This window comes from Cibotium barometz, chromosome 64 (genome assembly GCF_041138505.1).
Source record: "Cibotium barometz isolate CiBa-2024 chromosome 64, ASM4113850v1, whole genome shotgun sequence".
Taxonomy (NCBI): domain Eukaryota; kingdom Viridiplantae; phylum Streptophyta; class Polypodiopsida; order Cyatheales; family Cibotiaceae; genus Cibotium; species Cibotium barometz.
The window spans coordinates 29,961,313-30,033,401 of record NC_141109.1 but is presented as its reverse complement, the minus strand read 5'-3'; the positions used below and the strand labels follow the sequence as shown (position 1 = coordinate 30,033,401).

General features: G+C 43.0%; 2 protein-coding genes across 2 annotated transcripts in view; both read right to left on the bottom strand.

Moving 5' to 3' along the window:
• Positions 1 to 58, bottom strand: part of LOC147603511 (uncharacterized) — a 4,393-nt gene extending 4,335 nt beyond the window's left edge. Inside the window, exon 1 of the mRNA XM_086796607.1 lies at positions 1 to 58. This exon is cut by the window's left edge and continues 941 nt beyond it. The gene's annotated coding sequence lies outside the window, so the exon portion shown is untranslated.
• A 17,261-nt stretch (positions 59 to 17,319) lies between these two features.
• Positions 17,320 to 51,445, bottom strand: MCD1 (multiple chloroplast division site 1). Its single transcript, XM_086796850.1, has 4 exons — positions 51,094 to 51,445; positions 36,867 to 37,030; positions 18,280 to 18,670; positions 17,320 to 18,138 (listed from the first exon to the last, which is right to left on the bottom strand). The coding sequence occupies exons 1-4, from the start codon at positions 51,337 to 51,339 to the stop codon at positions 17,935 to 17,937; spliced, it is 1,005 nt and encodes a 334-aa protein (XP_086652976.1). The 5' UTR covers positions 51,340 to 51,445; the 3' UTR covers positions 17,320 to 17,934.
• Positions 51,446 to 72,089: the final 20,644 nt, after the last annotated feature.

Genomic DNA, 72,089 nt, shown 5'->3' with positions numbered 1-72,089 from the left:
TATATATAAGTAGGGTGGGTGCTGGCTAGTATTATACAGCACGTTATGCCAAGTGATACAAGTGGTAGACATTTAAGGTGATGTGAGCGCAAAGGATGAGGTGCAATTTTACAAGCAAAGGTAAAGGTTTGATACAAGACAAGAAAACACACACACACACACAAGAGGTTTGAAAAAAGTTTGAGAAAAGTAGACAACCTACAAAGCCTGTCTAGAGCAACCACCACCACCATCCCCCACACCACCACCAACAACAATACAAGAGTACAAAACCAAGAGAGCGAGAGGGCGAAAAAATAGTATAACTCCCCCTACAGAAGAGGCTCTTGTTGGGGAAGGTAGAGGTTACAAGAGCACTAACTTGAAATCTGTGAGATTTGCAAAGGAATTTGAGGTTCTTCACAATATTTTCTGTTTTTTTTTTACATAGAGAATCCCAGTTTTTGTGCTTGGTTCATTCATCATTTGAAATATTGTACTTTTTTGGTTCATCTCTCTCTCTCTCTCTCTCTCTCTCTCTCACACACACACACACACACACACACACAAACACATTTTTAACCATAAAGATTACATCTCTCTCTCTCTCTCTCTCTCTCTCTCTCTCTCTCACTCACACACACACACACACACACACACACATTTTTAACCATAAAGATTACATCAATCTCTCTCTCTCTCTCTCTCTCTCTCTCTCTCTCTCACACACACACACACATGCGCACACAAACACATTTTTTACCATAAAGATTACATCAATAACTCTCTCTCTCTCTCTCTCTCTCTCTCTCTCTCTCTCTCAAACACACACACTTCACACAAAATTATATTTTGAATTATATTAGAATTTTTTAAAAGTGTAGTTTTGTTCAAGCAAAGCTTATTTGAATTCAATTTGAACTATACTTGATAACTTTTAAAAAGACGTAGTTTTTTTCAAACAAAGCTTATTTAAAATCACTTTGGTTACAAATTTATATTTTATTTCTAAGAAATTAATGTATCTCGAAACTTGGGTGAAAAAAAAACTTTCCCATAATGTACATGCATGGCTGTGTCAAAGCAGCATGGTGGCTTTGAAGGGTCCAAAGTTCTAAACATATGGAGGAGTGCATTTGTGCACCAAATTATTCCCACATTTAAATTTTCAATGAAAGAAAACATTGAATGTAAAAAAACATTGAATGGGTTGATATCTTCTCATCGGGTAAATAAAAATATTTTGACTGTTGTTCATGCTCAAAATAGATACAATTCCCAAAAAGATCTTGGGTTTTAAACTAGTGAAGGTGGATTCTGCCATTGTTAAACAACTAAACCAACTAGTGAAGGTGATCCTGCCATTATTAACAACTAAACCACTATTGCTTGCTTAGGATGACAACTGAAAGATTTACAAATCTCAACGAAAATAAATGATGGGTCTTTATAGCACTTACTATAGTGGTATCAAACCCTTATGGTTTGTTCTTTTTGGATAGCTTTATTCCATACTAGAAGGTCCCTCCTTTTTTCCATGCATGTTTCCTAAAGCATAAGGTGTTCACAAGTTTACATTGTATGGGATACACTTGTGGTTTCCTTAAATCTATTAATGTGTATCAAAGGCATAATTTGATTGCCAATTTAACATAGAGTATATCATATCACATATGCATATGTACACATGGCAATCACATATGCACATGCACACATACACATGTCAATCAATATATATGTGGAACTATTATGTTTATAAGTAGTTAATATATTAGCACATCAATGTACACCTAGAAGGTCCCTCCTTTTTTCCATGCTTGTTCTTAAAGTAGAAGATGTTCACAAGTTTGCATTGTAGTGGATACACTTGTGTTTTCCCAAAATCTATTCATGTGTGTCAAAGGCATAATTTGATTGCCAAATTTAACATAGAGTATATCAAATCACATATGCACATGCACACATTCACACACATACACATGGCAATCGATATATTTGTTGAACTATTATGTTTATAAGTAGTTAATATGTTAGGACATCAATGAACACCTTAAGACTCCTACTTAAAAAAATTTAAAATATATACATAAGAACTTAATTATGCACATATAAACTTTTGAATTGAATAATATACATGTTGATTTGATTCCATATAGCATTTTTTATTACCAAGAAAAAGCTAAATTACACTTCATCTTCATATTGTCTTACTATGTAGACTTTCAATGTTGAGAACTATAGAGTTCTAGATTTAAGACTAACATAAAGTCTGATCACAATGCCTTCACTAGTTTAATAGACACTATAAACCTAAGTTTTTAAATTGCAATAATGTCCCCACATCTTCTTAGCAATAGACTAACATAAAGTCCTATCACTATGCCTTCACTACTTCAATAGACACTCTAAACCTAAATTTTTAAATTGCAATAATGTCCTCACATCTTCTTTACAAAAGTTGCATCTTCAGCCACCATGATAGTATCCCTCTTGGCATGGATTGTATTGGAATGGGGATTTTGCATTATGTGATTGAAGGGAGGCATGTAGTTCCCCCACATTTGTTGCTTAAGGAAGGGAGGCATGTAGTATCCCTCTTGGCATGGATTGTATTGGAATGGGGATTTTGCATTATGTGATTGAAGGGAGGCATGTAGTTCCCCCACATTTGTTGCTTAAGGAAAGGCAAGGGTTCTCCCAAATATTGTATGCTTTGGTATGTTTTACTTCCCTCAAAGGTTAATGGAGGATAATAATAATAAGAAGGTAAAAAGGAGAAGAAATTTTGACGTAAGAAACAAGGATGTCATGAGAAGAGGGGTTGATGATGGAGACAATCAAGGAATGATTGAGAAGGATCAAGGAGAAAATGTGGATCTAGATGCTTTGATTGGGAGCTATAAAATAATGTATTTCTTTGTAAAATGGGCAATACGATAGCTCTCATTGATCTTTTATTTACCATTGTGCCGATTATGATTAATTTTCTAATCAAGCATGAAGTGAACGCTTAACTTTGACTTTGATTTAAAACTTTGACTTTGATTTACCATTGTGCTGATTATGATAAGTTTTCATTGTTAATTTTCTAATGGACCATGGAGTCATGACTTTAATCCTTCCTAGCTCCTAGAGTATTTAGGTGGTATGAGGGCCATTAAGGCTAGATTAGCTAAGTAAGGCTGTTAAGCCTTTAAGGCTAGATAAGCTAATTAACTTTAACTTTAATCTTTCCCAGCTCCTAGAATATTTAGGTGGTATGAGGGCCATTAAGGCTAGATAAGCTAATTAAGGCCATGAAGCCATTAAGGCTAGATAAGCTAATTAAGGCCATTTAGTAGAGAAGCTAATTAAGGGCCATGAAGGCTAGATAAGGATAAGCTAATTCACAGGATTATGGTTAGATTATTTGATGATCACGAAGCGTAGATTATCAGATTATTAGATGAGAAGCAAGCCAGCGGTGGAGGAGCTAAGGACGGCGACAATTTCAACGTAGCAGCACGGCGGTCGCCGACAGAAGGCTTTTGGAAGACATGCCGGAAGCGACCAACAACGGTAGCTTTTTACCCCATCGGTCATCGATATCGTACTCGCCTGTGCATTCAACTCGGCACTGATGTGGCTCCTCTTCACTGCCGCTACACAGGAGAGAGTACCAGCAGCGACGGCTGCAGGAATGCATCATACCTGACTTGTCACTTGTTTTGAGATAAGCCTCTCTTTTGACCTTAGGGTTTCTTGGTCTTGAAAAAATTTAAGAGGAGGTTCGTTTGTTCAATATTGGGATTTGGAGTGAGCCCAATTCTTTTGTGGGTGTGGGTGTGGGTGTGGGTGTGTTGTGTGTGTGTGCGTTGTGCGCGTGTGAGTATTCTCTTTTTTCTTTTTTCTTTTGTGGGGTTGTGTGTGTATTGTACGTGCATGTGTATGTATATGAGTGTTCTCTTTTTCCTTTTGTGGGTGCATGTGTGTGTGTGTTGTGCACGCGTGTGTATATCAGTGTGCATGTGCATGTGTGTGGGTGTGTGTGTGTGTGTGTGTATGAGTGTGCTTGTGCGTGTGCGTGTACTTGTTGTGTGTTCTGAACTTGCACACTCTAGCATCCCGAGCTGATATAAACATAACATTTTTAAAGTCCATTTACATACCTGTTTTAGAGGTAGCCATTCATATGCAAAAGGAAAAAGAAAACATCCACATACAAACTGTAAAAAGGGCAAGTGGTCTTGTAGAAATATGAGCTTTTAGATCCTCCTTCACATCATAGCCACACTCGGCATTGCATGCTCATAGAGAAATTTGATGACAATGGTTTTCAAACCAAGTATGTCAAGCTAAACTCATGGGACCTATTACATATAATGGAACCATGCCCCATTGAGGGAAAAGTAGCATATGCGCGGAAAGAAAGAGATGATCAAGAACTTTCTATTATTGCACTTGGGTTGAGTGATGCATTTATTCACCATATTACTTTAAAGATTATCCCAGAGGCTTGGAAATCACTTGAAATATTACTTGGGGCTAAGGCCAAGCACTCCAAGATAATTTTAAAATATAAAGGTTTGGGCCAAAAATGGACTTTGAGGAGTCAAATGGTGGGCACATAGGGAAATTGAAGAACATAATGCAATAGCTAGTCTTGGAGCACTAGTGGATCTTGATGACATGATTGACATCTCGTCAAAGAGTATGCCCGAATTATATGATGTACATCTCGTCAAAGAGTATGCCCGAATTATATGATGTACTTCTTTCAACCCTAAATATCCCACCTTTGAAGGAAGTGAAAGTGTCTTAATGGAGGAGGATAATGGAGGAGGATAAAGGACTCAATGGAGAAATATCTTTATCATTAAATGAGCAAGCATTCTTGAACAAAGGTAAACAACCAAAGGAGCAAAGAAAAGAGGGAACTATTGGCCTCTATCATTGGTGTAACATTACCTATAGCCACCACATGTTGGAGTGGGTTCAATACTAACAAGGGTTTAGATGGTCCCTATGACTCCAAGGTAAACCACCTTGACCAAGTTTTATGTCTACGATGTAAGATCTAGGAGATAGTGGAGTTTAGGGATACACTCCCATAGGGGAGTTGTTGAAATATTGAGTCTATATTATATGAATGAGGGGATGCATGTTGTTTTCGCACATGGATTTTGACTACGAGAGCACAAGGGTTCTCTTAAATGCATGATTTTGCATGGTTTTTTTTTTCTCAAAGGTTGATTAAGAATAGTGATTGTGAGAAGGTGAAAGGGAATAAGGATAAAAGTGGTGATATAAGGGTGATGATTTCATGGGCACATGGGTTTCGATGAAGAGAATCAGGGGGTTATTGAGAGAATCAAGACGATAATTATGGATCTAGATGATGTACTTGCTTGCTCATTTTGAGGGAGATTGGCTATACAATAAGAAGATAAATCAAGGGGTTATTGAGAGAATCAAGAAGATAATTAAGGATCTAGATGTTCCTATTTAAATTTATAAAATGTTGTACTTACTTGCTTGTTTTAAGGGAGATTGGCTATATAATGTACTTTTTATCTTTGATTTATCGTTTTAAGGGAGATGGCTATATAATATAGTTTTGATCTTTGATTTATCGTTTTAAGGGAGATGACTATATAATATAGTTTTGATCTTTGAACACTACTTACAACTATTGTTTTTCCTAATCAACCATAAAGACATTTACAGGAGCCTCAAGAGCATCTAAGTAAGCTTAGCGAGATTCTTAAGACCACAACCAGGAGGATCAAGACCTTCTTAGAGCAAGCTAGGACAAAACTAGCGATACAAGTGGGATGCCCAAGACCATCTTAGAGCAAGCTAGGACACAAGCGGGATGCTCAAGACAATAAATGGAAGCTTCAAGTGGAAGCCTCAACAAGCCACGGAGCTAGTGTGATTCTCAAGTTCATGTCAATAAGCTAGGGTGCAATAGATGATACTTACAATACATCAAGATTCACACTAATCGATGTAGATTTATACTATTCTAATAGATATGTAATCTTTGTCCAACTTCTTTGCAAGAAAGTAACAAGATTAAAAAGATTTTGATCAAGAATCACTTACTATTGTTGTTTTGCATCAAGATTTGAATTCATCTCAATAAACTTTGCTTAATTTATAGACTTCTCTATTATGCATTGTAAACCTACAACAACAGAACAGTACTCTACACTATAATCTTCAATTCTACACTGATCTTGAAATAGATCTTCACTGTTCTTCAACTCTGCACTTGAATCTTTAACTCTGCACTTAAAACTGCATAGCAAACTATACTCTGTAGCTGTATTCTACGCACTTTCTTGAAACCGCAACAAGATTCTGCACACTTTCTTAAAATTGCACCAAGTTTTTGCACACTTTCTTGAAATTACTACACCAAGATTCTGCACATCAACCTTCTTCTTGCATTACTCCTTCAAAGAACTCAAAGATTTGGTAAACTAGGGTTTTAATCTTGAAAAAATAAGGGCTCTAAGGATTTATCTTTGAAAAAGTATGCTCCCTAAGTAAGATAATACAAGAAATCACCTAAAACTAGCTAATAAATTTTTGTAAACCCTAATTTCAAAAATCAAGAAAATTTTCAAGAAATCAAGATCAAGAAGATCAAGAAATTTAAGAAATCAAGTAGTAAAGTGGATTAAGGTTTTTTTTAATGATTAATATAAATTCAAAAATTATTAATAAAATTTTCATTGCTAATCTTCTCAAATTAAGAAATTAGCAAATCTAAAAACTATGTAAAAATCAAATCCAAAAATGATTAAGACTCAAATCACTCTCTAATCATCACAACACCAAGATCAAAAACCAAGAGATAATCCATAAAGTGGTTGAAACTCCTAAATTTTATAAGAAAATACAAGAAAACATAAAATTTAGGGTTTTAAAATTTTAAGATTTTACTAATCCACGATTAGGAAAACCTAAACTAGGATCAAAGATCAAGATCTAATACCAATGAAAGAAGGGAGGAAAGAGAGAGGACTCGTTTAACGTGGAGTCTGGAACACGGGACATCATTTACATGGAGTCCAATACATGGAGTCGGGAACACAGGACATTGTTTACATGGAGTGAAGGTCACCATGGAAGCTTGGGCATGAGCTCCAAGAAGACAGATTTCTATGTAATAAAAAGGGTAAAAAGGTTACAATATCCATGAGCCTTATGCCTAATATAGCCCAAGCTCCCCAAAAGTACACATGTAAAATACCCTAATATGATCTGACTCTAATTACTTGCGTATATAAGCAACACGTGCTTCATTACGTACCTGGTACAACGACGCAAGTGCATATCCCAAGCATGTTTAGCAGTCTAGTAGTATGATCAAATGTGAGGAATGATACTCCTCTTAACTGGATGCATGTGCCTCCGTATCACGTCCATCCCACTTTGTTTGTTCCTGCGAGGTATGCTATGTTGTGGTAATACACCATGTGAAACTTACTCCATGTCTGCAGATGTGCCTTATGCATCATGTTCATCAGAGAAACCAGGACGTTTCTCAGTATACCAACCACAACATTCCATAGCCCTTTGGCTACCAATTGCCGCATCATATAGGACCATAACAGGTAGTTGGTCTATACATCATTGTCTGCCATTTCTAATAATACCCAAGCAAGTAATCACACAACTTGCAAACTACTGAGTGCTCCTTTAATACAACCAAGGTAGCTGCTAATAAGGCTGCTGACAATAAAGACCTGCAAGGTGTATGAAAGAAATGTAGAGTAAAGTGAGTAGAAATTTTACTCGTAAGATGTAGAGATTAATGTCATTGAAGTGTAGCTTGTAGACCATATCCGGTGTGGTGAGTGTCTGTTGATGCTTTCTCGTGTACCTACACACCCGTCAATAGTAGATTTGACAATAGTACTCCAAAATTCGATAAAGAACATTGCAAATTCGGTCCCTGAAGATGTCTATAGAAAATTGAAAACCGCGCAAATAGCCCCCAAAACACGCCCGAAATAAAAATCAAACCGAAAAATTGTAGTACAAAGTATTACAAGCTTAACGGTCCTCTTTTTTCTCCCATATGGGCTCCTTGATCCGATTCAAGAAGACAGTCAACTCGGGGTGAAGGGTAGGCAGCAGCACAAGGGCGAGGTGTATGCTTTGATACCAAATGTTGGAAATAGGGTTGCATGAATGCACACACACACAGTGGAGAAGCTTGAGGGAGCACACAATGAGATAATAGATCATAAATGTGTGTTGTACAAAGATGACAAGTATACCCCAAGATGGGTGTATACTAGCATGGGGGAAAAAAACTCAAAAAAAGTGCCCCAGCTAGTCCTAGTGTATTCACACACATCAATACCAAATATGGCTACAGATACTAGCAAGGTGCTTGCTGAGATTTTAAACTAAATTCCTTGCATCAAAAGGATAATTAGTGTGCTAGAGAAGTTTTCCCTCTATAATCTAGTTTTGTTCTCCATTGTAGCTTTTTAAGCTTCCACTAATGTGATCTAGGTATTTAGCTCTTTAAGGTACTATCTCCATAGCTATATTCTTATGTGTGCATTTGATACATCCTTTGAATTTTTGAGTGACTAAGTACAATCTAATTTTTTTATTGCAATCTTCTTTGAGCGCCTCAACATGGGAAAGTGAGTGAAGCCTACTACAATATCTATGAAGACCAATATGACCATCTCCTAAAAAATATAGAAAATTAGTAACATTATGAAACTTGGGTGTTGAACCCATGAGAGAGTCTGTTGGGTAAATCCTACCATGATCAATGTTGTTCCAATTTCTTACATATAATCTTTCCAAGTCATCATCTTCTACAATCGCATCTCCCCTAATACTCCAAAGTCTTGCATACTAATATGATCAAGATCCACATGCAACCTAAATTTGGAAGGTTTGATTGTATTATCTTATGAAGTCATTTCACACTAATCTTAAATTAAAAGAATATAAAAATGAGGAAGGGGGATCAATCATAGAGGAAAATTAGGTGCAAAATAAGACCTTAGAAGGGTGATAAAGATCTCAAATAGACAAAGCAAGTGTAGACCTTAGAGAGGTTGTGTAGACCAATAAGGGGGGGTTGTGTGAAGCTCAGAAAGGTGTTGCACACGAATGAGAGGTGTTGGAGATCAAAGAAAGGTGTTGAAGAATTTAAAGAGATGCTAGAGAGCTTAAAGAACTCCTTCAAACACGAAACTATAGTAAAGAGTTCAAATAGCATAAAGACATTGGTCTATAGCAACAAAAGTGTGGAGGGATGAAGGGGAGGAGAGGTGGAAGAAGGTTTGGAGGGGTGAAAGATTAGGGAGGAGGAGGGGAAAAGGGGGTGGAGGAAAAGAGAGGAGAAGCCTAGGGGGATATGGCAACAAATTTGAAATTTAAATCAGAGGGGGAAAAATTTATTGTGGTCACTTTTTACTAGATCTTGTATCTTTTTGGCAAACAAAATATGCAAATGAAAAAGATTGGTCAAAGTAACTTTGGTAGTTCTTGTCTTTTGATTAGCTTTCCTAATAAAGCCCCTTATGCGTCACCAAAAAGGAGGTAGAGTAATAGCCAAGGGTGATTTTTAAGTCTTGGCCAAGAAAATGTGAATAGAAGTGTCATGTATATGTTACTTTTGACATTAAGGAGCTAGAGTAGCGGACTATTTTTAAGTCTTGGCCAAGGAAATGTGAATACAACCACCATGTATATAAGTCACTTTTTACATTAAGCAATACATGTATTACCATTTTTAATCAAGTCTTATAAGATGTCTTCTCTCTTGTCTTTTATCGTATTGCTTTTTTTTCTCTCTATGATATCCTCTCTGGCTAGCTTTGGTTCAATGGTAGCTTGTAGATGATGCTAACTTACAAGTAATGGAGTGCCTTGAATCTTGTCTTGTGTTTAGAGACCTTCTCTTTCACTATTTGGGGATTTGGCTATCCGACCTTATGTTGCCTTTATCTCAATAGTAGATCCCATCAAGTAGTCCACATACATAAAAATGGGGTGAATTGCTTGTGGTCGCAAAAAGAGAATCATGCTTGCAAAACTTTTGACAATGCTCAAACTTTTTTGTAGGCAATTAGAGACAAGATTACTGAACACAAGAGAGAAAGAAAAAAAGGAACACGAGAGAGAAAGAGATTACTGAACACGAGAGAGAGAGAGAGAGAAAAAAAAGGAAAAGGTTATATGAAAGACCCAAAGGGCGAATGAGACCAAAATGTGTTTTAATCATGGAAAAGAAAAGAAAATGAAACTACATATTATGTAGTGATTATGTGAAGGGACAAGATAACCATGTGAGTACAAAAGGTAGCCATGTGAGTACAAAAGGTATCCACTTGGCTTATATCAAGGTACCATGTAGTGTATGATCATTATACTGGGGCATCACCTAGGAGAAAGAGAAAGGAGGAGGAAGTGTTTGAGAAAAGTGTTTTTGCAATTGTGCAACAGGACCCTTAATTTTCTTGAAGAGAATAATCAAAAGACTCATAAAAATACATTAAATATTAAAACAACTACTTGAATTAAATTGAAAATTAAAGCATATAACAAAACATAAGACGAGAAAGAAATACATCACCATCAACACAAGGCAACACAAGACTGGGTGCAATCTTCCCCCCCCCAACGTGAGTGGCTTCTTCTCGCGTGGATATTTGTGTTATATTCCAAAGTAGGCTTTCAGCCAAAAATAAAGTACACATCCATATTTGGACTTTGCCATTTAATTAGCCTTTGTCCTCAATTAACCTTTGTCCTCAAACCTTCTAAGGTTTGCATTATTTTTCGAATTCAATAATCTAACTTGTGCACATATGCACATTACAAAATAAATCAACTAGTGCTCGTATGCACACTGTACAATAAATTGACGCGTGCGCACACACACATCACACTGATGTCAAAATAATATCAATCGCCAACATAATACAGCCACAAAATATTGTGAATAAAATAATGAGATCTGTCCACATGCCACGACTCAATCCACCATCCGTGCGACACCTAAATCGGTACCCTTGCACACCTCATCACCTAAACTCATAAACATAAACCATGTCAGTAGTAACAATCAATTGACATTACATCAATCAATCCTAACGTGTTCTTCATGAGAAATAGGCATCATAAAAAATATATAAATTTAAATGACCATGAAAAACAGTCCTCCCTGTTGGGAATCAACTGTCCTCAGTTGCGCAATCAATGAGTGGATGGCTTCATGGTACAAGTGGAGGACAAGATCATCACATCAAACAATTTCTGAAAATAAAACCAAACAAGTGAACGCATGTGAAAAGGATCTAAGTGTCCCATACCACATAGGTACCTTCCACATACAAACACTCATTGGTGAAAGATAGAAGACATAGATACGTCTGGGGTAGGCATGTGAAAAGGATCTAAGTGTCCCATACCACATAGGTACCTTCCACATACAAACACTCGTTGGTGAAAGATAGAAGACATAGATACGTATGGGGTAGGCATGTAAAACCAATCTAATGTCTCATACCATAGATTAATTCCACACGACACTACCTTAAGAATAGAAGTTTGAGACAGAGTAGCTAATTTCCTCTGAAACTTTCATTCCAACATAACTTTTCTCTATCCTTAAAATTAGACTACAAGTCTTATTCCAAAAATGAATTAGGTCGAGATGGAAATTCTTATCAACTTAAGATTGAAAAAATAATGACTTACATTACTGTCAATAACTTGATGAATTTTGGGGATTTATTCTTGATCTTATTCTTGTAATTATCTAACTAAATTCTCGAGATTTGTTTTTGATCTTAATCTTAATCTTGTAATTGATTAACTAAATTCAAAAATTATAGTCTTTGAATAGGTTTATAATTCTTGAATTTGTGAATCTTACTTGTAAACAATGAAATCTAAAGGGGATCTTGATCTTAAGCTTAATCTTAAACTTGAAATCAAAACTTGAAGAAATATAGACATCTTGCGTCTTAGTTGATAGCAAGAACTTGATATACTAGTAATGAATGTTGGCTTAGATTAAAAATACTTGAATGGATGAAAATTGAGAGATTAGTCTTTAATTAATCATAATTATAATTCTTGAATAAATCTTATTCTTAAGGGGTTTAAATCTTGTGGTTGAATATATATTTGACTTAGAGCAATTCTTGGTCTAGAAAGAATCTTGTACGTGGATAGATCTTAAACTAGAACACTTGAAAATTTAAACAAAACTTTACTTGAATTGGTATAAACTTCGTAATTGTGATTGGTATACAACTTAAGCTTGGAGTCACTTGAGAGCTGTTTCTTTACTTTTCTCATCATCACTAAATTCGATGGTGAAGCAATTGATAACTTGAATCAAAGACTGGAGAAACTTGCTTGGTTCTTGAATCTTCAAATTGGTCTTAATCTCCTATGAAATGTCTAACAATCATTTTTACTTGAATTTAGGCAACTAGATCTTGAAGATAACTTTTGCTAATCTGTCTTGATCTTTCTAGTTAGGTCACGGTATCTAAAATTCTTTTCAGGAGCTAAAGTTTTCTAACTAGGTCTAGAAGAAAAGAATATTCAGAAAACAGATACAAAAGCAAACAAGAAATTGTATACAATAAATAATTTTTTTTACACATACCTCTACCTTTGGTTAATGTGTCGAGTGCGTTAACCTCTTCGGTGTCAAGCTGTTCCTGAATAGTACGATGGTGCGGATATTCACCCATTTCTTGACAATTAAAAGAATAGAAAAAATTTAAAACAAGAGAAAAGATAGGATTTCTTATCTCATATGGAACGTCGAACTAGATGTGAATCCTGCCAAGTTAGCTCAATACACAAATGTATAATTTTTCAAGAAATAATCCATGTACTCTTTAAAATTAGAAAACTAGTCGTAGATTAAAGTAACATTTTAATGATATCTTCACTAACAAGCTGTTTATATTATTTGGACTTCATGAGGATTTAGAAAACAACATTATTCACAAGAATTTGACAAAAGTTTCAAAATTTCTCTTGAGGTAAGTTCTAAAAAAAATCTATAGAAGAAATCCAAACTATCTATATGCACATGAGATTCTTTTCCATAAATTATGATGAAAATAGTCAAAAAAATATTTTTCTTTTGTAAAATATTTTACTAATCTCATTTGTAAAGCTTTAAGCTTATTTGAAAGCTTTTAAAGCTTAGACAAAAGCATAAAAATATATATATATATATTTTAAAATCTATGAAACTTTTATGCTGATTAATAAGCTTAATAAAGCTTTTATAAGATGTACAATTTCTTTTTCTCCCATAGCTATTCCGACAACGCAGCGCGTAAGAATAAAAAGGAAGATTTGTTTGTTTGTTTTTTTTAATAAATTAGTGCCTCCTGGATTTAGCCCAACCGGCCAAGATTTGAGGGAGAAGCAAAAGCTCACAAAGCTTTTCCTTCATTAAGCGCAAATCTGAAATAAGCGCTTCAATAAGCGTAAAATCTGAAAATCCTCCCGGCCCTGAAATAGCAGGTCTCGCCGCCGCGAGCCGGATGGAGAAAGAAAAAAAATTCAGCGCCTCCTTGCGCTGCCGCCTCGGTATGGAGGAGGGAGAGAGAGGGAAATTGAAAATCAATCGGGAAATTATATATAATTATATATATATATATATATATATATATATATATATATATAACTTTAAGATTTGTGCCCAAAGCTTGTGCCCAGCGCATCGCAGAGGAGGAAAAAAAAGAATAAAAATTTAAAAGTAATTTTTTTGAAAGCAACTCTTGAAGAATTCTCATCCCTCTATTATAGAAATTGAGCAAAGGGAAGGTTTAGCAATTCTGATTATGGCTCTCCATGCTCCTCTGCTTTCTCTTTCAATCCGTACAGACAGATTAGGAAGAGGATTAGTGAAGAGGAAGGTGGTTTTATGGTTTTGGAAAACCCACTAATGGTTTTCCACCTAGTTTTATCCTTTGGACAATAGATTGATGGAGATTGATTACCCCATGGTCAAAAACAAGCTTTATTTCATCCATACATAAACAAAAATCCCTAAATGTGTTCTTCTTTCATTTAAATTCAAGAAAATTACCAAAATCACCTCTGTTTTTGTCTCTTTCATATCTTTTCACCGCCTTCAAGAAAATTAAATTACACCAAAGCTCTGATACCACTGCAACGGGACCCTTAATTTTCTTGAAGAGAATAATCAAAAGACTCATAAAAATACATCAAATATTAAAACAACTACTTGAATTAAATTGAAAATTAAAGCTAATAACAAAACATAAGACAATTGAAAGAAATACATCACCATCAACACAAGGCAACACAAGACTGGGTGCAATCTTCCCCCCCCCCAACGTGAGTGGCTTCTTCTCGCGTGGGTATTTGTGTTATATTCCAAAGTAGGCTTTCAGCCAAAAATAAAGTACACATCCATATTTGGACTTTGCCATTTAATTAGCCTTTGTCCTCAAACCTTCTAAGATTTGCACTATTTTTCTAATTCAATAATCTAACTTGTGCACATATGCACATTACAAAATAAATCAACTAGTGCTCGTACGCACACTGTACAATAAATTGACGCGTGCGCACACACCTGATGTCAAAATAATATCAATCGCCAACATAATACAGCCACAAAATATTGTGAATAAAATAATGAGATCTGTCCACACGCCACGACTCTATCCACCATCCGTGCGACACCTAAATCGGTACCCTCGCACTGTGCAATACCTAAATCGGTACCCTTGCACACCTCATCACCTAAACTCATAAACATAAACCACGTCAATAGTAACAATCAATTGACATCACATCAATCAATCCTAACGTGTTCTTCATGAGAAATAGGCATCATAAAAAATATATAAATTTAAATGACCATGATTATCATTCGTCAAATAACATGGGTCATAACAAATTGCTATGGTTAGTTTATTCTTATCTTGCTAATCGTGGGATTTCTCCCCCATGGGCCGGTATCCCTTCCATCGATTCCAAACCGGAGGAAGTGTCGGGGCCGATATCCCTTCCATAGATTCGGTATCCCTTTCATCGATTCTAGATCGGAGGAAGTGTCGTTGTTTGTGTATCCCTTTCATCGATTCCAGATTGGAGGGTCGTTGTTTGTGCCTAAGCTACTAGGGTAGAAAGCGAGAGATCATATCCTCCTACTCTTATGCAATGCGTCTAACACTTCAACATCCCACCACGACCGCCAGCGGTGGGGCTCATCACACTTACATGCACATCCTTGCCACCCATCCATCTACACGCAATCATGTCCACCACAAGATCGGCCTTGCCTGTATCCCACATCTCCACCCTCACATCACAACTCCCTTTCAATCTCCGTGAGTCACAACCTGCTCCACTACCTCACCTCTAATGGGTGTGATCCATTAAAGCTACATGGTGGTTGGGCTAAGGATCACGAGGATCTTCATGCCTAACCCTTCACCACATTGGCACAGCATCCTAGCCCACATGCTTGCATTCCTTTCATAGTTCCTTGTTGAAGGCTTCCCACTATTATTGTCCCCATCCATAACTATGATAGGCCATACAGTAATGTTTACATTCCTTTCTATGTTGGCATTATTAATTGAATAAATCTAACTAATGAACCTTTCAGCTCATAAAAGGTGTAATAATGGATAAATTTGAATTCAAAAAAAGGGCGAGTGAGACTTGTTTTGATGAATGATAGCTTGATGGTTACAAATAAGGTGGGTAGTTGCTTTTCAAGTGCTACAGGAGAACAATAATAATGTTCTCTTGGGTTTTCTCTGTGTCTTATATTCCTTAAGTCATTCAAAGATAAACAAAAATCTTAAAGTTTAAGCATCGAGGAGTTTGAAAGAGTGCATTTATCAGTTTACCTTAGAACTATCAAGTATCTTTATGGTTGTGAACAAGGAGCCAGTGCCCTATTCTGCTGTCAGAAGAGGATTGGAGGAGGATAGAGAAGATGATGATGCTTTCACGCATGATCCACAGTAAGCCATTGAGGAAAGGTCCTCTAATAATATCACCATTCAGATTTAGAACGAATCTTTGAAAATGATAGAGATTGCAGATCTAGCAATCGTAAAGACAAAGAACTAGCTTAATTTTTAATCAATACTATACCTTACTGTAATGGTGGTCTACATATAGGATGTGTGCTACAAAACTAGACGCAAGTAAACCAGCTTTAGCAAGGGAGAATAATCTATCGAGAGAGAGCAAGAAGAGTGATAAATTGAGGGAGGGAGTGTGTGGGGGCGCATGAGCATGTAAAAGTGAATCTAAGGTTTGCAGCAAACAGAGAAGGTTGAAGAATGACCCCAGAGGACCTTCGTCTGAGGGCGACGAAACACAAGGTTGGGCGGACTACTGTGAAGGGTAGAGGTTGTGGTCTACGAACGGCTTAGAGAGAGCTTGCAATAGAGGGCATCGTGTGACCATTTCTACCCATTCATTTTCTCTTCTTGAATCAGTTCCTATTGCTCCTATCTACCACTTACCTACCATCTTTGTGGAAAGACAATAGAACCAGTCATAATTCTCCATTGTTATTAAAATAATTGGATCGAAAACATTGTTGAAAGTGTCAAGTTTGATTTGCATAAGGCTTTTAGAGGCTTGGCAAAGCATAGGTCCTACAGAAGGCAAACAAGAAGGCTGAACTGTGTATAGTAAAATCGAGTACCACATAAACAGTAAAGATAGAAGGCATGTAATGGGTTTAGATCTCATGAGAGAGATCAGGCATGGATGCCCAAGCTCCCCCACTTAAAAAAGTGTTTACTTTGGATAAATGCCTTGCTGGGTTTCCCATTAAGTATGCAGGTTTGTCCGAAGCAACCTGTATGGACAAAATTTTCTGAACAGTATATTTCTGAACTCCAACTCGTATTACATATTTATATGTGTATCTATGCATGGATGCATGTATACTCTTAAACTTGATTTAGTCTTTGCAGATACTGTTATACCTATATATAGCATATCCTACCCCTAAGGGTTGCAGATCGAACATGCAATCTGATGTCTCAGAAGACCTTGAATTGAATGACATGTTTGTACTCAGAAGTCCTGCACATTGAGACCACCTTTGGCTGTCTTAATATTTGATGACAAATGTTTGCACTTAAGATTTTCAACCCTTAAAAGAGAGAGAGAGAGAGAGAGAGAGAGAGAGAGTTTTGTGTGTCATAACCAAGCTAGCACCAAAGTGTTGGGTGTGGGATCTGAACCTGGGATTTCTGGAATAGGATATCGTTGATGAATTTACCATTGACGCAAAACGCTAAGTGATAAACTGATGAACTTGGCGAGTGACCAAAAAATAATTGCTTTTGTTGGCGACTTGCATTGCCAATTGCTAGCTCTTAAGATTTTTGGAAAGAAATCTGTAACAGCTACATGGGTACCCATCCTCATACTTCTGCCGAACAATCACAGAGACTTTTTTCAGAGTCCAACGACTGACCACCTCTCCATGCTACTAAATGATTACTATGTTTAATGTTTACACACTTGCCTGCATTCCTAATGTTAAGGAAAGGGAAGAAAACACTGCATCTATCCATAAAGCTTAATTCTGACCCTCCAGCTTAGCCATGTTTCATGAGTGGATGGAGTAAGGTTGTTTGGCTAAGCTTAGCCCGAGTACAAATCCAATCAACTCAGACCGGTGAACAACTCCACGTTCTTCTGTAAAATTGCACCGTCACAGTCCTGGAATGAAACCATCTCCTGTGGCCTAGATACGGCTCAAATTCACAACACGCCACAGTTATAGCATACAACATATACATTTAACAGCTTCATTCAGCTAGCCCTCACCATCCCAAACGTCCCCTCTCAGATACAGCCAGGTTGCTGGTGCCTGGGCTCTTAAGCGAACACTTAGCCCGTCAGTAGAAATTCTGTCCAATATATGACTGCCCCTTAGTCTGCATTTGGATTGAAGGGGCTAGAAGGATTCTCCTGGACTTTGGCTGAAATGTCACCATCTGGCTTCTCAAATGGTTTTATGGGCCTTGATCCAATCCCATTATCAGGCTGTTCAGAGAAAGCTTGATAAGGCTTTTCAATTCTTTTCCTTTCACCGTTTGTCAACGAATCAAAGACTGGAACTTGGAATTCGGTTTCCTGCATTTAAGAAACAAGCAAGCCTCTCCATCACAATAGTCCAAAAGGGAAAAAATTTGAGAAAACATTACAGATCAGCAAGCAGACAAGAGGGCTTGGGGATTTTGTGTGTGTGTGTGTGTGTTGGGGGGGAGAGAGAACCCTTTCAGCTGCCTCCATCATTCTTTTGCGCAAAGCTTCATGTTCCGCTCTTACACGAGAGGGTACGCCTCTAGTCTGATACACATTCTTCTCTGCAGCAACTTCGTCAAAGTCGTTCTTAGCAGTGGCAAAGGGATGATTTGGGGGTATCCATCTTACAGTATCAGGATCGATACCATCTGGAATTGGCTCTCCTTCAACCAAGAACACAGTTGGCCTTTTCCACTGATAGGCTTGCACTCTCCTGTTTTGATGACTCAGCATCTTCTCTTGGGTCAAAGTCACAGGCTGTAGCCTAAAGGCTTTCCCATACATTTTCACAACTGCATTTCTCTCACCAACTTTAACCATCGGATTATTGAATGGATCTTCATACTTCAAAGGCCTTGAGCTGTCCAAGAAACCCATAAACAAAAAAGCAATAAAAGCCTTAAGCAAGCACTTTTAATCAAGTGTGTATCTGCATGCATGATGTGCATACCACCCCAAGGCCATATGCACTTGCATGAGTGCAGGTTTGCAGCATAATATTCATATCATAAACTATACCCAAGACAGAAGATGCTGCATTGAAGCACACTTAAAAGAACCACTTAGAGTTAGTTCTATATCTGAAAGAAATTAGGCATACTATCCCCCATCTCTAGCCTATCCTCAGTGGGCATATACCCAAAGCTATTTGATCCTCTTTGTGCCATCCTCACAGAAAGAGATATCCCAAAGCAGATTTATATGCAAGAAACACGAAAGTCAACTAAAAGAAGAAAAACGCTCGCTGAAGCTCCCGCCTTCCCCCCCTGCTCGCGCTGCGGCCACACGCCCAGTCCCCCTTCCCGCCCACGCGTCCCCCCCCCCCCCCCCCCTGCCCTCGCTTGTGCACCCACCCTCCACCTGGTGTTCCTGCGCTGAAGCGCCCGCCGCCCCATCTCCTCGCCTTCGCGCCCCCCTCCCCTCTTCAGCGCCCCGACCAGCCCTCTCTTTCCCCCTACCCCCCCTGTCGCGCTGCTTCCGCCCCCCCTAGGGTTCTTTCTTCGCCGACTTACCCCCCCCCTCCTCTTCTTTCTGGTTTTTTCCGTCCCCTGGGGACTTCTTTCCTTTTTTACCGTCTTTGTGTGCAGCTCGGTTCTTGCAGGCCTCTCCGCATTCGCTCCGCCTTCGCCATAGCTTCAGACTCTCATGAAGGCTCCTCCCACCCCACCTCAGAGGGACTCTTCTGCAGCCACCTCGCCTGCCCCTGAGGATACCCCCATCAGGCTTTCTCTTTCGCCAGAAGAGGAAGTGAGCCTCGCCGCAGAGGTGGAACGCCTCCAGGCACATTCCACCATTTGCCGTATAGTCGGCACTCGCCCCAGCAGAGGGGAGATCCGGGATCTTCTCCAGGCCCGCCTTCTTGCAGATGTGGGCAAGATCCTGGACGTTCAGCTACTGGGCCGTGGACACTACCAGATCGAGTTCGAGACTGCCCAGAGCGTGGCCCAGGTCCTTGCCATGAGTCCCCTTGACATCAGGGGTGCTCGGGCATTCTTCAGACCTTGGCAGCATGGCTTTGACCCAGCAGCGGCCGAGCAGGGAGAGCGCCTTTTCCATGCTACAGTTTGCTTCCCTGGACTCCGCCGCGAGTACCTTCCGCTCTCGTCGAGGCTTGGAGCATTGGTGGGCTCGGTGCTTGAGATTGGCCCCACAGCCGCTTCAGTGGAGACTAGAGCAGCTGGGCTACCTTCGGTCAGAGTTTTGGTTCCTGACATCTCCTCCCTTCCGAAGGTCATTCAGCTACCCAGGATAGGGGGAGAATGGATTGATCAGAGAGTGGAGTTCTCGCGGCTCCCGAACCAGTGCTTTATTTGCAGGCAGGTCGGCCACTTGGCCAAGGCCTGTCCGCGCAGGAGACCCAGACCCTCACCGCAGCAGCAGGCCCCTGGTGGCCCGCCCACAGATGCGGCTCGGCAGGCAACCTCCGGGACACCTACCCAGCCCACAGAGACCTCGGAGTGGCAGCCTGGACAGGGGCGCCGTCCAAGGGGAGAGCCACAGCAGCACACCCAGAGACCGATGCAGTAGCAGCCTCAGTCTCAGCATCACTGGGTTCCCGTGAGGAACAGCTTTGCTCCCCTCTAGGAGGAGACCCCAGCGCCGACTGAGGACCAGGAGATGCCAGCACCCCCTCCTTCGCCCCCTCCCCCCCCTCCCCCGTCCCACCCTCCCGCCTCGCTTCCACCTTCGCCTCCTCCCGTCCCCGCTCCGGTTTTGGCAGCAGCTCCTTCTCCACCCCCCTCTGCCCCCCCTCCTCCCCCCCCCGCTCGCCTCAGTTCCCCGGGAGGCCTTGGCAGTCCGCTGGCGTTCACCTGCAGTCCGGAGGACATTGAGCACCGACCTTGCTCGAGCACCGCAGAGGAGACTCACCATGCCGATTCGGGCTTCACGGCTATCCTCTATACGCAGTCGGCTGAGTCGTCTCGACACTAGACAGCGCTCAAAGGCTTTTGATTACTCCTTCACACGGCTTTTTGGAGTAGAGGGCCCCCATGAGCCAGCACCCATCAGAGTGCATGTAGTGATACCTCCGGCCCGCGGGGAGGAGGCACTTGACTTAGCGGTGGCCTTCTCATTCCCTCTCTATGGCCCTCGCGACCAGGAGTGGACCATGGATCTCGCTCTTAGCACTTTGAAGACTCAGGCAGTTGAGTTTTCTCATCATGTGAGCGATCTGGAAGGTGACAGATGTGATAGGCCGACTATGGGAGTTGGCTCATTTTTTCTTTGATCCAGGGAGTGTGGATGCCTCAGGGATTCGACATTTGGCCATTCGTATAGTGGCAGGCTTAGCACGCGACCCTGGATATGTATGCATGCACGAGGCTGCTATGTCTGAGCGGGAGGCAGTCGCCATGGGACACAGCCACTGGCGCCTGATCCGAGATTCTTGCAGCACACAGGGTGGGCAGACTCGTAGCTGCTCGGATGGGGACTATTCTCCATCCAAGCCGCTTGCGAATGCCCACTGCACGGCTGAGACAGCATCCACCTCAGCAGGTCATCCATGAGGATCATCTCATGGAATGTACAGGGCCTTGGCGGCGCACATTATATACGGTATTGCGGCTGCTTGAGGCAGGAGCTTCAGAGATGCCTGGTTGGGGGCAGTATTGATATTTTGATGTTGCAGGAGCACCATTTGGGTGAGAGCAGGATCCAGAGATATGTTTCGGTGATGCCTGGTAGATGGGACACCTTTTGGTCTGTAGGGTTTGGCCCCTTGGGTGGGCAAGGAGGAGTATGCATGGTCATTGCAGATGTATGGCGGCAAGCCATTGTGGATCGAGGGATCATTGTGCCTGGTAGAGCACAGTATGTCATTCTGAGGACGCATGATGAGCTCTTTGGCGTGCTCAATGTCTATGCGCCCAACCATGCTAGTGCCAGAGCAGAGTTCTGGACCCAAGTTACGGATGCATTGCCAGAGGCCGCATATTGGTGTGTCGGGGGAGACTTCAACATGCTTGAGGACCCGGCCGATAGAGTGGGAGGCAGTCATGTTACAGTGCACGGCACGGAGCTTGCAGCTTGGGAGCGATTTTGCATGTCACTGAGGATCACTAATGCATGGCAGCATGAGGCCTTCTCCCGCTCTCATGACAGTCTTAGTTTCTCTCGGTCGGATCGCCGGCAGGGAGGGACTAATCTATCTCGGATCGATCGCTTCTATGTGGGCGACAGGTTAGGGGAGCGAGGGGGCTCCGTTGGCATTCTCGCCGGCACCTCTTTTTCAGACCACGCGCCATTTATTTTGACACTTGAGGAGAGGACACGGGAGACCAGCTTGCAGTTGAGGATCCTGGAGAGGGTACTTACAGATCCTAGTCTCGCTGAGGACATTGAGAGGATATGGCATGACAGTCAGAGCTCTGACCAGGATGCGGGGCAGGCCAGTGTACCCAGGGACTCATCGAGCTCAGCTCTTTTTTGCACGCTGCAGCCTTGACACGACTGGGAGAGACTCGCGAGCGGGAGCGGTGGCTGAGACGCAGCCTTGCTTCGCTTCAACGCCTTCAGGAGCAGCAACCTACATGTGAGTGGGTGGCGTCCCAGCTGAGCCAGGCACACCAGGAGGTTAGAGAGGCAGAGGAGCAGAGACATGAGTTTTACTATCGTCGCCAGGCCTCTCAGTGGACGCAGCTTGGTGATAGAGTGACTGGGGAGTTTTTTGAGATTACTGGACCCCGCCATGCTCGAGCAGGAGTCCGTCAACTTGGGAGGCCGGACGGATCGGTAGCCACTGAGCCCGAGAAGATCAGAGCCATTGCCACTGAGTTCTACAGGGACCTGCTTTCAGAGGAGCCAGCCACTGAGGCTCGGGATGCTTGCAGACAGACTGTGTGGGCCCATGTGCAGAGGAGGGTCACAGATCGTATGCGTACAGTTCTGGGTGAGCCTCTTTCAGAGGTAGAGCTTGCTGAGGCCTTGAGGGTCCTTCCGCGCCATAGTTGCCCAGGGGAGGACGGACTGACACCTGCCTTTTTTATGCGTTATTGGGACCTTTTGGGGCCAGGCTTCCGCAGGGGCTTTCAGTATGTTTTGGACACTGGGGTGATGCCACAGAGCTTTTCAGAGGGCTTGATCTTTCTTATCCCCAAGGGGGAGGGAGTATCAGATGATATTCGGCATTGGAGACCTATTACGATCCTCAACACTGTCTACAAGGTCTTAGCAAAGGCCTTGAGTTTGAGGATCCAACCCTTCTTGGGGGAGTTGATTCATGCTACCCAGACAGGATTCGTCAAGGAGCATAGTATCCTTGACAACATTTTCACATTCAGGGAGGTGACGGCCCGAGCTAGATTTCTTGGTGAGGACTTGGTCGTGATGCTTCTCGATTTTGAGAAGGCATACGATACAGTCGATTGGGGTTTCTTAGAGGGCACTATGCTTCGCCTGGGCTTTGAGCCAGTTTGGATTCGAGGGGTGGCGGCTCTATACTCCACAGCTCGTAGCCAGGTGCTGATTGCAGGAGGACGGGGGCCGAGTTTTGAGTTGACCAGATCAGTCCGTCAGGGGTGTCCTCTCGCCCCGTTTCTTTTTCTCTTCTTTGCTGAGGCTATGAGCATGTATCTGACGGCAGAGGAGGTTGGTTTGAGAGGACTCCAGCTCCCAGTTCGGGGGGAGGACCTGCTCGATGCTGAGTTTGCTGATGACACGGGTTTGTTTTTGCATGGCCATGAGGCCAATCTTCAACGGGCAGAGCAGTCGCTCTAGGTTTTTAGTGCAGCTTCGGGAGCATTGATCAATTGGCGCAAGACCGTGGCCTTTTGGATCAGTAGCGCTCCCACTCCAGCATGGAGCCCAGACCCCGGTTTTAGATGGATTCCTCCTGGCACATCAGTGAGGTATTTGGGATGCCAGATTGGACTAGATTTGTCACCTGAGCAGCAGATTGCCCCGCTTCTTCTGAGCATTCGGAAGAAGCTTTTGTATTGGAGTACAGCTCGGCTCTCCTTGGCTGGGAGGGTGGTGGTGGCAAATCACGTGCTTTTAGCGACCATGTGGTACATCACATCTTGCTGGATCTTCTCGAGCTCTTGCATCAGCCAGGTACAGAGGCTGATCAGGAACTTTCTTTGGTCTGGGCGGGATGGTCAACCAGCCCGGGCTAAGGTTGCTTGGGCAGTTATTACACTTCCGTTGGCCCAGGGAGGCTTGGGCATTATAGATCCAGTTGATCAGAGCAGAGCCTTATTGGGGAAGCTTATTGTTCGGGGGCTGCTTCCAGGCGCTAAGCCTTGGAAAGAGCTCCTTTTGCAGCGGTTGCAGGCTTGGGCTCCCCCAGCAGGGGGCACTTGGGCACCAGAGATACGATGGATCTTCATAGAGATGAGGAGGACACGCCTCAGTAGAGGTTGGGAGGGCAGATTTGCTTTGAGCATCCTGAGAGCTTGGGAGTTGTTGAGACCGGGACTCTCTCAGAGACCTCCTTCTTGTGATGAGGAGCGGGCCAGACAGCCGCTCATCTGGAACCCAACGGTTCGCACAAAGCAGGGTCATATGCTGGGTTCTCGGCCTCGTCTAGCCTGGGGACCATTGGCGGCAGGCCCAGCACGTAGTTTTGGAGACTGGCAGGCCTTCTGCAGTCTTCCAGAGGAGATCCAGGTGGAGAGGCTGAGTCACTTCTGAGGGGGGCTGATAATGAGGGATGACATTCAGGAGGCACTCACAGAGGAGTGGTTCACGCCTCTCGAGCCAGTGGCCCCACAGTGGATGGGAGCCTTTACACAGTTGGAGATCCTGATTGCTGTCAGAGCTTGCACTGAGGATGGCAGATGCCTCTACTATGAGATCAAGGATGAGGGTAGACTGCACCGAGTGGAGGTGGAGTCGCCTTTGGTTGCAGAGTGCATCTTTCAGAGGATACGGGTAGTGGCCGCCGCTTCTCGAAGGTGGCATATTGACCCAGACCCTGCAGATGTGGACTCCGATTGGCGCATATGGGCATATGCAGCCCGTCCCTTGGCCCGGCTCCAGTGGGACCCTGGCGAGTACGAGTGGCATGATCCTTATGCGTCCCTGGAGGCCACAGAGATCACCTTTTTCCAGTATACTATTCGGTTGGGGGGGCAGATTTTGACGGCGCGGAGGATAGTCTCTCCAGCTGCATCGGGGCATTGGCGGCTACAGGGACTCTCACAGGAGTTCCTAGGGGATTTTTGGACCAGGCTCTGGGCTAGTCGACAGGCACGCAAGATCTCGACTTTCCAATGGCTGATCGCCCACAGGGGCTCTGCAGTTGGCACCTGGCTTGTCTACAGCGGTCTTCCGGCGGCCTACGTCCGATGCGGCCACCCTATGGAGACTCAGAGACATTGCCTATGGGACTGCCCTCAGGCGCAGCAGATTTGGCTGCGGATGCTGCGCATTTTGGCCCCCCTCTCTCAGAGGGTATGTATACGTGGGGTGCCGCTGCTTGGTCGACTTCGTCAGGGCCTGCTATGGGCTATGAGACGGAGCAGGACAGCCAGGCCATCAGATTCATTAGGGGCCAGCCTCGCCTGGTTCCTTCACCGGATTTCTCGTCCGCCAGCTGGACACAAGAGAGGGATCTACGATGGGAGCTCCTCAGCAGCCTCACCATCTGGTTCACTTGGAGGGCCCGGTGTTTCAGGGCCTTTGAGGGGAGACTGGAGCCACCAGCAGAGACAATTCGGGGGATTTGGCAGGAGTTGATCCACAACCTGCGAGGACAGTATGACCGCATCCGGGGCGACTTGGATGAGGAGATCTTGCGGTGCCAGGCCTTTCACACCACTTGGCGCAACGGCCCCTTCTATACCCTTCACGTGGGGTCCCCCCGCCGGCACTACAGGCCACCTGTTTGGCTTTTCCCCCCTTCTATTGTATGATATAGCCCCTCAGTTCTTTGTACTGATACTTGTACTTTTTAGCACCTAGGGAGAGTCTCCCTGGCTGCCTTGCTTTGATCTCTGCTCTGTTTTCTTATGAGCAGGAGAGAGCCTTTTGTAGCCCTTTGGGCGTTTTTATATAACTAATGAAAGGATCTTTTCTCGGAAAAAAAAAACACGAAAGTCACCTTTTTTGTGCACTAACAGACTTGTGAGAAAGTACGGGAAAACAACCGGATTGTGCACACAAGGCACTGCGATTTGACTGGATGTAAGATGCAATCACGAAGGTATAACAAAAACAAGATGTACGCAATTTGACTTCTGAGCGTGCGGTGGCAAAAGTGAGCTGAGCGAAGCTGATCTAGGCAAAGCTGTCACAAATTCAGCCAGTGCTGCTCGGTGGAGCCCCCAGTGATGGTGGTTGGCTCGGCACTAGAGCCATCGGTGTTGATGGCTCTGCCTATAGTAGTGCCACCAGCAAGGTGAGCAGCGCCACTCTTGCGATTAGGTGGCCATGGCTCATTCGCCACTAGCTCCCTCACAAATGGTGGCGTAAACGGGCTCTGAGGCAGCAAATACTGACTAAGGCACACATGATGGCGGACTCGTGAGTGACACAGAACTAGCAGGGTAGCTATGATGCCAGATGTTGGGATTAGGGATTAATAAAAAGAGATAATCTTAAAAGATTAAGCATACTCATAACATTACAATAATGATCCTTTTATAGGAGAGGTGTCCCCTACATACATCATTGCTTGCATCCAATTCCTAACAATAAAATACAGAATGCAGAGCATACTAAATGCCTGAAAATGTTACCAGATTCAAGCCAAATGTTTTTGAAATCGCATAATTTAAAATGGCACAACACAAACAAAGTAGCAATGCTGAAAATTAATTGACACAAGAACTAGGGCTGGAAAGGACCAAGACCCCTTGTATTATATGTATTAACAAGGAAATTGTGAAATACAAGCTTCATGGGCATTGAATGCCTGGTTTTCGATGAGACTTTATGCAATGAAAACAGATACCAAACATGAATTTTGTTGATGCAAAATATCGAAATCCAAAGCTTTAGGCACCCAAGCAATGCTGAAAATTAATTGACACAAGAACTAGGGCTGGAAAGGACCAAGACCCCTTGTATTATATGTATTAACAAGGAAATTGTGAAATACAAGCTTCATGGACATTGAATGCCTGGTTTTCGATGACACTTTATGCAATGAAAACAGATACCAAACATGAATTTTGTCGATGCAAAATATCGAAATCCAAAGCTTTAGGCACCCAATTTCTCACTCCCCAATCCCCACTAACTTGTCATAGTACAACTATGCTCCACCGACATCCATACGCACGCTTGGGTGTGCCAAGCCAAGATATAGAAGACCAAAATGACCAAGTACGCGGATGTAAAGCAGAAATAAAACCAACAGAAGCTCTAAGCCGTCAATTCAATAAGTTTTGGAGGTTCCAATCAGTGAGAGCTGGAGTCAGGCACACCAAAGTGCACAAAAGCACATGCAGCATGTACTGCATGTCAGCATTGATATGCAGGCAGAAAATATGACTATACGACAGCATTGCACAGGCTGTACGGCACTCTCAGCCAATCGTGCAGGTCTATGGGCTGTAAGCGCAACAGATACGGGCGCTTTCGAATATGTACGGGCTGTTATGTTGAAGCGATACCTTTATTATTTCTTTCTACAAATACACTTTCATGAGAGACAATCATGATGGCCCATACTTTAGGGTGCTGCCAATTGGGTCACTTCATCAATGGCCACACCTCTTCCATAAGTGGGGAGGGTGCCCACACAGGTGTCCACACCTCTTTAATAAAAGAGGGCACATGTTTGAGTGCATAGCCAGCCAGAAGCTATTAAATGACCAAGCTCACCAATGAGGTGATAGCTCAAGTGGTAAAGATGTTTGTCTAAGACCACGAGGTCCTAAGTTCAAAGCCTCACAAGGCTTCCTCGACGGCATATCGCCAACGACGGGCGGATATAAAAGCACCTACAGGAGGTGAAAAAAAATAACTATAGGAGGACCTTGGGTCTAAGGCCAGTTGGAAAGAAAAAAGCCCAAACTCACTTATAGTGTTTATGCTCTCACTTTAATGAAGTGTGAACCTGAGCAATAACTCATGTACAAATAAACAAAGAGTTAAGAGTCACACTTAACCACCTCTTTACAACCCAAAAGCAAGATCAAAATATACAAATTCGCGCGCACGGTTCATGAGTAGGCATCCCCTGTCCATAAATTGGACATTCAAATCTTGCAAGCAATAAAACATTTCACTCAAAAACAGTCTCACTGAGCACCAAGGTGTCAAAACCAAATGATGACAAAAAACCTGACCCAGAGAATGCCCAATCAACAAAAGGAGTGTGTGATCCTCCTTGGGAAGGCCAGGGATGTAACATGCGGAAGCTTCAAGGTAGATCAGTAACTTCACTGCTCAGAAAATCAGCAATCGTTCACGACGAGAATAACACACAACTAAAAGTAGATGTGCAGAAAATATACAGAGAGAGAGAGAGAGAGAGAGAAGGGGGGGGGGGGGGGGGGGAGAAGAGGACACAGTATTGGGTCCCGAATACCCTCTGTAGGGCCCCCACCACGAATGGTGTATTTTCTTTTATTAGAATGATGCAAAATCTGAAAATAAAAGACTGACTTGAACTGTTTTGCCTGAAATGAATCTCTGCCCTTGACCTTCAACCTTCACCCTTGTGTTAGCTTCTCCCTAGGCTGTCCCGGCCCTTGAGTAGCTGCATCACTTTGTGAAATATGAGATGAATGAACTGAATTATGGCTGGGCCTTATATACCCCTTCACTAGCCCTAGTTGGCCAGCTTACTGAAGTCGGCCAGCATCAAATATGCTCACGACTAGCAAAAGTAGCGATTTATGCTAATAAAACTCAACACTTTCACACCTAAACTATGCTGGCCACTTGCGCATGACATGGACAATGCCCAGGCTGCTGGGCAGCCCTGCGCATGGGTGTGGGACTGCCTCCCACACCTAGCCGACTTGCTGGGTAGGGCTTATAGCCCTGTTGGCTGTATGGCCAGGCCCCTAGGGCTGGCCGACAGCCTGCCCAGCCCACACTAGGGCTGGTGGGCAAGGCCTGGGGCCTACCTGGCCCCTTGGGGTGGCTCATAGCCTTCCCCATGCCCACACTAAAAGAAAACCTAAGCTCTACACAGAGGTCTGGCATCTGGTCGCAAACCAAACACACAGAGCAACTGACATCATTCCAGAGGAAGACTCACAGCGCGGACTGACATTGCTTCATGTGCAGGACAATGCACACCTGACCTCGGACGCATGGAGTGGAACCCTGGCTGACTCGTCCCAGACAGGGCTCACATGGGATCAATTTTCCCCTCCAGTTCCTGCACCTTCTTCTTCAGATATGTCTACGTGCCATCCAATTGCGGGATGCACGTGATATCCCCTTCTGCTTAACTTGACGGAAGCTGTATAGCGTCCAAATAGTCCGTCAATAAAGCCAGATAGTCGTCAAAGAACTCTATGTCAAGCCATACCGCTTCGTGGGTCCCTTGGTCCTAAACCCTAAAGAAGTCGGGGAGTATCCAAATGCCGAAGAGGAGATAAGGAAGCTCGAAGACGCGAGGACCTTAGTAGAGGAATCTCAACGGCTTCATGAAGCCAAGCTAAGGGCTGACCGGGTCAGGGATACAATGTATCCAAGAAATGAGCCAGCAAGGGAAAGAAAATTGGACGTACCTACTCCAATTCCAAAAGAAACGGAAGAGGGATCTCTAGCAAACACAATGTCTAGGATGTTTGAAGAAAATGTGCAGAGTGAGTCCAACCATTCCTTCCCCCTAGGGATAAATACGAGACACACACATGGAGGGAATCCTCAATCATCAAACAACCCAGAGACATAGGAAGCCTCCCGGCTGTGCTATCCACATCTGTGCAAATGCCATTGGGGCAACTGCTACGCAATTCACCAACCCTATGGACAGACATAAAGGAATGAGTAGAAGGCGGACTAAGGCCAGCCGACACTACAGAGGAGGCCAACCGACACTACAGAGGAGGTTCTACCACCTCCGACAGAAAGAACCCTAAAACACACAAGGGAAACCCGAGTCGTCAAGATACCAGTTAATCAATTGGGACGTTATTACGAAAGTGACGACACAAATGCTACAATCCGGATTCATCATGACGGATACTAGGCACTGGTTATCCTAGATGGTGGGGTGGGGATTAGCATCATCACAAAACGTTGCTGGAAAAACTAGGGAAAACCCGATCTAAAAAGAGCAAATCTAATCGTTAAAATGGAAGACGGAACATCTTCAAGACCCGTTGGACTTTTGGCGAATGTGAAACTCAAACTCTTTACGTTTCACTACCATCATACATTTGTGGTAATGGACTTCCTGTACCAACCCGACTCATATGACATAATATTGGGGAGATCCTTCATGAGGGAGTCCAAATTGGTGCACGATTGGACATTAGATCACGTGTATAAGCGTAGGGATTCGCAAATTTTAAAGATAGATCTGAGAACGTGGAGAGCACACCCCATGGAAGGGCAGTTGTTCGGTAATGGTTTGGTCACAACCGAGCGGACCACATCTATACAAATATGCCAGCCCACAGTGGAAAATTCCAAAGAAGAAGAGGAAACGGAAATGTATGCATCACTTCCTATTCCGGACTTCAGTGAAAACCGGATGCATGTACTAGCTACCATAGATGTGATGCAACCCAGGGAGACCCAATATGTGGAATTTGGAACTGTTCCTACAACCTCTGTCTGTATGGTTAATTGGCAAATCATTGATGAAGAATCAGAAGAGAAGGCCTTTAGCATAGAAGGGACTGTAACACAAGGCCGTACCAACGCTCAACGCCACAGAAGATGGCGAAAACAAAAACAATATATTGCCCGATGAAATGTCCTATTACGAAGAAAACCCACGGATGCCCAGTGGCTAAGATACCTCGAAGCCACTAAGGTACACGATGAGTTTTCTAAGGATTGGGGTGAGAAATTGAGTAAGATATCACTAGAGGAAAAACAGAGAAAGTCATCCTTCGAGAGCCAGAAACACCTAGGCTTACGAAAGCTAGGCGTCGAAAACAGAGTAAAGCTTTGGCACAAGCCGAGCGAGAGACTAGAAAAGTCATGGCTAAAACAAAAAGTGAGAATGAGAATAAACTAGACTTGCTCTCAGTACCAGACCACTTCAAAACCTACACTGTTGACGAACGGAAAGTGGTCCAACTGACGGCAAAAAGGGTTAAGGAAGATGGACTGTCCACATTATAGGATGGCCTGACCGAAGTCAAGGAAGTTGATATTGCAGGACCAGGGGAGGAAGCCAGATCCGTATATATTGCTGAGGACTTGACTTCAGCTGAAGAAGATAAGCTCGTTACCCTCCTCAAGGAATTTAAGGAGTGTTTCGCCTAGAATTACAAGGAGATGAAGGGTGTACCACCTGAAGTGGCTTAGTCTCCTCTTTCCAATGGTACCCTTGGCTCATGGTCAACCCTATTTGACTTTTTGCTTTTTCTTGCTTTTTGACCAAGAATGGTGCTTTTTCTTAATCAATCCTTATGGATCCTGTCCCCATGTCTTCTTCCACCTGTCTGGTGTCCGCGCGTGGATTTCATTATGTGAAATAGAGCTAGGAGGGCCAAATAGTTACAGTGTTAGCCTTGGGAGTAGTCGACTGGGAAGTCTTGGGCTTTCCACCATTGTGTTTCATTTCAGCACTCTACGCAAGCGAGAGTGCGTCTTTGAAGGTCGCTGGCCTAAACATACACACCTCCCACTGGATTTGCGTGTTAAGGCCACAAAGGAATTGCCCTTTCTTGTCCGTATCAAATAAGCCCAACTGCAAACATAAGTTTGAAATTTTATTGGCAAACTGAAAGACTAGTTGCGCATTTAGACGCACTTCCCTTAACTCGTCTTCGAGTCACTCAAGGTAATGGAGCGGTAGAAACCGCTGCTTAAGGTCGCAGACAAACTTGTCCCAAACATAAGCTGCCATACCTAATCTGGTGTAATGAGCCCACTGGGTCCACCAAGGAATGGCCTCACCTTCCAAGTACCAACTAGCTAAGATCACCCTGTCAGTATCACTTTTTCGAACTGCGGCAAAGTAAGCTTCAAATTGATGCAACCATGAATAAAGAGTTGTGGGGTCAAAATACCAGTAAACTTCCTGAAGTTCATTTTTTCGGGAAAATGACTTGAGGAAGCTGCTGGTGTAACTCTTGCGTCCAAAGCCGCAAGGTATTGTTCATGTTCCACGTGTCGTATGGCGTCGTCTTCTCGTTGTCGAATCTCCATTGCACGCATTTGCAACTCAAGCATCGAACTCGGCTGCGGTCGTGACCCTTCGAAAGGGTCCTTGTGTAGAGGCTCTAGAATATGGGAAACAGAAGGAGAGGGAGGAGGAGACAAAAAACGTGGAGCTGGAGAACGGGTGCATTCTTCCATAGTCAGTATCTGCGCTTTCTGCTCTTCCAATTTGGTACTCTGTTCTGCCATTGCTCGCATCATCTTTTTGAACATCTCTAGTACACTCATGCCTGATGCCCTAGATGGACTGCCTGGTGCACTTCGATCCCAACGTCCTTGTTCTCTCTCATCGTCGTAGCTCGCCATAGAGGAAAATGCACTACATTTTTGAAGCGCAATCTGACCATCCACTATGTGTGTGGGAGACTTCCGGAGGCTAAAACCAATCGTCCTTTGAGGGACAGGAGTCACTCCGAAAGGGGTGGTCCACCGGAGTCTAAAAACCAACCACACGAGCAAGAGAAAAATTTTCGAAAAATTTTCTGGTTTCTTGCTGAATCTTTACACTTGAAGTAGGCTCTGATACCACTATAACATGCGGAAGCTTCGGGGTAGATCAGTAACTTCCATACTCAGAAGATCAGCAATCGTTCACAACGAGAATAACGCACAAAACTGAAAGTAGATGTGCAGAAAATAGAGAGAGAGAGAGAGAGAGAGAGAGAGAGAGAGAGAGAGAGAGAGGGGGGGGGGGGGGGGGAGAAGAGGACACAGTATTGGGTCCGGAATACCCTCTGTAGGGCCCCCACCATGAATGGTGTATCTGCTTTTATTAGAATGATGCAAAATCTGAAAATAAAAGACTGACTTGACCTGTTTTGCCTGAGATGAATCTCTACCCTTGACCTTCAACCTTCACCCTTGCGTTAGCTTCTCCCTTGGCTGCATAGTCACAGGGGATGTGGGGGACGGACCCCTAGGACGGGGGAACACCGTCCCATAACGCGCGGGAACGGAACCGAACAGGGGACGGCCAGGGGACGTGTGAGCCCACGCTGCAACAAGGAGGCAACGATTCCGGGACGGCGGGACGACTGTTCGTGTGGGACGGAGCTGGATAGGACGGTCAGTCGGTCGTTGCACAGTCGGCCGTTGCACCCTGTAACCGTTGGGTGCCCTATAGCCGTTGAGCAGCCCTCCCCACTTGGCCCATGGCTATAAGAAGAGCCCCCATTGGCAAGGCTCAAGCAAGGCTCAAGCTGACAAGCTCAAGCCTCAACGCTCCTCAACTTTCATGAGCTTCAGCATCTAGCCATCCGCATTCTCAACCAGGCAATGAGTTCCTCTTGCCTGGAGCAACTTTGGAGCTCATACAGTCACATTGCATCAAAGAAGAGGAACCGTCTTGGGGTGGAACGGGCAAATGATCTAGTCTTTGTGAGTGCAAACTTGTGAATGCTTTGCAAGAGTGCAACTGCAAAGGCTGATGCATTTACCGAGTGGGAGATGTCTCAAGATGATGAGGAGTTGGAGGAGCAAGTGGAGGACATCTCTATGGAGCCTGCAAGCATTGCAGGGACCCATGATCGTGAGGCCAGCACTTCACATGCTCCCTTGAGGCTTTTTGACATATATACTACTCTAGTGATAGTCTCTTTTTTGTATGCCACTTACGTGGTTAGGACCTAGGCCTTTGCCCTTGTCTTTTGCTTTCGCCTTTGGCGACTGGGTCTTGGGTGCCCGATCTCCTTTTTTGTAACACCCATTTTTTTGCTAGTATGACTTAAGATTGATGCTTTGGAAGTGTAAAGTGACTTTGTTTTAGTATTGTTAAGTTTCTTAAATGAGTGCTTACTTAAAATTGCATATTTTGTATGCTGTCCCCCGTTTCCCGTCCCGGTTCCCAGGAATCCCCGTCCCCGTCCCCGTTCCCCGTCCCATGTTACTATGCTTGGCTGTCCGGGCCCTTGAGTAGCTGCAGCACTCTGTGAAATATGAGATGAATGAACTAAATTATGGTTGGGCTTTATATACCCCTTCACTAGCCCTAGTCGGCCAGCTTACTGAAGTGGGCCAGCATCAAATATGCTCACGACTAGCAAAAGTAGCAACTTATGGTAATAAAACACCTTAAACTATGCTGGCCACTTGCACATGACGTGGACAATGCCCAGGCTGCTGGGCAGCCCTGCGCATGGGTGCGGGACTGCCTCCCACACCTGGCCAACTTGCTGGGTAGGGCTTATAGCCCTGTTGGCTGTATGGCCAGGCCCCTAGGGCTGGCCGACAGCCTGCCCAGCCCACATTAGGGCTGGTGGGCAAAGCCTGGGTCCTTCTTGGCCCCTTGGGGTGGCTCATAGCCTTCCCTATGCCCACACTAAAAGCAAACCTAAGCTCTACATAGAGGTTTGGCATCTGGTCGCAAACCAAACACACAAAGCAACTAACATCATTCCAAAGGAAGACTCACAGCGCGGACTGGCACTGCTTCATGTGCAGGGCAATGCACACCTGACCTCGGACGCATGGAGTGGAACCCTGGCTGACTCGTCCCGGACTCGGCTCACATGGGACTAGTTTTCCACTCCAGGTCCTGCACCTTCTTGTTCAGATATGTCTACGTGGCATCCAAGTGCGGGATGCATGTGACAAGGGAAGTAGACCGAGACCAAGAAATTTGAGACACTCGCGATGGATCAGAGTCCAGATAGAAGCCGCATCTCCACTGTGCAAAGTACACTTGGGAGCCGCACTATGCTAGCGGGCTCGACGCCAAGGACTTCACAACCAAGGAGGGCAAATCGAACTCGATCAGAATGTAGCTGTTGCCGAGGAAAAGGTTGCACCCTTGCTCGCCGATCAGAGCAGCTTGCAAGAGGTCTCGGATCTGCCCACGGGCTGGCCTGCTGCCGCCGATGAACTTGCACACCAAGGTAGTGGCCTTGAGAGAGGTCATTGAAAATGCGAGGAGCAAGAAGGCCGCTTTCGACGATAAGTGAGTTGATGGAAGCCTCGGATGGGTGGACAGAGCGGCTGCCATGGAGTCCTCTTGAGGGGGAGAAGCCAAGGCCCAAAAGGCACCACCTGAAGTCAGATGTGTACGGGCGACCAAGAGAAAGTGCGAAGGAGGCGGAGGTGGAGAGGCTTGGAGGGAGACAACACGGTGAAGGGAGCAGACACTAGCGAGGTGACGGCTATGGTAAGGAGGAAACAACTGACAGACCGAGGTAGAAGCCTCAAGAGAGGTCACTGAAGATGCAAGGAGCTAGAGGTCCGCTTCAGATAAGTGAGAGTTGATGGCAGCCTCGGATGGAGTGGCACAGCGACTGCCATGGTGTCCTCATAAGGGGAGATGCCTGAAATCAAATGAGCATGGGCAACCAAGAGGAAGCACAAAGGGGGCAAGGGTGGAAAGGCTCAGGTGGAGATAACAGGGTGAAGGAAACAACTATAGACCCCCAAGAACGGCGGTAAGGGAATGGGGGAGGGGGGTGGTGCTGCAGGCAGGAAGGGTGGCAGCAGGGGCTACAGTGCAAAGGGGGGGCAGCAGGAGGATGGCAAGGGAGAGGTAACCTGCATCCAAGCCCAGCGACCAGAAGAGGGAAGGGAAGATGGAGGCCGGGGACACTGGGCGACTGGGCTTCCGGGGGGGTGGTTGTGCGCTTATGCTTATACACGATCCGATTTCTTGTGTTGCCTCATTGGCCAAAGTATTGATATAACTCAAAACTAAAGTCTTCCATACCAAAAGTTGTGGGTTAGTAGGAAATCCACATTATGTGAGGGTGGGCAGAGATTTCTTGAGTGTAACTGCAACGAGTCACCTCAAAAACACACAGAATCTTAACTTTACTTAATTAAGACAAACACTCAATACAAATGGAGCATGGATGCAACTAAAAATTCCATGAATGTGGGTGCTATGTAATATACGCTGCACTGAACCAAGGTAGACGTAAGTAGACAGGAAGGCCAAAACAGAAGAATGCAGAAGGGAGAAAGGGAGAGAGAACAAAGGAAAATTTGAAAAGTTTAAGACTTTTAAGGTTTTTGTTTAGGGAAGTAGGGCAACGGATGAGAGGGGTCAGGGTGAAAAAGGGGGGGAGTGGGGGAGAAGCAAGAATGGGGAGTTTGTGCAGCAAGGAGGGGTTGCGGCCACCATATCCTTTGCAACCATAGGCGGTCCTATGGTAAATGCTCATAAAGGTTCTGTGAGGTGGTAGGTACTCGGCCACCTGGGAAGCCACGCCCACAGCAGTGTGCGCCAAGTAACTGGATGTCGGAAATATGGTTTTGCTCTCCGACCAGCCTGGCTTGCAGGACATCGCGAAGGGAGTTGCAAATCTCCCCTCAGGCAGGTTTGATACCAGAGAACCTGCTGATAAGAGTGGTAGCCTCCAAAGAGACGACAGTGGACGATCTACTCTGGAAAAGGGAAAATGACTGTGGCCTCAGTCCGCGAAGGTGAAGTGGCTGCCATGGAGTCCTCCATACTCTGAGACACCAAACGAAGGTTGACACAATAGAGAGGAAGACCAAAAAGGAAGAAGCCAGCAGGCAGAAAGGGAGGGGGGTAACAAGAGAACAAAGGCAAAATTGAAAAGTCAACTAAAATTACATGTCCAAAAGTCATCAGAAGACTAGCTCTGTACAACTACTCAAGTTTGGAAGTGAACGCACAACCAGCACCTCAGCTTGTACACATAATCAAGGCACCTTACATGCATTCTTCTAGACAAAGAAAAATAGCAACAACCACTTCATCTTGGTATTTCAATAGCAAGAGAAATGCACTAAAACACAGAACCTCCCCAACAAAGCCGCTTTTAAAAAAAACACCACAATTGTTGGATGTAAGAACATACTCTGATCTTCTATTTGATCTCAACTGGCCTCTCTTCACAAGGTCTTCCACAGAGCCACCAGTTCTATCCTTAGGCTTTGCCAAAGCCGCAAGTACTGCCATGCCAAGAATTGCTGCACTAATTACTAACATTGTTCCTTTGTTTACCTGCAAAATTCCATTTACCTGGAGAGCACCAATTAGAAGGTTAAAATCTCTCTCTCTCTCTCTCTCTCTCTCTCTCTCTCTCTCTCTCTCTCTTGCGGGTTGCATCCCTAACATTCGACTAGAGTTCTTCTTTCTCTCTATAATTCTCCGCTGGTTTCTGGGCACATCCCGTTTTAAACATTTTTTATATACAGAAGGGGAAAATGCAGAGGCCAATTTAATGTAATAGAAACGTAGCTCGTGCATGACTTATCCTGGACTGAGGATTACAATGGGGTCACAACGTACAACAATTATCATCCTAAAAGGTGCTAATACTGTACAATGTTGCACTGATGATGATGAGCCATCTTGTCACCATGCACTACAGTACAGAGTGCATGTGATATTCCCTCCTGCTTAGCTTGGCAACAGGTTCATGGCTTCCAAGTAGTCCGCCAACAACTGGGGATACTCTTGAAATAACTCCTCGTCTAGCCAAACGGCTTCGTGGGTACCTCGATCTCAAAACTTCGTATAGAACTGACGTATCCGTCAACCGGAACCATGCTTCCAACGATGAAAAAGAATCTGCTCAGGCTCGATGACTTCGGCTTCGTCTACGACGTCTGGTTGCGGTTCATCTGAAACATCAAAAACTTCTAGTCCAATATATGGTTTTAGCCAAGAAACATGGAAAACATCATGCATCGTCCAACTGATAGGCAACTTTAACTTCATGGAGACATCACTTATCGTTTTAACTATCGGAAAAGGTCCAAACTACGGAATGAAAGCTTGGGACAACGTTTGTGTCACCATTTGGCAACCCAATTGGTCCACCCATGCTTTCTTATGATGTATGTACATTGGACTGGTGTCCATGGCAGTTGTATATGTTGGGGATTGATGCCAGTCATGTGATACTGTGGACTTGGTTTTCCGTTGGGCTGGAAATGCCTGGTGGATTGGTGTTCCATTGGGTCTGGTACCTCGTGTACTTGCCTGGAGCACATCAATTTTGGTATAGTCTCATGAACGGGGATTGTCCATACCAATGCTGCATTGCATAGCATCTTTATGTGCTTGCTTGTAATTGAAATTGCATGCTGTTTTCATGCTTGCTTGACCAATGTGTAGTTCCGAGTAAGGGGACGCCCGCCCGCGAACCGTGCGTGTAAAACTGTCTGCTAACATGGTTATGTGGCATGTGACAGGTGGTAAGTATTGGTCATAAACCTAACCTTAGGAGTTAACACTAATTTATAAGTGAGTGTGTACACACTTCATTAAGTTTTGGGCGACCAAAACTCACTTATAAATTATGACTAGCTCGATGTACACACACACTGATGTCCCGAGGTGAACAAAACCGAATGTCCACTGCCTAGACCTTATCCCCTTCGTACAAAGGGAGTAACTAGCCATGTGTCCACTCTAGCTTGCTCCACAAAGCACCTGCCTACCACCTACACTGGACAATTCACCACCTCACTCCTCTCTCTAGAGATTGGTGCCTCCTTCATGAGGGCATTTGGGCTGTATTTTCTGCACTTTCTCCTTTTCAACTCCATATCCAAGCTTGAGAAACACATGTGACTTGGTTGAACACAATGCTAATCAATACACTTAAAGACACTAAAGATTTGATGGACACATGCTCAATACAAGAAGTAATTGGCTGAATTGACAAGAGACACACAATGAGCCGGAGCGGCCGACTCCTCCCTCAAATAGAGTTTATTGATCTTGGGAGAATCAAGTACATAGTGTCATAGGCATTTCTGACCAGATTTCCATACCAATTCATATGAATACAGTATTGCAAACAAGTGGTTGTCGATGTAGACTTGCAACTCACACTACCCTCTCAAGTGTCCATGTTCCCTACCATCTGCTCTCTATTGTTCCACCAACACATGGTAGCAACAATCTGCAAGAGAGCACGTAGGACAAGAGAACACTACACAGGATATGTGATCTTGTAATCCGGTTCCTCCCTCTTGCTATTTGCTTCCATATTTAAGCATAAAAGCTTACCAATTGCAAGTAGAGTCGATGACAGCGAAAGACTTCACAATGGAAGTCCTTGGAGTGATGAGATCTTCGATTTGTCGCATTTCTTCGCGACAAAAGTCTTCAAGAGGATGAAGGGAACCCTGGGAAAGCTTCCCCTATGGTTCAACTTGAGAAAGGAGGGCTAAAATTACATGCAGCGGAAGTATTTGTAATTTGAGAATCCTGTCACACAAATGCTCACACCGTCTTCTGTATCCTGAGTTTCGCGAGTTTAGCAATCCACTTTAAGACTTCAAACTTTAAGAGATTTGAGAGAGAGAGAGAGATGGAAACTGTACACCATATGCCTATCCCATTACCGGAATAGTATTTGCTTTATTACTTTGAAGAGACTGACGATGGACTGACAATAAGCCAAACGCAAATCTCGGAAGACCAAGAGTCGAGCTGAACTGTACACAACTGTAGAAGCACCAATGATGACCAATCTCGAGCCTATGCACTCTTCTAAAATGGATGTAAGAAGGCTACAAATCTGAGGTTGAGAGAAGGGGCTAATTGGGACTGTTCTAGACTATGTATGAATGCTGAAAATGATTATGAATGCTGAGTTTTACCTTCACCAAGTGGCTGTAGCAAAACGATGCATATGAGGGTGCTGAAAACTGTATGTACGCTGAAAACGCAAGGGGAACTGAATGCTGAATGCTGAATGCTGTAGATGTTGTGTTTTACTGCATAGAGGCTGAATTGCTCAGCGTTGATGCTCCTAGAGGCTGATGAGGAAAACGCTGAGGTATGAGGTGCTGAATTCTGCAATCGCTTTATGCTCCTTGTGTTGAAGGCTCTAGGCGATGAGGTCTAAAATGCTGATTATGATCTGAATGAATAAATGGATGATATGCTGAGCTATTTATATGGACATGGGGTGCTGGTCGGCTGGCTACAAGGCTGGCCGACTGCACTTGTCCAAGAAAAATACATAAATGATGTAAAAAATGCCCAATAAATGCTAAAAAATATGGGAATAATACTGGATAAATACTGATGACTGCTAGATGATATCTGAAGGCTTCTACAATGGTCTAGATGGCCTAAATGCATATGGAATGAATGCTATGCATAAATGCACACATGTCCTGATGCAAACTCTAAGGCTTCTACTAACTCTACATGCATGAATGCATCTCTTCAAGTGGGTTAAGGGACTTTGACTGACTGACTGACTGTCTAAAGCTAAGAATGACCTACATAGCTCGTGCCTAACTTATCCTGGACTGAGGATTACAATGGGGTCACGGCGTACGACAATTATCATCCTAAAAGGAGCTAATATTGTACAATGTTGCACTGATGATGATGAGCCATCTTGTCACCATGCACTACAGTGCAAAGTGCATATGACATTTTCACTAAGATCGACCTCCATCAGGTCCGTATTTTTGAAGCTGACATTCCAAAAACAGCTTTCCGAACAAAAGTGGTCACTACGAGTTCGTAATCATGCCTTTTGGGCTCACCAATGCACCCACAACCTTCAATAAAATGATGTCCAAGATTTTCGCAATCCTCATTGGTAAGTGTGTGTTCATATTTCTTGATGACGTACTTATATTCTCAGCCATTGCGGAGCAGCATGAGAAAGATGTGGAGAAAGTGGGCTCTACATAAACGCCAAAAAGTCTATCTTCGACGTTACAGAGGTTCAATACTTAAGCTATATCATTGGTTCCGTTGGGATTCAATTGAACCTCTCAAAGGTTCAATCTTGGATTGGGACATCCCTCAGACCGCCCAAGGGATCCGTTCTTTCGTAGGTCTTTGACAAGCCTACAGCACTCATGTTCACCAGTTTTCCAACCTTGTAGCACCTCTCACAGACTTGGTCAGGGGGAAGAAGACTCATAGACAAAACGTCACAGTCACATGCAAGGCGCTTGATGCATTCCGTGCACTCCAAAAAGCAGCATCAAATGCGCCTGTTCTAAAGTTAGCATCTTGGGATGAACCTTTCGAGGTCATTACCAATGCCAACAATGTAGCCATAGGTGTGATAGAATGTGCAGCGGAAGAAGGGAAAGTGGAAACATAGGAGAGAGTGTGAGAGAGAAAGATGGAGAGGAACTACAGGTGAGAACCTGCTCTCAATATCATCACCAAAAGGAATACATGTCCCGAGCAAGAGGGGAGAAAACCTCATATATGTGAAGGACTGCAGCAAACAATGCTAAGCAAGCAGTGAAGAATGAGGGAGGCAAGCCAGCGATATATATGCCCATGAGTAGGCAGCCAACTGGTGATAAAAAACCTCCACGACTTGGAAAGTACCCAAGACTCCATAATATGGGGAATAATGTGGGAAAATATACGTGAGGGGTGACCAACCCCTCTGACTAACATGGTCAGTCCTAGAGGCTAAAATAGGACACCAAACAGGAAGCTAGCAAGAAGGAGATGATGTCTAACACCCCCTCTCACCACCGGATGCTGAGTGAACTCCAAGAAGCCAGAGACGCCGTCCTCGATCAAAGATGAAAGACTACAGAAACAAGTACCAAGAAAGCTCCACAAGCAATCTTACCAAGAAAGCTCCACAAGCAATCTTCTCAGCAACTCAGCTACAAAAGCAACAGAACAAGCTGCCAGGTACACCGCTCCTCTGGAAGAAAACAACCATATAGGCTGCGACGTGCTGCTTCAAATAATGGTTCCAAACCCAAGTGTAAGAACACTCCCCGAAGTCGAATGTCGTGTATCCAGCCTGGAGAAGGTATGAAAAACCTCATAACCAACCAAGATCAGATCATGTATATATATTATAATCAATCCTGGGAGAAGTAAACTGCTCCTCATTGGAAACCTCAAAAGAAAGAGTCAATCTGCTTCAACTCTGTACCAAGAGTAGCCAAATGCTGTACAAAAGCATCCTCTGAAAAGGTCGGCATCACAAGATGTAAAGACTCCGTAGAAAAGATGGGGTCCATCTGCTCAAACTCCGTACCATGAGTTGCCCAATGCTGTACATAAGTACACGCCACTGAGGAGGGCATCGCAAGATGAAAGGACTCCACATCCCCCTCTGAAAAAAGATATCGTCGGACCGATATAAGCCAAACCTGATTCTGATCCAAATCCAAAAAACTCTCGAAGTACCACTGTGCCCCAGGCATGGTTAGCAACCACAGATCCAAAGCATCCCACTGGGTCCAAAAAACCATCCTCCAAAACATCAAAACTGTAGAACTGGCAAGGGGAGAGGCATCCTCAGAAGCATCACAAAGAGAGGCAGAGGTAGACTCCTCACAATGAGGAAGGGAAGCAGGAATATATACTGCAATGGTAACAAAGTCCTCAAAAGCATCACTGAGAGCAAAAGACTGTTCCATAAGTAGAATCAGATCCCAAGAATCAGCAACAAATAAATGATCCATGTGAAAGGATCACACCTTAAGGGCAAAACACCCTCCTTGTTTTGTAAACACTGCAAAGAACACAGGCTCGGACACAATAAACTATGCTCAGGATCTCTGAAAAGATCACTGCTCTCCTCCAAACTCTGTAAACTCCTGACACAAAAGAAAGTCTCCACACATATAAAACAACTCCCGAAACTGATCCTCAAGTGAAGTAGCTGAAGATAGGCCCCCTCTGAGTGTAGAAAACTCCTGTGGGAAGTAAAACGCAGCCAAAACACTGCTATCAAGCAAAAATAGCACTCCACCGCCAACAAAAGGCAAGGAACATGAAGAAACCGGGAAACCGTGCCACGAACAAAACACAGGTATAGATGCTCCAAAATCAGCAAAACGCTGACTGAAATCTGAAATTCAGAATCCTCCTCAAGTACCAAACTGCCTCCAAAGCCACAATCCAAACAAGAAACCCCCTCTGCAAGTGATCTGTGTCCACTAGAGAAGAAAATGCAACCAAACAAGGGCTACAAACCTGAAAATTCAGGCCAACCAGTGTCCACACCTTCATTGAGGAAAAACGCTGAAGAGAAGGTACCTTTGGGTCCAATAGATGAAGCCCAGGTGAAGGTAGAGCTACCAGCAAGATCAGTTCAGAAAAAAAATGCAACAACAAGGGATGGAATTCTGAAACGCAGAGGTAAAAGGGACAGTAGAAAGGGCTGAATCTGGAAACGCGGAAGAAATAGGTACACCCAAGCCTCAGATCAGCAAATCAGCATCAAAAACCTGAAGAAGAAAAAAACGCAGCAAATATGCTGCTGCTGGCCTGTATAAAACAAGCGGCCAGCACTAAGAGGGGGGGGGGGTATGAACACTGAGAACTGCTGTAGACAGCCACCCGTAGAAAAACGCAACAACCTATGTGCTGCTGCCCTGAAAACAATGGTGTTAAAGGGGTTCTCAGAGGTCAAACTGATGAAGAAGGACCACGGGCTGCTGAGAAGAAACGCCTGGAAGAGGCAGGCGACCAGCAGCACTTCTGAGAAAAAAAAACGCAGATCTGTCCACCTTGCTGAAAATGCAAAAACGCAGGGGAGATGTCATGTGCATGAAAGTGTCAGAATATGCAGCGGAAATGATATCCAAACTTGGGTAGACAAGAGCAAGTAGACTACAGAAAATAATCAGCACAAGAAACACAGAGAGATGTGTGTAAACTCTTCTCTATACACAAGATCCCGGAGATAACTGAATGAGAAAGTGGAGGAGGAGGGGGGGCAATATATACAAGCCCATGAGGGCAGTCGGCCACCTCTGGAAGAGGCCCACGACTGACTAAATGTCCACGACTGCTGAAAAACAGCAGTCGGCCAGCATCTGGTGTCCCACCTCTGCACAGAACAAGTCGGCCAGCACTCAGATAGCCCACGACTGCTATAGATGCAGTCGGCCAGCTTCAGAGTGGTCCTGGCATCACCTGGCAGCCCTCCAGCCACTAGGAAAAAATGGGAAAAATAGGGAAAAAATACGGGGAGTGTGGAAAAATGATATACGGGCGGACACACCCACAACAGAGGCCCTGGTGTATACAAATAGACAAGAGATGACTTCTAACACCCCCTCTCAGCTCCTGGCTGTGTAACCAACCCCAGGGAGCTGGAGTGCCGCCTGAGCGTAGCCTGAGGTAGAGACTTCGTGAAGAGGTCCGCCGCATTGTCCTCCGTCGAACAATAAAGTAGCAAGATGTCACCCGCCAAGATCTTCTCACGAACAAAGTGATACTGTATCTCTATATGCTTGGTCCGGGCATGGAAAACCGGGTTCCGAGCAATAGCTATACAACTCTGGTTATCACACTGGATGACTGTGGGCTCCCTCTGTGGAAACCCCATCTCGCCAAGCAGCCTCCGCAGCCATACAACCTCACAAGCAGCACCACAAGCAGCCCGATACTCTGCCTCTGTCGAAGAAAGGGCAATAGTCGGCTGCTTCTTGCTGCTCCAAGAAACCGCTCCTGAGCCGAGGGTAAAAGTGTATCCTGAAGTAGATCTCCTCGTGTCTGGATCTCCTCCCCAATCTGAGTCACTCCAACCTTGGAGTTTGACTCCATTCCCTCCTGTGTAAAAGAGTCCCAGATCCTTCGTACTCTGCAGATACCGCAGGATCCGCAATCCTGCGTCCCAATGAGTCTTCAATGGCGTCTGCATAAAAGAGCTCAACAGCCCCACGGAGAAGCTCAAGTCCAATCTGGTGTTCAGCAACCAGATCAATGAACCAACCAACTTCCGGTACTGCGAGGCATCAACTGGCTCACAAGGATCTGTAACGGTTAACTTTGTGTTCGGGTCCATCGGCGAAGTAATAGGCTTGCAGTTCTCCATCCCAAAGGCTTCAAGCAACTCATGAACATACCGCTGCTGAGAGACGAAAAACCCCCAACCACCTAGGTACTCGAACAGATCGTGGAGCCTCCTGTGGTCGCGGGGGCTCAACTCCAGCTGCGGGCTCAACCTCCTGTGATGACTGAGGTGGATCAACTGGAGTGGTAGACTGGGAATCATCATCAGACTCTGGATCTCCAAGAAGTGGCGGCTCCTCGACAGTGGATGCTGGAACATGCTCATCAAAGACCACATCCCGGCTGACAACAATCTCGTTCCTCTCTGGATCATACAACCTGTATCCCTTGGAAAGAGAGTTATACCCCACAAATACCAACTTGCGGGACTTGGAGTCAAGCTTCCCCCTCTGCTTCTTCGGAATATGTACATACGCGTCACTCCCAAAGACACGGAAGTGCCAGACATCGGGTTTCCTGCCAAAATATGCCTCAAATGGAGTCATATGGGGTACAGAAGTCGTCGGAGAGCGGTTAATGGTATGGACAGCTGTCGCCACAGCCTCACCCCAAAGTGGACGAGGAAGATCTCGATGCTCCAGCATGGTCCTAGCCATCTCCACCACAGTCCTGTTCTTACGTTCAACAACTCCATTCTCCGAAGGCGATCCGGTATTGGCCAATTCCCTCTTGATGCCATGATCTGCACAAAACCGAAAGAATACAGTCGAGGAGAATTCCCCTCCTTTGTCAGCCCTGAGAGTCTTGACCTGAAATCCAGACTCTTTCTCCACCATCACGTGCCAATCCTTGAACCGAGCAAAAGCCTGGTCCTTCTGTGAAAGAAAGTAGACCCACGTGAATCTGGTACAATCATCAACAAGCAGCATGAAGTAGAGAGATCCTCCCAAGGATGGTATCTGCTGTGGTCCACACAAGTCAGTGTGAATCAACTCCAAAGGTTTCGAAGCCCGCCTGGAAGCCTGCTTCGGAAAGGATTCCCTGTGCTGCTTACCACGTATGCAAGAACTGCAGCGTCCTTGCCTACTACCAACATCTGGCAAGCCAACCACCATCTGGTCCCGGAAGGCGCGCCGCAAAGCATCCACATTTAAGTGGCCAAAACGAAAGTGCCACAAATCTCCGACCTGAGAGCCTGTCAGTGAGGAGAGTGCAGAGAGTTTGTAGATACCGTTCTCCACACCGCCTTCCCAAACAACTTTGCCTGTCTCACGATCCCTTAGAGCAACTGAATGCTCCTCAAATTCCACCCGAAAGCCAGTCTTGCATACCTCATGCACTGACAAAAGATGAAAGCCCAGAGCAGGGACGTAAAGAACACGGGAAGCATGCTTGCCCCCCTTGCCGTCGGGAATGATCTCCATCCGGCCCTCACTATGAATCGGAATAGTGGAGTTATCACCAATAAAGATACGACCTGACTGCCGCTTAAGATCCAGGAAGAAGTCACGGGATGGAGTCATGTGCCTGGAAGCACCACTGTCGAGAATCCATTCCCGAGTATCCTTTGCGGTGAAGCCAACTGCCTCCTCGCTCGAAGACGATGAATCATCGGAGTCCACCATCTCCAAGTGCACAAATGCCGGAGTCTTCGCAGCTGAGGCTGAGGACTCAGCACTCTTCCCTGTCCGCTTAGGGCACTTCCTCCAGTAGTGGCCTTTCTCGCCACAATCATTGCAAGATCTTTCGGCCTTCAGCTTCTCTCGTTCTGGATCGGGCTTCTTCTCGGAAGACTTATCTGGTGAAGCCTTCCCTTTGCCCTTGTTGGTATTACGGCCGATGACAGAGGGACTTCGGGACAGGATTGGGATGATGACAGTCATCCAAGAGCAGGTTGGAATCCCGTCATCAAGTTTAGCAGAGGGGGATGTCATGTGCATCATAGATGCCATGGACATTCTCAGGGCTAGATCTAGAAGAGGCAGCCAGATAAAGAGTAGAACCAGGATGATAGAGCACAGAGCACTTGTGGCGGTGTAGACTGGAGACAGGCGTGGAGAGCAAGCTGAAGGTCAGATGGCTGTCGGCTGCAGGACAGGTGGAGCTGGCTGCAAGAAGGGACTGTCGACTGCATGAAAGATGACGTCGGCTGTACAGGAAGACCAGGCAACTGAAAAGCGCATCATGACATGCATCAGGACCAGTCGGCTGAGTTAAATAGCATTAAATGCATTTAGAATTGGCCAACCAACAGTCGGCCAGTTTCCCATGGATTCCAAGGGCTATAAATAGGCCCACTTGCTCATTGTTCTAGGCATTCACTCCCTTATGGAGTGGGTCATCTATGTAGGACTGTTTGGTGTGTTACCACCTTTTGTACAAGGCAGTCTATGGCTGTAGTAGGGGTACCTTTTTGTACCATATGAATATACTGAATTTCTAGCACTTCTCTCTCTCTCTCTACTCTCTCTCTATATCTGCGTTTTGCATCAGATGGTTTCCAAGAGTGTTTAGGGCTGAAAGAAGACTCCCAAAGCTTCCGCGTGGTACATCCCTCTTCAATTTTAATCCCTGGAGACCTCTCCACTTCTATGCCTTCATCAACAGGCTTTACGGTTGTCAGTGTTGCACCTCATGCCTGGATCTCTCTCTCACATGTTGCCGAATGATCTTCCCAAAACTTCTAAAAAATAGTCAAGCTACTTGATTCCTTTCTTTTTAGTCTCATGCATCGAAGAGATTTGATTCTTGACATACTGCTATGAATCTTCAAACAATCCTTGGCCATAGCCTTGTAATATGTGCCAAGCTTAAGACAAAATGCAAGCGTCCCTTCTTGAAGAAAAATACAGCTACTCCTAAGAAAAACTGCATATCCCCCTTCACAAATCTCCGCCACTCCCTCTAGTATGAAGAAAACGCTGACCTCCTGCTAATTCTTCCTCACTTGAAGAAAACGCAGATCTGCTCCCTAAAAAAAACATAGAATTTCTCCCCAATGGAGAAAAAATATGCAAATATATTGCCCAATGAGATCTACATGTAAGAACTAACACCTGTGGCTTAGATCTACTATATCTGCATGCAAGATTGCTATGCAAGAAACCTAACGCAAGGACCTACATGCAAATACGACCTAGGCTGCCCCTAGCTGCATGCAAAACTTGATGTATAGGTCCCTAGGTAACAACCTAGACACAAGGCTGCCCTAGGTTCTGCTGCCAATGTAACCTGACTACTGAAGGTACTAACATTAACGCTAAGCAAATAGAGAGATTAACGACACAGGGCTGCCCTAGGCTCTGATGCCAATGTAACCTGACTACTGAAGGTACTAACATTAACACTAAGCAAATAGAGAGATTAACGCTACTCAAACTTAGCACACGCACAAAAGAAAAGACCAAATAGACCAAATCTACTATATAATATGAATGTATATAAAGATCTACGCAAAATGATGCAAAACACTCATGAGATGCCTTTCTGCTCGAGACTCTGGCTTTGCAAACCTTGTCTCCCATACTTGTGAAAGTTTTGGGGACTGTAGTGGACTGAATCTGCAGGCGGCTAGGTACTATGCAGGAAACGCAGGACTGAATCTGCAGGCGGCTAGGTACTATGCAGGAAACGCAGGACTGCTTGCTGAATTGGGCTGAATAGATGCTAAATACAGGCGCCTAGTGCTGTAGGGACTGAATCTGCAGGCGGCTAGGTACTATGCAGGAAACGCAGGACTGCTTGCTGAATTGGGCTGAATAGATGCTGAATACAGGCGCCTAGTGCTGTAGGGACTGCTGAACTACAGGTGTTGGAGAAATAGGGCTGGCTGAAGCAACCTCAAACACTCCAAGGGCTGGATGAGACTAGTCTAGTGCTGAAGGCAAGGGAACTCCTAGGGCTGAGGAGGAAAGCTCTTAGCACACTGAAGACTTAATGATAAACTAAGCCCTATGCAAGCCTATTTATACTAACTGGAGGTTGGTCAAGTTGGCTGGTCATTTAATAAAGTTTATATTTAGAAATGACAATAAATGCTAAATAAATACTATAAAATATGAAAAAAATACCAGATAAATCCTAGTAAATTCCCTAAGGCTTCTGGGATGTTCTAAATGATGCACAGGCATATGAATGCATATTATGCAGGATGCAGAGTGCTTTCTGATGCAAACCCTAAGGCTTCTCCTGACTCTACATGCATGAATGATTCTCTCCAAGTGGGTTAAGGGACTTGACTGACCGACCGACCCGCTAAGGCTGAGGAATGACCTACGTAGCTCGTGCATGACTTATCCTGGACTGAGGATGTACAATGGGGTCACGGCGTACGACAATTATCATCCTATTGGGTTCTAAAACTGTACAACTGTTCAACTTCTGATGATGAGCCATCTTGTCACCATGCACTGAGTGCAGAGTGCATGTGACAGCTGCAGTGGAAAGGCATGACACATTTGGTGGTCCTCCTTGGCAAGCCAAACAGCCTCGGCCTCTTGCTGACGGTCAGCCACGATATCAGCCCATAAACTCTCAAATCCATGGCTCTTCTATGTGCTCCTTCTCAGTGGGTCTTTGGCAGCCCGTTGCTTTGTTGCAAATCTGCTTGGAACATGGCCCACATCTCTTGTCCAATAGGAATGTCAGATGCCCATAGTACTCATAGTGGGCAACTCAACAATTTGCATACAAACCATCCATTAAGTGCATGAGCAGCTCTTACCGGTATTCCTTGCAGCTCAAGTAAACCACTCACACCAAAAAATCACATGCACTGCCTTATCCAAGCTACCTGATACCAATGCTACATGCATTGTATTGCAGATGCATTGATGATGATTAAAGTGCATTTAACCTTAATTGGGAAGAGATTAAGTGAAGATAGAAGAGGCGGAGACAACACCCAATAGAGTCTCAATCCCCCACTTAAGGGCACCCACTAACAAGTGGTGTATTTGCTTAGATTGCTGAATTATGCCCATGTAACGCGCGGAAGCTCTGGGGGTCTTCTTTCAGCCTTAAACACTCTTGGAAACATGCTGATGCAAAACGCAGACATGAAGAGAGAGTAGAGAGAGAGAGAGATATGCTGGAAAATTCATTATATTCTAATGGTACAAAAAGGTACCTAAATCTGCAGCCCTAGGCTGCCTTCGTACAAAAGGTGAACATCACCAAAATCTGGTCCTAAAGCTGGACCCTAAGGACCCAACTCCTAGAGAGTTGAATGAATTAACACAATGAGCACCTTGGCCTTTTATAGTCTCTTGGACTTCTTGGAGTGCTGGCCGACCAGCAGTCGGCCAGCCTACTGGACACAATAATCATAAAATCCATAAATATAGATGTGCCTGCAGCCACCTCAGCCCCGACAGCATCCCATGCCTTCCATGCCCTTGCTCCAAGTCCAAACTAGTCACTTCTGTATCTTGTGCTCCAACTCTGGTTCTTATGCTCTTTTTCTGGTTGCCTCTTCTGGATGAGCTTCTGAGAATGTCCATGGCATTTTCATGCACATGACATCCCACTACAAGAGATGTTACCAACTTGCTGAATTGCTGAAGTGACCAAATCTGTCGACGGGCTGCGTTTGAAGTTCTGGGCTGACTGCTAGCATGAGCTTGTACACCCATGCCAAACCCTGCAGGGGGCAGGTGCCCCATGGCTGAACGCAGCTCTTCTGCTGATGCGGGACAGCTTCTACTTGCATGGATTCTTCACCAGCTTAATGCTTGCATTTTGCTTCAATGTCTCCAGATACCCTCACATTTTTCCCAATCACACCTTATATGGAGGGGTTTTGCTCTGGTCCAATTGAAGCCCACGACTTGTAAAAGCCTGTGAATACATCTTGTCCGCGAGATATTAAAAGTCTGTGGCATAGGAACATGACCCTTACATGGTAAATTATTCACAACTTATTGTTTGGTAAAAAGTCCCAACGCTTGATGAGCTAGCTTGTGGAAGCGACCAGGAGGCCATGACCTTTGGTGATGGGAAAGGCTCTGCAGGCCTCGCAGACGGTGGCCTGATTAATTTTTGGGAGGTTTTAGGTCACCTTGGTGTCTTCAGCTCCAAAAGTCACATTCACAGTTGTTACAGCACATTGAACGCCCATTGGACACACAATCCCTGACGGCAGGTGGCTTGAATCGGCAAGCACTAACAACCAAGATACTTATTACAATCCTTGGCATATATGAACATCATGAGTTACCTAAAGAGGTGAATGCAATGGTGAGGGCCACATTACATGTCAACAGATAATGGTGTAATTAAACAAAGGCATAAAGAGATGGTGGTCAAAAGACTGTGTACTCAAAACGAGGGCATAGCTATGTACGACCAAAGAACCTTGATAAGCTGCTCACCTGATGGTATGGAGGCGCCACAGAGGTGGAGGCCCTCTCTGCTAGACCCTTGAACTGCTTGGCCACTTGGGAAACGGTAGGAGAGGGCTGTTTCCTGCTGTTTCTGGCGCCAGCATGAACGCGAAACCGAGGCTGAGGGCCTCTCCATACGAGGGGCCTGCTGTGGAGCAGCAGAGCTGCCAAGCTCATATGAGAAGTCCCTTTGGTTGGAAGAGTCGAAGCCAATGTCCCCAACGCCTTCTCCATCACTTTCTAGATAGTATTACCTCGTAAGTACACTCTGCATTCTTCTTTATGATAGAAGGTAGACAGATAGACAGGCACAAAGAAGGCATAAAAGGCACCAAAACGTTTTACTTGAATGATTAATGATTAATGATTAATGAGTATTTAAATTGCCAAACCAATCACGTATTATCCACATCTATCTATCTATACAACCAAGGCACAAGGAGAGAGGAGAGAAAAAAGAAATCTTGGATTTTAAAAAAATAAGAGGAAAAAATTGACCCTTTGTATTCCGATTGACTCTTTGTATTTGATTGATCCTTTGTATTCCGATTGACTCTTTGTATTTGATTAATCCTTTGTATTCCGCCTTCCGTTCCTATGTTTCGCTTCTTAATGTCTTTTACACACCGCAACAACGCGCGGGTTGAGTACAAATGCACCAAAGTGTTTTTATTTGAATGATTAATGAAAAATATGCAGTATTTATATTCAATTGTGAAGGTTTGGGGACAATCTTGAATTGGTATGTTATCAAGTCAAATCTTATGTTAATGCCATGCATCTCCTTCTTTCTCTCTCCATGGTCCACAACTCCTCCACGCATAAGAAAGTAAGCGTACAGCTGATGCAAAAGTAAGTGTGAGGGGGCTTCAGATCTCCTCTCTTTCAAAAGATGCAACTTGAAGCTTTGAAGTCATGGCACCTTGGCGTAGTGGCTTTCGTTGTCCTAAACACCTACTGTCTATCATTGTAGCCATACCAACCACCTCTCCACCCCAATTCTCATACATTGCGTTGTATGTGTGCAATAAAGTAGGCTTGTTGAATGTTCAGTGTGTCTAAAGAGCAACGACTTCATATGAGAAGGCATATCCCCAGACACTAGCTTGACAACACGATATGTTTATCTACACCTTGTAGTTGCCCTACCCCAACCACTCATTATTAGTGCTGCCTTCCTTTTTGCACAAAGATGCCGAAAAAGGTTCATTTTAAGTTAAGTCATCTAATGTCCCTTTTGTGGGAGCTCTAGCAAGGCGAGTGAGTGGACATGGGAAATCTAAATGGCTTTTTTAATGGGAAGTCATGCATCTTTTATGAGAGTTGTTTTCGCTTGGACTTTAGGGAGCGAGTCTCTATGTTTAGCCCAAGCAACGACATTTTCTTATGGTGTTGTCTTGGTTGTCTGATCTATTTGTTATGAATTGGAAATCACTACAAAGTTGCACTATTCGTTGTGTGTGTGTGTGTGTGCGCGCGCGCGCGCGTTGCTAGTGCAAGGTTCCTCCTCAGCCCCTAAACGATGTATAAGTTCTCCTCTCAGTCTCTTGTAATCATCCCCTATTTCAAAATAAGAAAACATTGTTTTCCTTTGTTTTTGGTCTAGAGAGAGATAATACAGTTTTGAGATATTTTTGGATATAAAGTTATCCCTTTTATTTAAGATAAATTCCCCTGAAACAGAAGTTTAAAAAGAGTTTTCTAATATGCATTAGAAATTAATTGAATATGTGCATTAGACACCTTAGCCTAAGGGTCCATATTTTAAGAAAATTATGGATTAAGGTCCAAAGAGTGTTCTAAAGAGCCAATGGGACTAATCCAAGTGTTAGGATAAGAAAAATGCAAGAATAAAAGAAAATCTCCCAAAAAGGAGTAAATTCTCACATAAGATGAAGAGTTAACTAGTACAAGTACTTAATAGTAAAAAATTGAGGATTTATTAGTAAAAATTTAAAATTTTGACACCTCAGGAGCTCATGAAGGAGGTGCCTAAAATCTCATCATTACTTCCAATTTTAAATTCAAAAAAATGAGATATTTCATCTCTCCTCTCTCCTCTTTCAAACTGGATAAAAAAAGTGGGCCTAACTAGTCCAAAACTTGTCCAAATTGAATCAAACTAAAGCTGCAAGCCTTTAGATCCCAGTTGGACTTGGTTGGTGGCTTCCCTCTCCTATAAATAGAACCCTATTCCTTTGTATTTTCATATATGGAGTAACTCTATGCTAGTGTAATTTTCAGTTTAAGTGTATTTCTATTATCCCTCTACCTTGCCTCTCCATTGTGAAGCTTTGGAGCTTCACTAATCCTCTTCTTCTCTTGGAGATTACCCTCTTCTTCTTGGTGGCCAAGCTTCCTCTTGTGGGCTTCGCTTCTCTCTAAAGAATCAAGCCAAAAACCAAGGGTAAGCCTAAAACAATGGTGTTTTACTCTCTTCCTCAATGGTAATCTTCTTCCCAACCTCTCTAATGCATGGAAAGCATTTTAATCCATGGTTTCTTATTAAAACCATGCTTTTATTGATTTATATTGTTTAAATGGATTAATGTTAATCTTTTATGCTTAAATGTAATGTTTTTGATTTATAAATCTCTCTTTTTGAAAGAATACTCACCTTTATGGATTAATCTTTCTTGGAAGGATAGATCTTAGTCCTAATCTCATTTTCTTACCCAAAACTCTAGGCCTAACAAGCTAGAGATAGAGATTAAGCATTTTTATGATTTTTAATCTAATTAAAATGAGGATTAATTCATTTATGCTTGTTTTGATGTTAAGTAAATTCATATTTATTCATTCTAAGGTGAAAGAGAACTTATGCTAACATTCTTATAATTATTTTCATAAGGAAGTCATATTTGGGTTTTTTTTAAACAAGATGCATATATGTGATTATTTTCATAAGGAAGTCATATTTGGGTTTTTTTTAAACAAGATGCATATATGTGATTATGCTTAGGTTTATGCATAAACTAATTTTTATATTAAAAGTGAAATTTTAAGCATTCACATTTCATAGAAAATGTGGAGAACTTATGGCAAACTTTTATCATTAGAAAATGAAGGTTTATGCATATTTTTAAGAATGCAAAAGATGAATTTTCATCATATTCTATGCATAAACAATTTAAATGCTAAAAGAAGGATTTTGTTACATTTTTTTCATAGTATGTGCATGCATAAAAATTTAGATACAAAAAGAGAAATTTTCACGATATTCTATGTATAAAACATTTTAAATGTTAAAAGATAAATTTTTATCACATTTTTTGAATATACATTTATAATATGTATGCATAAATGTCTAAAAGGTAAAAAGATGAATTTTTGTCATATTTTAAAATAGGTATATTCATGGTATATATATACATGGGTATTTTTATTTATTTATCAAAAGAGGAATTTTCATCGTATCTTTAATTAGAAAAATGCATAAATTAAATTCACGAATAGAATTATTTATAGTTCTATGATGTCCAAGGAAGAATGAATTTTTATAATTTTGGATATTTACCCTTACAAATAGAAATCACAATTATTTTATCAAATAAATAGAAAATATCTTTAGGAATAAATTCAAGTAATAAGTGCTAGACCATGGCCATGTAAGAAAGGTGGGTCAGTAAGATGCTTGCCCATCTCTTGAATCAGAAATTAAGCCAAATCTTGTGACCATTCCCATTTCTTCAATACGAAGAATGGATAACCGACTGATTTAGAGAAGTTTTTCCTAAGACCCGAAATCGTCTAGAAATAAGTTAGAACTTCGTTGTAATTAATGGATGGATCACCGAGATACGAGATTCGTGATTCTCATTGGAAAAGTCTGGGTTTCAAGAAATCAAAAGGGTCTTGTGAAATCAAACTCAATGAGAAATTCTTACTTGCATAGAAACTTTGTTTTTGTAAAGGACTATCTTAGGCCAGAATGCTGGAGGAATCATTTGGCTTATTTTTTTAATCTAAGGAGAGTTATGTGTTGCAGCTGGTGGCCGGGGAGTCATCGAAGGACGTCTCTCTCGGCAAAACCTGCCAAAGTCTTAACCAGCCTCAGTACGGTTGAAAATGGTGCGCTTCCGATACGATGTTTTTGTAAAGGACTGTCTTAGGCCAGAATGCTGGAGGAAGCATTTGGCTTATTGTCAATCTAAGGAGAGTTATGTGTTGCAGCTGGCGGGGAGTCATTGAAGGACGTCTCTCGTAGCAAAACCTGCCAAGGTCTTGACCAGCCTCAGTACGGTTGAAAATGGTGCGCTTCCGATACGATGGGCGAGGGCCGACGAAGTGGTCCTTGAGTGAAGTGCTAGGACACCTAAGGAGCATCCTAGAGGGTTTTGACCAGGCGAGGCATGAGCTCACGGCGGCTGCTAGGACACCCATGCGTATGTCAAGGAAGATATTCATGGATTGGCGAGAAATTATTTAAGTGAACTGGAAAACTCTGAAATTAGATCTCGTTGGTTGACTAGCTGGTCTTTAAAACGGAGAATCCGGATAAGACTTGTTTGTAAAACAATGGAACTGGACTATTGAGGATTATGATGGAAGCACTATGGTTTTATTCTAATTCTGTCTTGAAGATAGTTGAATATGAGAAAAAGGCAATTTCATATTGGGTGTGTAAGTGGTGTGTCTGTTTAATATAATTGCATGAGTGCCGACTAGTAGGGGGCCTCGAAACTCTTTTCTCCCTAGTACCCGCCGGGCCGGGACAAAACACAACTAATTTTTATAAAGAGGGATCCCACCAATACAGTGGTTGGGCAGTTAGCTAACCCATGGGCCAGTTGGGGTTAATAGGCTGGATTGGTGGATTCCTACAATATAGTTCAGTTATGTTTAAGTCACGATAGTTAAATTAAGTCATAAGGAGATTCTTTTTCTATGGGAAAGAATCAACGGCGGCTGTGCCTCGCTTGAGGGGAAAAAAGCGATGATCTCTATGAACCAAGTGCAAGTCCCTTCCTTGACTCAGCCATGTGACTTACAAGTTTGGTCGGAATAGAAAGGATAGTTAAGGCTCTTGATCCCGTTAAATAAATTTTAGTTAGAAGATTTTCCTAGAGGAATCGCCCGTGGCTTCTGGGTGAGGAAAGTTTTCTGCCGGTCTCGGTTTCGGAAGAGCCACCGGACTAATCCCTTGCCCGGACATTTGTGGGCGAGGCCCCAAGTGGGAAGCCGTACCCCGCGCGAGAGGTCGCTACTTCTACTCTGCTCAAGCACTCCTGAGTTTCGATGCGCAGAGGGGGCAAGGGTCTCACAGCTAGTTTTAAAACATATACAATATCCACGTATGAATAGACAAAACTATTCCTAAGCCATACCATCTTGATTTAGAGAAATGGTATACATGAAATAAGTTCAACTATGAGTCATGTACATTTTAGGGTCAGTAATGACAAGTTGCATCTAGTGGAAATAAAGTCAAAATAGCAAGGGATACTTGTTTGAAATTAACTACAAGAGAAGAGAGGGTAGGTCTTGTTACCTGCATCCATACAAGTAGACAAAACATTTTGTTAGCCTGAATGCGTATTACAGGTGTCAATGGACCTATCCACATGTTATAGATGTCACCCTATCCTTACAGTTAAACAAACAACCTAACCAAGCATGATTATGTAAGTCTAGGTAACTATGACCTCTGGTAGATCAAGTTGTTATGTAATTACCCAAAAGAATAGATATTTATCAAGATCTTTATGAGTATTTTATGAGTCATTGTGTTTAATAGCTAACATCATATGAGGTAGATCTGAATAAATCCAGATCTATTAGTACAAGGGGAGATTAGCCCCCCTCAGTTAGAGTAAACGAAGATATCCAACCATCCCTACTACAATCAATTTCTGATGAGCTATTTATCAAGAGTAACACCCTGTAGAGTTCATAAAGATGTACGCGCTCATAGTACTGAACACAACAAATGGGACCAGTCCAATCAGCAAGCCAAAGCCCCTCATTATAATGCCATGCACACATAGCCTATGGTATTTATGTAGAAGCAAAACCTACCAATGCAGCCTTATACATTAATTATTCAATATGTAGATTAGAAGCCAAAATAGCCCAGTTTGAATTACTTCAGAGGTTATGTTCATGGTGCATAGTAGAGCAGAATGCTTTCAACAGTTATTTTAAGACCAACCATCATATGGAAACTTTACTCATTCAGTCCAGCAGTCAGCATAATTTTTTAAGAATAGTATACAGAGCTGAAAACAAGTCCATAAAGATATTATTTAACCTGTTATTAGATTTTAAGCCAAGGTCAGTAGCCCTATCTGCTCTACAGTATTATAGTTTGTTGAAAAATTATGTAATCAACACCTAGCAGCATATTCAGTATTTCACCACCAGTAGCCCAAGTAATCAATAGCATAACCAGTACTTCAACTAATAGCCCAAGTAGCATCAGACCAAGTTCCTACAATTGGTCACCATGTTTAATTACTGTGTGTAAAGAACTTATATTATAAGTGGAAAGATCTGAGTAAAATAAATTAGCTAAATAAGATAGGACTCATGTAGTCATCATAGCTAAAGGTAAACTAAAGTGAGATAAGAGACTGTAGTGTTCAATCTTTGTAGGATCTAAAGTGTTTGAAGGTCTGTGACTGTCAAAGGACACATAGGTAAGGAGATCTGAACCATCTGAATCAATCAGTTTAGTCAGACCTAAGTCAAATAAGAGTCAGTAGAGGACAACTGACATATTAAGTAGGGTCCTAGAACTAAAGATTTGAAGATTGTTGGTTTTGGAGGGTTTGGAGGACAAGAATCTGACAGAGATCAGTAGCAGTTAGCTGAATCAGATTCTAGTCAGGTAATGACCCCGGCTGAGAGTCAACTAGGGTCAATTTAGGTCAGCAGGTTATCAGAGAAGGTCAGTTGAGGAGATAGTGTTGAAGATCATAGTTGTTTAGAGTCATATCTAACCTGAGAAGACATTTTAGAGGATCAACTTTGAGGAGGGTAAGGTGTCGACTATATCAGCAGAGATTCAGGGGATAACTGAAGGTCAGTTAAAGTGAGGTAAGAGACTGTAGTGTTGGATCCAAAGTATTTCAAGGTCTATGAGTATCAAAGAACACAGAGGTGAGGAGATATGAATCAGGTGAATCAATTTATTTAGACTTGAGTCAAATAAGAGTCAGTAAAGGACAACTGACATATTCAATAGGGTTCTAGAGCTAGATATTTCGGGATTGAAGATTGTTGGTTCTGGAGGAAAATCTGAGGGTCTAGAGGACAAGAAACTGACAGAGATTAGTAGCAGTTGGCTGAATTATATTACAGTCAGGTAGTGGTCAGCTAAGAATCAGTTGGGGTTAGTTTAGGTCAGCTAAGAATCAGTTGGGGTCAGTTTAGGTCAGCTAAGAATCAGTTGGGGTCAGTTTAGGTCAGCCGGGAAGGTCAGCTGAGGAGATAGGGTTGAAGATCAAGTTTGTTTAGAGTCATATATGACCTGAGAAGCCATTTTAGAGGATCAACTGATTTTAGTTATGTGATAGGCTGTATCAGCAGAGATTGACAGGATATCTGAAGATCAGCTAAAGTGAGGTAAGGAAATGTAGTGTTCAATCTTTGTATAGGATCTAAAGTGTTTGAAGGTCTGTGAGTGTCAAAGGACATAGAGGTGAGGAATTCTAAATCGGATGAATTAGCTGAATTAGTTTATTCAGACTTGAGTCAAATAAGAGTCGATAGAAGACAACTCACATATTCAATCGGGTTTTAGAGCTAGATATTTTGGGATTGAAGATTGTTAGTTCTAGAGGAAAATCTGAGGGTCTGGAGGACAGGAAACTGACAGACATCAACAGCAATTATCTAAATCAGATTTTAGTGAGGTAGAGGTCAGTTGAGAGTCAGTTGGGGTCAGTTTAGGTCAGTAGGTTATCAGAGAAGGTCGGCTGAGGAGACAGGGTTGAAGATTAGGGTTGTTCAGAGTCATATCTAACTTAGAGGATCAGTTAATTTTAGTTGAGGAGGGTAAGGTGTCAGACTATATCAGTAGAGATTCAGAGGATATTTGAAGGTCAGCTAAAGTGAGGTAAGATATTGTAGTGTTCAATATTTGTAGGATCTAAAGTGTTTGAAGGTCTCTGAGTTACAAGGAGGTGAGGAGATTTGAATCAGCTGAATGAGTTTATTCAAACTTGAGTCAAATAAGAGTCATTAGACAACAACTGACATATTCAGTAGGGTTCTGGAGCTAGAGATATGGGGATTGAAGATTGCTGGTTTTGGAGGGAAATCTGAGGGTTTTGAGGACAAGAAACAAACAGAGGTCAGCGCAACAGTTAGCTAAATTAGATTTCTGTCAAGTAGTGGTCAGCTCTGAGAGTCGTAGCTAGGGTCAGTTTAGGTCAGCAGGTTATCAGAGAAGGTCAAGTGAGGAGATAGGGTTGAAGATCATGGTTGTTTAGAGTCATATCTGACCTGAGAAGTCATTTTATAGGATCAGTTGATTTAAGTTTAGGAGGGTAAGGTGTTGGACTGTATCAAAGATTCAAAGGATAGCTAAAGGTCAGCTAAAGTGAGGTAAGAGACTGCAGTGTTCAATCTTTGTAGGATTTAAAGTGTTTGAAGGTTTGTGAGTGTTAAAGGACACAAAGGTAATGAGATCTGAATCAGCTGAAACAGGTTAGTCAGGCCTGAGTCAAATAAGAGTTAATAGAGGACAAGGCGAGTGAATGGACATGGGGAATGTAAATGGCTTTTTTAATGAAAAGTCATGCATCTTTTATGAGAGTTGTTTTCGCTTGGACTTTAGGGAGTGAGTCTCTATGTTTAGCCCAAGCAATGACATTTTCTTATGGTGTTGTCTTGGTTGTCTAATCTATTTGTTATGAATTGGAAATCACTGCAAAGTTGCACTATTCATCCATGCTTTCATGGTCTCATGTGTGTGTGTGTGTGTGTGTGCTAGTTTTAAAACATATATAATATCCACAGATGAATAAACAAAACTATTCATAAAGCCATACCATCTTGACTTAGAGAAATGTTATACATGAAACAAGTTCAACTATGAGTCATGTACATTCTAGGGTCAATGATGACAAGTTGCATCTAGTGGAAATAAAGTTAAAATAGCAAGGGAAGCTTGTTTAAAATTAACTACAAGAGAAGAGAGGGTAGGTCATGTTACCTGTATCCGTACAAACAAACAAAACATTTTGTTAGCCTGAATGCATATTACAAGTGGCAATGGACCTATCCACATGATGTTATAGATGTCACCCTATCCTTACAGTTAAATAAACAACCTAACCAAGCATGATTATGTAAGTCTAGGTAACTATGACCTCTGGTAGATCAAGTTGTTATGTAATCACCCAAAAGAATAGACCTTTATCAAGATCTTTATGAATATTTTATGAGTCATCATGTTTAATCCCTGACATCATATGAGGCGGATTTGAATAAATCTAGATCCATTAGTGCAAGGGGAGAGTAGTCCCTCTCAGTCAGAGTAGACCAAGATATCCAACCATCCCTGCTACAATCAATTTCTAATGAGCTAGGAGTAACACCCTATAGAGTTAATAAAGATATATGTGCTCTAAATATACAAGAAGTCACAATATTGAACATAGCAAATGGGACCAGCCTAATCAGTAAACCAAAACCCCTCATTATAGTGCCATGCACACATAGATTGTCGTATTTATGTACATGCAAAACCTACCAATACAGCCTTATACATTAATTATTCAATATTCAACTACAGATTAGAAGCCAAAATAGCCCAGTCTGAATTACTTTAGAGGTTATGTTCATGGTGCAGAGTAGCAGCATAATGCTTTCAACAGTTAGCATAATTTTTTATGAATAGTATACAGAGCTGAAAATAATTCCATAAAGATATTATTTAACCTATTATTGGATTTTAAGCCAAGGTCATTAGCTCCATCTGCTACAGTATTATAGTTTCATTGAAAGAATATGTAATCAACACCTAGCAACATATTGAGTATTTCACCCAGTAGCCTAAGTAATCAATAGCATAACCACCAGTACTTCAACTAATAGCCCAAGTAGCATCAAACCAAGCTCCTACAACTGGTCACCATGTTTAATTACTCTGTGTACAGAACTTATATTATAAGTGGAAAGATTTGAGTCAGATCAATCAGCTGAACAAGATAGGACTCATGCAGTCATCATAGCTGAAGGTCAACTATAGTGAGGTAAGATAGTGTTCAATCTTTATAGGATTTGAAGTGTTTGAAGGTTTGTGAGTGTCAAAGGATACACAGGTAAGGAGATCTAAACCAGCTGAATCAGCTAGATCAGTTTAGTCAGTCAAATAAGAGAGTGTAGAGGACAACTGACATATTCAATAGGGTCCTAGAACTAGAGATTTGAAGATTGTTGGTTGTGGTGGAAAATTTGAGGGTCTAGAGGATAAGAATCTGACATAGATTAGCAGTCAGCAGGTTATTGAATCGGATTACAATCAGGTAGTGGTCAGTTGAGAGTCAACAGGGGGTCAACATGTTATCAGAGAAGGTGAGTTGAGGAGATAGGGTTGAAGATCAGAGTTGTTCAGAGTCATATTTGACGAGAGAAGACATTTTAGAGGATTAGCTGATTTAATTTGAGGAGGGTAAGGTGTCAGACTGTATTAGCAGAGATTCAAGGGATAGCTGAAGGTCAGTTAAAGTGAGGTAAGAGACTGTAGTGTTCAATCTTTGTAGGATTCAAAGTATTTGAAGGTGTGTGAGTGTCAAAGGACACAGAGGTGAGGAGATTTGAATCACCTGAATCAGTTTATTCATTCTTGAGTCAAATAAGAGTTAGTAGAGGACAACTGACATATTTAGTAGGGGTTCTAGAGCTAGATATTTGGGGATTGAAGATTGCTAGTTGTGGAGGAAATCTGAGGGTCTGGAGGACAAGAAACTGACAAAGATGAGCAACAGTTGGTTGAATTAGATTTCACTCAGGTAGTGGTCATCTTCTGAGAGTAAGGTGGGGTCAGTAGCTTATCAGAGAAGGTCGATTGAGGAGATAGGGTTGAAGATCAGGGTTGTTCAGAGCCATATTTGACTTGAAAAGCCATTTTAGAGGATCAACTGATTTTAGTTAAGGAGGGTACGGTGTCGGACTGTATTAGCAGAGATTTAGAGGATATCTAAAGGTCAGCTAAAGTGAGGTAAGAGACTATAGTGTTCAATCCTTGTGGGATCTCAAGTGTTTAAAGGTCTGTGAGTTTCAAAGGACACAGAGGTGAGGAGATTTGAATAAGATGAATCAACTGAATCAGTTTATTCAGACTTAAGTCAAATAAGAGTCAGTACAAGGACAACTGACATATTCAGTAGGGGTTCTAGAGCTAGATATTTAGGGATTGAAGATTGATGGTCCTGAGGGTCTAGAAGACAGAAAACCGACAGAGGTCAGCACAACAGTTAGCTGAATTAGATTTCAGTGAGGTAGTGGTCAGTTGAGAGTCAGCTGGGGGTCAGTTTAGGTCAGTAGGTTATCAAAGAAGGTTGGCTGAGGAGATACGGTTGAAGATTAGGGTTTTTAGAGTCATATCTAACCTAAGAAGCCATTTTAGAGGATCGGCTGATTTTAGTTGAGGGTAAGGTATCGAACTGTATCAGCAGCGCAGCAGAGATTCAGAGGATATTTGAAGGTTAGCTAAAGTGAGGTAAGAGATTGTAGTGTTTAATCTTTTTAGGATTTGAGAGTTAGTAAAGAACATTTGACATATTTAGTAGAGGGTTCTAGAGCTAGATATTTGGGGATTGAAGATTGCTGGTTCTAGAGAAAAATATGAGGGTCTGGAGGACAGGAAACAAACAGAGGTCAGCAACAGTTAGGCTGAATCAGATTTTAGTTAGGTAGTGGTTAGCTGAGAGTCAACTGGAGTCAATTTAGGTCAATAGGCTATTAGAGAAGGTCGGCTAAGGAGATAGGGTTGAAGATCAAGGTTGTTTAAATTCATATATTTGACTTGAGAAGCCATTTTAGAGGATCAACTAATTTTAGTTGAGGAGAGTAAGGTGTCGGACTGTATTAGCAGAGATTCAAAGGATATATAAATGCTAGCTAAAGTGAGGTAAGAGACTGTAGTCTTTAATCTTTGTAGGATCTAAAATGTTTGAAGGTCTGTGAGTGTCAAAGGACATAGAGGTGAGGAGATCTAAATCATCTGAATCAGTTTATTCAGACTTGAGTCAAATAAGAGTTAGTAAGGACAACTGACATATTCAGTAGGGTTATAGAGCTAGATATTTTGGGATTGAAGATTGTTGGTTCTGGAGGAAAATCTAAGGGTCTAGAGGGACAAGAAACTGACAGAGGTCAGCATCAGTTAGCTAAATTAGATTTCAGGTAGGTAGTGGTCAGTTGAGACTTAGTTTAGGTCAGTAGGTTATCAGAGAAGGTCAACTAAGGAGATAAGGTTGAAGATCAGGGTTGCTTAGAGTCATATCTAACTTGAGAAGTCATTTTAGAGGATCAATTGATTTAAGTTGAGGAGGGTAAGGTGTCAGACTATATCAAAGATTCAAAGGATATCTGAAGGTCAGCTAAGGTGAGGTAAGAGACTGCAGTGTTCAATCTTTGTAGGATCTGAAGTGTTTGAAGGTCTATGAGTGTCAAAGGACACAGAGGTAAGGAGATCTGAATCATCTACAATAGTTTAGTCACACATGAGTTAAATAAGAGTCAGTAGAGGACAACTGACATATTCAGTAGGGTCCTAGAACTAGAGATTTGGGGATTGAAGATTGCTGGTTTTGGAGACAAATCTAAGGGTCTAGAGAGGACAAGAGTATGACAGAGGGCAGCAACAATTAGCTGAATCAGATTACATTAGTTGTCAGTTGAGAGATAGTTGGGGTTAGTTTAAGCCAACAGGTTATAAGAGAAGGCAAGCTGAGAGGAGATAGGGTTAAAGATCAGGGTTGCTTAGAGTCATATCTGACCTAAGAAGACATTTGAGAGGATCAACTGACCAAGTTAAAGAGGGTAAGGTGTCGGACTGTAAGAGTAAAGATTCAGAGGGTAGTTATAAATCTACTCTGTGCCATGGGTTGGGTGACTCATACCCATCTATAGCAAATGTAGCCTAAATAGAGTGATGATCAAGGCCAGAAGGAGCTCATGGTCATAATGCCACAAAAACATAGCTGCCCACCCTCACCCCTTGTAAGGTTATGATGAACACAGAGACGCAACAGAGTTACAACATCCAATAGGTCCAATGTGAACGAGTTTGTAGCAGTAAAGAACCCTAGCAAAGTAGGCTATTATTCCATTTGTGCCATTACATGTGTCATCTGAGCACAAATGGAGTAAGTGTGTGTGTGTATAAGATAATCGAACACATGTTATGTATGTATGTAGTATTATTTTTTCCTTATGTTTTCTTATGCAGTGTTGTGTTAGTTGTTTGGTCTATTTGTTGTGGATTACATCTCACATGGATCAAGTTCTTGCACTACAAAGATGCACTATTAGTCCATGCATTCATGGTCTCCATACTTTTTCCTTTTGGGATGTGTTATTCCCTATCATATCCCAAATACCATATTTCTTATCGTGCTCCTTTGTGCTCGACATATATTACTTTGTTGACCATGTCCAGCACCACGACCACCTCTCTGCAGATTTTTTCAACATGTCATTGTTTTCTCGTGCTAGAGTTATGAGCTCTTCATCTTTGTGATTTTAATTTGCATCCACTTCTATTTCCCAAATTATTAAATGTGATCCAAACACTCTTTTTAGGAATATCTTCACCCATGAGAGGAGAGTCATCTTGAGCGCGCAAGAGGGACCCTCTCTCTCTCTCTCTCTCTCTCTCTCTCTCTCTCTCTCTCTCTCTCTCTCTCTCTCTCTCTCTCTCTCTCTCTCTCTCTCTCTCTCTCTCTCTCTCTCTCTCAATGCGGGGGAAAGGATGAGCTTGAGCTAGTGCTATAACTATGCCATAACTCCAGTACACCAAAGTGGTTGTCATACATCCTATAAACCACTGGCGGCATATCACCCATAATCTCAGCATCCCAACCAGTGGTCTAAGTGCAGAAGGTATCGCTAAGGCTAGTTATCAATGTCCACAGCACTAGTTGAGAGCTCGATATCTTAACACTCGCCCTTGAGCTTAACTCCACACACTGCACTCCAAGTAAGCTCTTGAGTCCTAAACTTGCAGAGCTTCTCTATACCCAATGTCTTTTTATGAAGATGTTAGCCACCCGATCCTTTGTTCTGACATACACCAAATCTACATCACCTATGCTAAAACCTTCTCCCTCACAAAATGATAATGCATCTTAATGTGCTTTGTCTTAGCATGATAGACTGGGTTATTAGCTAGGTGTATGATACTCATGTTGTCATGATAGACGGGGTTATTAGCCAGGTGTATGATGCTACTCATAATGTCATAAATAAATATAACGGCCCTATCCATGGGCTTACCCATATTAGCAACAAGTAGCTTCTAAAACCAAGCTACCTCACAAAGCTGCCATCGTAGTCGTGTCCATGTACTTTGCCTCTATACTTAACAAGGTGGATCTTTCTTACTACTCCAACTTATAGTAGCACTCCCAAAATAAAACATAAAGCTGCTACTAGTACATCTCTTGTCTGAGGCACTACTAGCCCAATCAGCATCTTTATACCCATGTAGTTGTATCTCTTTCACAACCTTATAGAAAAGTCCATAATCAACTGTAGACTTTATATATCTCTGCTGAGAATCCGTCTAGCCACATCCAAGTGTGGTTTCCTGAGGGCCTATTTAAACTAACTTACAAGTCCAATAACATAGCTCAAATCTAGCTTAGTAATGGTCATGTAGATCAAGCTACCCCCATAATGGGTCCTCCAAAAGCTCACATGTATCTACAAAAAGCTTAGGGTTATGATAATCTAATGGCACTAAAATAGGCTTACAATATCATACTTGGATAACATGTCCAAGCCATATTGCCCCTTTGATAATAAAATGCCATAAAGTGATCTTACCACCTCGATACCAAGAAAATATTGCAATTCACCCAAATCTTTCATCTAGAACTTTTGCTTCAAAGAGGCTTGATATCATGTATATCACAGTCACTATCACTAGTGATAATCAAGTTATGCACAAAAATAATTAACAACATGATCCCTCTATCTGTCTTTTTCACATAATGTGAAAATTCTCCATTGGATATCTGAAATCCAATTATAATATGGATGCATTGCTCTCATAACCTAGTGGTTGCACATCAAAGACAACATCTCTGCTTACTCTCATTGTTGGTAGGGTTATATAGCATCTATAACCTTTTTACTCTAAAGCATATCCAATAGAAATGCATTTCTTTGTCTTTAGATCCAACTCGGTTCTCACTTCACCAAGAATATGTACATATGGAATACATCCAAACATTTTCATTTTTACCATAAAGATCTACATGGATAAGCTATAGAGGAGCCTTTGCACAATTCTTGTTTTTTTAAATTGGAAATGATTGCGGATGTTGCTTGCCCATCATACAAGCTTCAAATATGTTTGGCATCTCAAAGAATGCTAGTAGATGTGCCACAATTCGAGTCCTTTGCATCTCTTTTAAGACTATAAAACTTTGGTGCCCAAATCTTTTATGCCATAGCTTGCTTGTCCCCCAATATTGGCTTGAGTTATAAAAGTAGACAACTTATACAAGTTATTATTATACTAGATTCCTCTCCCTATAACATTACCATTAGCATTTTTGATGACTACACAAGACTTATCAAAGAGAACGTTCAAGTCACAGTCAATTACTATTGTAATTGACAACATATGACTAGGCATTTAGCATCATTCCTGACTGCTACCAAGATGGACTCTCCCATAGGCTTAAGGGATCTATACCAACCCTTTTGATTAGTCATATGTCAAGATGCTTCATTGTCAATGATCCATGAACCATCGGATACTAAGGAATGTTCTGCCTTTGCATAGATCTCTTCGATTTGCCACAAAAAGTCCCAATTTTGCTTCAGTACTATTCTTGGACTCATTTTTCAAAGCCTTTAAAGTGTCATTCTTCTCATCTGCTTCCTTTAGTCTACATGATTTGACCACATGACAAGGCTCACATCGCAATAATACACTTTGGCTTGAGGGGTTACTAAAATCCTTTCCCTTTGCCTTTCTTTGCATTTGCAGAGAAGGCAATGTCACTACCATCTCTAGCTTTAAAATGCATCTCCTCCTTTACCAGCATTGTGCCACACTCCTCAAAAGTAGAAGGTGGGTCTTGCACCCCTAAATGTTCATAAGGTCATCAACCTATTATACTTTGTGGGCAAAACTCTAATAATGCAACTAACTTTGTTGATTTTTGATTCGTCATCGTGATATAAATTACAAGTTATGGTAGTATGCTGAAATTAGGGTCATCTTTGAATCAATGACGGTGGCACATAACGTATCTATATTCCTTTGCCTCTATGCCAAAGCGAGAGCAAGATCTGGTGGTATGGTCTATAGTGGATATGTTGGATCTAGAGGCCATGGCTAAGGGTGATGATTAGGAGAACCAAGAGGATGATGTTGATGTTACTAATTTTATTTCTTAAAATTCTGATACCATTGATGTATTTTAGTTTGAGCCATATGAACATAAGTTCATTTCAATTTTTTCACACTTGGAGGATGGATTACACATTATGGATTCAAAAAAAATTGAGCTCATGCACGGTTTGGTTGGTGAGGTGGGTAGCACATGGTGGTGCTCATAGATTTCTTAAAAGGGGGAACTGTATAACTCTTATGTGGTGAGAGAAACCATTCCTCACAACATGAATATGCATGTTTAAGACTTAGTTCCTCCATAATTTGATGACTATGAAGCTAAAGATGACCAATTTGAAATATTGGATTTGTTTGGGATAACAAATCCAATATTTCAGCCATCATCAAGAGTGATCACTTGATCACTTTGAATGAAGGAAAACCATAGTAAAAAATGGAATATGTAGATAGTAGCATAGTGTTAAAAGAGGTAACCCTAATTATGAGGAGTTATGATAGTGCTATTGAGACGTTTATTCCTATGGTAAATGATGTGAGCATATCCACTAGGGAAAATGGTGGCAAAACCATTGCATTATACACGATGAAGTAGTTTGGGAGAAACAAAAATAGTGTTGAAAGTGGCAACCCCAATTATGAGGAGTGATGATAGTGTTGTTAAGATGTTCAGTCTCCCATGGTAAAATGATGTGAGAATATCCACCAGCGACAATGGTGGCAACCATTACATTATACACAATGAAGTATTTTGGGAGAAATAAAAATTATCTGATGTCAAGCTGGGTCAATGTGTTCAAGTTGTTCATGTCAAGAACCTTCTTTCTCTCTAGTAAAGAATCATAGTGTTAGTGGTTATACCTCTTGTCTTAGATTATGGAAGTTCTAGTTGGAGAGGCAAAAGAGGCCAAGAGCTATGTTAATCCCTCTTGTTTGAGCCCTTCCTCTGCTCAACACCCCAAGTAATTTTTCCAAAAGACAATTGGAGAGGCAAAAGATGCCAAGAGCTATGTTAATCCCTCTTATTTGAGCCCTTCCTCTACTCTCAATTGTTGAGATATCGAGCTCATCTAGTGAGGCGGTGGACACTGATGACCCGCCTGGGGGATAGGCCCCACACTTACACCACTGGCATGGTTGGTGAGATCTTGGGTGATATGCGGCCAGTGGGATGACAGGCTGTGTGACAGCCATTCTAGAGACTGGCATAGTTATAGCGCCAGCTCATTTAGTCGGGTTTACACTATAGAGAACCCGTGTATGTATTGGTTGAGTACCTTTCATATTATGTGTACTCTTATCTTGTATATGGTGTGTTGAGTGTTGAGTAGAGAAGAAGAAGATTTTTCAGCCTCTCACCTTGTGTGTTCTCTATTAGGGTTTTGTGAGTGTGTGTGTGTGCTTGCAAGAGCTCAAGCTCTCTTCCCCCCTGCATCTTTTCATGGTATCAGAGCCTGGTTCGTGCTAAGGGCTGAGCTGCAAGCAAGAGAACCACAGGAAGCGGTACGAGGGTAAGAGCTTCAATTACTCTTCCCTATTTGTGTTGGTGACTACACCCTTGTCGGGAGCTCTATGGGAGGCACCGGCAACGATCTCTGATTGAGGAGCTTTCTTCGCGGGCGTAAAGCTATAGGGCAACTATACTGTCCTATTGGACAGTCCTATCGGACAACATTTTCTGGGCCGAAAACGCGTTTCGGGCGCGTCTGGACTACCATTTTTCAGAAAGCAGGCAATTTCGAGCACTACGGGTAAGTCATCGATTCTCTGCAGAACTCTGTTGTAAGAACTGCAAGAAGACAAATTGACTGTGCAGACACTGTGGGTGCTGCAAAGAGGTCTACAGTTGTCATTGGGTGTATGTATGCACATTGAAGTCACTGCTGGTGACATTTGAGAGTACTACAGTATCGCTGTGCAGAAAATACAGCAGTTTGTGCAGAAAAACCAGAGTGCAGTTTCTGGTAAAATTGTGTGTTTGGCAAGATGTCAAATGATGGGATAACTCAGATTGTGGGCTGAGAAGCTTGACAAGAATAACTTCCATGCTTGGAGGTTCAGGTTGACGAATTTCTTGATGGGAAAAGGCTATTGGGACTACATAGAAGGTGAGCATGAAGAGGCACCAGAGATACCGGATATAAATCCGACTGCTGCAGATGTGAAAGAGTTTAAAGATTGGAACCAAGGAGCCAGGAAGGTCATGTATTGGCTCTCCATTAGTATACAAGACACCATGATTGGGCACATTCAGGATGCCAAGTCCTCCAAGGAGGCGTGGGACACCTTGGTAAAGCTTTATGAAACAAATACCAAGGCACGTAAGATACAGTTGAAGAATGAACTTCATATTGTGGAAAAAAAGAGCATGTTTGTGAATGACTATGCGTTGAAGATAAAGGGTATTGTGGAATCCCTTGCATCTATTGGTGTGTCAGTAGATGATGATGATAAGGTGGAGGTCTGTCTATGTGGCCTCGGGCCACAATACAAGGCGTTCAAGACGTCTATTCAGACTCGGGAAAACATTCCCAACTTTACAGATTTGGTGTCTATGCTGATTATCGAAGAGAAGAACTTGGGTGAAGACCAACAGTTTTCACAAAGTAAAAACAGTTTAGAGCAACAGGCCTTCTACACGAGTTTAGGAAGAGGACGAGGTAGAGGAGGCCGTGGATGCGGTCAAGGAGGTGGTCGAACAGGTAATCAGAATTATGGCCAGCAGAGCAGCAGCAACAACAACAGTCCCAGAATCAACAACAACAACAACACGCAGGTGGAAGAGGCAAATTCAGAGGCAGGGGGAGTCAAAGAGGCCGTGGAAATTGGCAAAGGCAATATAATGATGCACGTGAATGCTATTATTGTGGTAAGCCTGGACATGTGCAGTCAGAATGTTATAAGAAGCAGGCTGACATGCAAAATGGGAAAGTGCAGCAAAACAACTATGCATCCTCAAGTAGAAATAATGAGGATAATGAAAGGTTGTTTGTTATGCAGCATGTTGTGAATGCCATGTCTGAAAATGTTGATGCAGCACAAAAAGATAATGTATGGTATGTGGATTCAGGCGCTTCGAACCACATGACGAGTCATGGGGAGTGGTTCAAGGAGATGAAAAACCCGGAAAGACCAGGTTTTGTGGAAACAGGGTATGACACTGCTCATCCAATTGCCCACGTTGGAGATATGTCATTATCTATGCAGGATGGCAAAGTGAAGTACCTTGCAGATGTACTTCATGTACCAAACATAACAAAGAATCTGGTTTCAGTTGGCCAGATGATTGAGCAGGGTTTGCAGGTTCGGTTTAACCCTGATGGGTGTTATGTTGAAGATTTCAAAGACAAGTGCAGGTTGGTTGCAAAAGGTAACAGAGTGGGCAGAATGTTTACGTTGAATGTAGCCATGCCTGAAATGAGTGCTGCGATGTTTGCAAATGGTTCAGGAGTTGTTGCAGACACAGACATATGGCATAAAAGAATTGGACATGTAAATGTGCAGAGATTGAAGTCTATGGAGACAAAAGGAATTGTGACAGGGCTGCCAAAATTTAAAGTGGAAGGTATGCAGAAAATATGTGAAGCATGCCAATTTGGGAAGCAAACAAAGCATGTGTTTCCACGTAACAGATATGTGAGCAGAAATGCACTAGATGTTGTGCATTCAGATGTATGGGGTCCTACGAAGACCATATCTATGGGAGGCTGCAGGTACTATGTGACTTTCATTGATGACCACACAAGGAAAGTGTGGGTATATTTCATGAAAGAGAAGAGTGAGGTGTTCACTCACTTTTAGAATTTCAGAGTTTTGGTTGAAAAGCAAACAGGGAAATATGTCAAGTGCCTAAGGTCAGATGGAGGGGGAGAGTACTTCTCCAATGAGTTCTCTGAATTTTTGAAGAAGAATGGTATTTGGAGACAGTTTACATGCAGATACACTCCGCAGCAAAATGGAGTTGCTGAGCGAAAAAACAGGCACATTGCTGAGATTGCACGAGCATTGATGGAAGAGAAGAATATGCCGCATTGCTATTGGGCTGAGGCTGTTTCTACAGCAGTATACATCATGAACAGGACTCCAACTGCAGCCATACATGATGTAACTCCAGAGGAGAGGTTTACTGGCAGAAAACCAGATTTGTCTCATCTGAAAGTCTTTGGATGCATTACATACGTGCATGTGCCAGATAAGCTGAGAACTAAGCTGGATCCGAAAGCTGAAAAATGTGTGTTTATTGGATATTCCCTTGAGCAAAAGGGATACAGGTGTTATAACCCTGCTACACGCGAGTTGAGGGTAAGCAGGGATGTTGTCTTTGATGAGATGAGCAGCTGGTATGCTGCTGAAAAAGTAGCTGTTGGGGCTGATGTGAGTGGAAGTGTGGTTGCACAGAATGCAAGTCAGCAATCACAGTCTTTGAGTGGACCAGGAGAGT

Coding starts and splice junctions, on each gene's coding strand:
- MCD1 (XM_086796850.1), bottom strand. CDS start 51,339: ATGGAGAAGGCGTTGGGGACATTGGCTTCGACTCTTCCAACCAAAGGG. Junction 37,031..51,093: donor TGGCGCCTCCATACCATCAG/GTGAGCAGCTTA, acceptor GGTGCTCTCCAG/GTAAATGGAATTTTGCAGGT. Junction 18,139..18,279: donor TGATGGAGGCAGCTGAAAGG/GTTCTCTCTCCC, acceptor TCTTAAATGCAG/GAAACCGAATTCCAAGTTCC.